This window comes from Elaeis guineensis, chromosome 8 (genome assembly GCF_000442705.2).
Source record: "Elaeis guineensis isolate ETL-2024a chromosome 8, EG11, whole genome shotgun sequence".
NCBI classification, from domain to species: Eukaryota; Viridiplantae; Streptophyta; class Magnoliopsida; order Arecales; family Arecaceae; genus Elaeis; species Elaeis guineensis.
In genome coordinates this window covers 7,121,527-7,185,857 of record NC_026000.2, presented here as the reverse complement: position 1 = coordinate 7,185,857, position 64,331 = coordinate 7,121,527, and the positions used below count along the sequence as shown (strand labels likewise).

The window sequence follows — 64,331 nt, the reverse complement described above, 5'->3', positions numbered from 1 at the left end:
CATGGCAAGTTTTATAAATATTATCTGGTTTTGTGTTGGAACTCAGTTCGTAAGTCCAATGCCTATTAGGTGCTCTTGTTGTTTGGGATTCTAGATCTCCAATAAGTCCCCTTAGAATTGTTCTACTTCCATGTATAAGCGTGGTCTTCGTTATTTCATTTATTTATTTATTTATTCACTAAGATGGAGTATTTATATAAATCTGATGTAAATATAATCAAAAAAATTAGAAAATAAAATATTATGTAACAGTTCAAAAACAATCGCCTGGTCAATTGATAGAGTCTCGTCCGTATGTTCTGCTATAAAAGATCCAACCTAATCAGTATGCTGAAGTGCAGTTAGTAAGGCTACCATATTATTTTATTTACTGCTGCTTTCGACATTACATCTTCAAGCATGCTTCTCAACATTATGCTTCCCTCTACGCGGCTCGGGTTCATCCTACTTGAGGCCAATGCCAGATATATCCTTGGGTTTCTCAATGTTCATCTCTGTCAGTAGTTCTGTATTATCCCTTTCCCATGTTTTCCTTTTCCCAGTAGATCATCGGTGTTGGTATTGGGTGTGGGTTCCAGTGGAGCTTGATGAAGTAAAGCTGCAGCCAATAGAGTGGTACGTATTGCAGTTACCTAGAGGGTTTGAATATGGGTGTACAGTTTAGTGAGTTGGAGATTGTTTGAATATGAACAACCTCCTCTCGTTAACATTTTAGCTTTGAAATTCCATTGATTCAAACATTTATTAATTGAGTGGATTGGTAATAACTTGGATGAGTTAATTGGCGAGTTAATAAAAAAAAGATATTGTTTATACAAATTAAAATAAAAAATTATAAGATATATAATAAAATATATTAAGAGTAAATGATCGAAAATAATTATATTTATAAAATAATTACAAACTATAATTAACTATAAAATATGAAAATAATCTGCACAAAGTGTAGTCCGATAATAACTTAGGCAAGTTAAATTGCAAGCCAATATACATAATAACTTAGGCAATTAGAGGAAGGACGCCGATCGGTCGATGGCGCACTCAATCGGGGAGGGAGGACGATGGTCGGTGCCGAGCTCAACCAAGAAGGGAGGATGATGGCCGGTGCTGAGCTCGACCAGGGAAGGAGAGGTGTGTCGGCGGTGTGGGACATCGAGAGGGTCTCTCTCGTGTTTTGAGCCAAAATTTTTCTCTAAAATAATTGTTATTTTTTTTAACAAAATAATTTTTAGTGACGAAATAATTTCGTAGCCAAAAATAAATATTTTGTCGCAAAAATAACTTTTTTACAATGAAAATAATTTTCGTCGTAAAAGATCAATTTTTAGCAACGAAAGAATTATTTCATCGTAAATATTTTTTTTTTGACAACAGAAAAAAATATTTCATTGCAAAAAATTAAAACTCTAGTTACGAAAAAAAATTCATCGTTAAAAATTACGCTTTTAGCAATGAAAATTAAAATTTCATCGCAAATTATTCAAATTTTTTTTTCAACAAAATAATATTTAGCGACAAAATATTTTCATCGCCAAATATAAAAAAGTTTGTCATAAAAATCATGTTTTTTGCAATGAAAAAATATTTCGTCGCAAAAAATCTAATCTTTTACGATGAAATTTTTTTCATCGTAAAAAATTTTATTTTTGAGGACGAAAAATTTGTTTCGTCGCAAAAACTTAAAGATCTAGCGACGAAAAAAAAATTTCGTCACTAAAAATTCACTTCTAGCAATGAAAATTATAATTTCATCGCAAAAAATATAATTTTTTACAGTGAAATTTTTTTTCATCGTAAATACTTTATTTTTGACGATGAATTTTTTTTTCGTCGCAAAAACATAATTATTTACGACAAAAAAGAATTTCATCACTAAAATTTCGTTGCTAAAAATCAAATTTTTTGCAGTGAGAAAATCTATAAAAATACAAAATATAAGAATAAAATTTAACAAATTATTAAAAAAATAAAGAGTTGATTAGAATTATTATATAAATAAATAAATAAAACTCTAATTTAATTATAAAAATCTAAAAATAACCCATACCACTGACATAATGATCACAATGCTGGACCAATTGCTAGTGACCACACAATCATATAACGGCATCCTCTTTGCCAAAGAAAGTTTAGTGTTTAGAGACAAAAGAATAGAGGGAATGTCTGAGAAGTGTTTAATGGCTTTGGGCTTCTCCTTGATCCAAAAAAGAACCAAATAAAATGATCCTGCCGTAGGAGAATAGGAGAATATGATCAGTTAAAACTTAAAAATAGGAGATGAACAAAAAAATGAGAGGATAAAGGAGATGTTACAGCTCTCCAAACAACATAGAAATTTTGATAAAGGTAACGTATGTTTCTCTTTTTGCTTGCTTTAGCTTTTTGGTAGAGTTAATCTTCGTCAATATTTGTATAGGAACTCTGAAAGAAAACAAGAGGGGCAATGTTCCATACATTAGAAAGAAAAAATTGGCAGTAATAATAGAGCGATGGATAACTTAAATATAGAGCTTGTCTTAGATGGAGCCTGAATATGGGGAAGACAATGGCAATTTGAGTTTGGATTCATTTTAATTGTTCTTGCAATCCAGAGTTTTGGCCGAGTCGGTGCCGTCCGATAGAGTGGATTAATTTGAAACGGTCAAGACTCAAGAAAATCCCCTATTAGGACTGGTTTCTTAGAATTTAGACACCTAATCATATGGTTATGTTGTTTCTAATTTAAGTCTAAAGTCTGATGGGTGGCATCCAATCCAAACTTATGATTTAATTTTTTTGGTTTTTATTACTTAAATGGCTTAGATGTTTTAATTAGATTCAATGGCTGAGATTGTTTCTGGATAGAAATTTATTGGTAAACAAATGGGCCCTTGACAATTTGCAAAAAGACCCTAGACGGCTTAAAATTTTTGCAGGCCATCCTCTTAAAGTCAGTTTCCTGGCTGTTGCAAGGGGGTGGGTGAGAGCCGAATAAGATAGTTTTGAAGTCTGATTTGTTTTCCATACTGTGTTTTTGATGCACCTAATCCAATAATTTTCTCTTAGTACCTGTAGATTTGACCTTTGTAGGCCACGCAACAAAGACAGTGGATTATCTTCTTTGTTTTTGCTTCCTAAACAATTATGTTACTGTAACTCCAGTGATGCTGACACATAGAATTGAGTATAAGAGAGTTGAAATTCTGATGTTGTCTAGAGATTTCTTGCCCAATATATTACATAAGAGTCAATATCTGCAACACATGCATGAACATGAACACAAAGCCTATGTCTTGATACATTCTTCTTTTTTGTTTCCATAATATTGTCAAAAAGGCTGGAGGCTTTGACAAGAAAAGAGCCTGAAGGATATATTAGCAAGACACGCTTATTCTTAATTTGTGTAGAACTTGTGAATTCAATTGCATTGCATTTACCTAACTTTGCAGGTTCTAACCGTTCTTTTTTCGCTTGTCGTGTTTTTTGTTTGTTGTGTTACTTGATATCAATTGATATCCCTTGAGACAACCTCATATTATGTTTAGTTGAAGTTTAATTTTATTTATCAGGGTTGTTAAATTTAAGGACACATAAAATTAAGATAAGTTGATGAAAAGAATCAAGCAGGTGGTACGTGTAATACAGACTCTGCACTTAAAAAGAGAAAACAGAAAGTCCACCCATTCTTTTTATAATGTTTGTCCCACCCTTTTCCACAAGGTGGCAGTACCATTAACTATCAAAAAATATTCTATTATCATCACATCAAACTCTTTAATTTTCTTAATGTCAGTTGATTTTAATTATTTTATAGCTCTTCATAAAACCAAACTGCTCAACATAAGCCAATTCCAACCTCGTCGCATGCGGGGTAGGGCAAATAAACAAGCAACTGCAATCATCCATTTCTCATCTTTCTTCTTTAATTTAGAGTTACAGTACTAATGCATATTTTTTTTTTTTTTTGACTACTCAAAGTTCCTCGTGCGCCTCTTTATTGTTTTTATCTCTCTCCTTTTTTTTTTCATTTAAAATTTTAAATAATAAAATTATTTAGTTTTTTGAAAAAAATTATGATATTCTATTCTGATATTACGATATTTTGCATTGAAATTATAACTTTCTGTATTAAAATTATATCATAAAAAAAAAATATTTTAATTAATGATAATTTTTTAAAAATAAAAATATCTTTCTTTCTTTATAATATTTTATAAAAAATTTTGATATCTTATATAGAAAATTATAATTTCAATACAGGATACCATTATATCAGCACGTGATATCATAATTTTTTCAAAAAAAAAAAATATTTTTATCATTTAAAATTTTAAATAAAAAATAAAAAAATAGAATTACAGATATTAAATACATATTAAAAAATGATGATCACGTAGTTCAATAAGATGAAACGATGCACTTTATGTCAGATTTTTTATATTACGGGTGGTGCACAAAGAATTTCATATTCTGATGTTGGCCCTGTATATTTAGAAGCATGGGCTTAACTTAAAATCAAAAAAAATAAAAAAAATATTAAATATTAAATATATATTAAATATATATTGAAGAGGGATGATTATATGATCTAATAAGGCAGAATAATGAGCTCCACGTCAGATTTTCTGCGCCGCTAGCGGTGGACATAGAGTTTCGCAATCAGAATTGGCAGTGGTGCGGAGCGGTGATGACGTGGTAGCAAGTAGGCACCTGCATCATGTGGTGGTTGGATGAGGAGCAGCTGGGGCGCGGTGGAGCCCACTGCCCTGACACCTCCCAGCTTCCAAATGGCTGCCCACCACGTGGCGAAGAGAGTCCGGGTTCCCCACGTCGCGCGCGGTCGGTTTCGGGCGGCGACCAGGTATTTAGGTCCGCTTGGTTGGTAGCCTGGGGGCTTGGAAACCGCTATTGACCAAAATAACCCATATCTTTGATCCAATTACTAGAAGGGACTGTCACAGGCATTTTACGTATCTTAATAAGAATAGCTCATTCTGTCTCTTAAATGAAAATTTTGTTGAATGGTCAACCTTTTTTTTTTTTGCTACCGTTAAAATGATCAATTAAACTAGAAGAAAAATTACATACTTCTTTACGTTGATGGACATTTTTGACTGATTAGAAAAATTTAGCCATCAAACTTGCATTTTATATAGAAAGCTACTTTGATGTATTAGATAAATATGGAATGAACGTCTAATGAAGCTTTCCTGGAACTTGTGTTAAATATATGGGCATGTGATTTACATATCCAGCCTTATTTTATGATAATCTACTTAATTAACCTATAATTGAGTATAACTATCATCATGTTGTTAATTTGTTAAGATTGGTGGCTACATGATCAAGGCTATGAAAAATATTGGAAAAACTATGTCATAAATAATAAATATTTGAATTCTTATTAGTACATGTCCCTTAGGAAATAAAAAAATTTTACTTTATCTCCATGTTGTTCAAGAGCATGATTAAAGATGATCATCTACATATGACCTCAATTTGTTGAGTCTAAAATTAAATGTAATAAGATCAAAATGGAGAAAATGCAAAAATAAGCAACGAAGAGTTTAGAGATTGTTTTGATATTATTTCTCTTCTCATTATATTTAAAGAAGTATTTAGGAATTTCAACCTTTTATTGCGATCATGCCGCTCCAATCAAGTTAGTATCAGAAAGCAATATGATTTAAGGTTGATTATTAGCTATGAAACCCTTGACATGAGTATGAATTGCTAGCTCATTATGTGATCAGTATGTTACATCATATAAAAATAAAATTATTATCCTTCTTATTTTTTGAAAAATACAATGGAGATGCCATCAATAGGTTCAAACCTAATTCTATTAGGTATAGAGGATGCTGACCTATTGAATTAAGGTTTGTTGGTAGTGCATCATCTTTGTGATGGCTAAGTTTAATACTTAGAATATTAATGTATGTTATTTTAGATGATCATCATGATAACTCCTATTTTAACTAAGAAAAAAATAAATAGATAATTTGCTACTATTTTTGGAAGAGATGAATTAAAAGTTATATGTTTTTGATGTAAATGTGTGCATCATACAATTAGTTTAAATTGTAGGTTCCAACTAAATAGGTTTTACACGACTCTTTCTATGATTATAGTGTGAGCTGGTATGTTTTTTTTTTCCTAAATTAGTGTTAAAATTTAATATGATAATTTTATAAATCATAATGAATAGAAGATTATAATAATAAAATTTTTGTTGTCTATTAAACTTTATTACAGAAACTTCTATCATTAATTCTTATATCATTAATACAGAAATCCATGTAGCAAATAGAAAACTAGCCTCCAAGTTCAAACATCTATCATTAATACCAATATTATTGGCATCGGCATTGTGCAATGCTCAAAATAATTTTTTTATATTTTTCAATTATTTTTAAAATTTAATATTATAATATAATAAATTATAATAAATAGAAAGATTAAATAGTAAAATTTTTGTTTCACATTTAATAATAAAAATTAATAATAACTAAGCACATTGAGATCAATTATATATTAAGCAATGACTTTAATAATGATCAAATACATCGACATCGTTATTATTAGTACAGATCTCATATCATGAATGTAGAATTCATCAAAATTGAGCCTTTTGTTGATATAATAGATAATAAATTACGCTAGATCGCTTTATTCTTCGTGCCTCGTGCAGCCCCGAGAAGATACACTCACAGAGTCGCGAAATGGAGGGTGTATTCGTCATTTCATATATATACGACGGAACCTCTCAGGGGAAAACCGCCGTTGGGATCAGGTAACCGCTGTTGGCTGTTTGTGGGTTTCGTGTTCTCCGAACCGCCCTGTTATTGGTCTACGGTGACTTTTGTCCTTGTCCGAGAAACCGGCTAGGAGCCGGTAACCTTACCCCCTACCATACCCCCTTATCTAGTAGTGGTTTCCCTGAAGTCTTAGAAGCTTTCGGTCAGAAGAGGAGGAACAGACCTGGGAGACATCCAGAGGGGCGGAAGGAGGAAGAAAAGGGTAGATTTTTGATAGCTTTGTTGCAGAGAGATTTCAGATGGGAAGTCATAGAAGCTTGTTTCTCCATTAATGGGCTGTTCTGATCCGCTGGAATTGGAGGTGAGGAAATAACAAAAGGTTGGATTTTTGGAGAGCTTCATGGGAGATAAAGGGAGTTCAAAAGAGGGGCAGCAGCAAGAGCACCAGAGCTCCTTTGGGATGATTCATTCCTCCTCCAGCAGCTCCACCATGCATGGAAATTTCATGTAATATTGAGATGATAGTTCAAGTGTTAGGTGTAGGGTACATCTCGCCTTGTAGATTTTTCTATTTTATGTGATATACAAGAGGATTTACATTAGAAATACTCTATGCGCTTGAGATAGCTATTTCTTTGCGTCTGTCTTTGTTTTCTTTATCTCCCAGACTTGGTTTAATGGAAGAGATAGAGTTGGTCTAGATTGGAGCATAACTAGAGTTTACTGAGAAATGCTCATATAGCATGTAGGATGGATGAGATAGAGTTGAGAAAACCCACGCCTTAGAATTTATTTTAATCTCGATGGATATCATGCACCCATCCATGTCGTGTTTCTTTTCTTTTGCTTCTGTTCGACAGAAGAAATGTGGAGGGAGATAAAACTCATGCCATTTATACCTTAGTTTATTTTACTTTCTTTTCTTTTCATATTATGTGTTTTTAGTACTTAAGAGGGAATCGGGATGTTCTGCAGATACTATGTTTCAGAATCTTAGCTTTTTGTACAGCAAATAGGCGGATTTTATTTACAGTAGAGGAAGGATAGAGATAGAGAGAGAGATAGGAGAGGATATCACTCATCGGTTTTTTATAGACTAAATTGATTTTAGTGGGGTAAAACTTGTTTAGATATCTATTTCATAAAACTGGAAAAGAAGATCGATCCGGATTCTTATTTGTGTTTTTTTTTGTTTTTTGATTTGACAGCATGGGTAAGGATGTTGCACCGTATGACTTCGGAGAGTTGGATCAGGCCTTGTTTCTGTATCTAGATGGGCAAGATCACTCATCAGTTCAAGAACAACGACGTGAGTACATAGTTTTCCCAATTTTCTTTTCCTTTCTTCTTAATTCTGTGGCCCTCTTGGCCTTGTTGATCTAATTCTTGGACATCATATGATAAAAACACACGGGGAAGTAGGTAAGAGTGGTAGGGAGCATCATGCAGCTCTTGGGTTTCTTTCAAGAAAGCTTTTTGGGTTATGAGGCGATCATGGCCAACAAACCTTCCTGTATTTGACTGGATGTTCGCAGGAATACTTGGACATCCGGATTGTTGAAAAATGGTTGAGAAAACTGGGTTTTATCTACAAATTCCTTTAATCAAAAGGGTGCATATGGATTATTTTTTCCCCTAATTTGACCCTTTTTCTTCTCCATAGCAGTGAGTTAACCATGCATGAAGAACAAATAAGGCTGTGTTGTTCAGTCCTCATCTCATCGCATCTCTCTCCATCTTTCCGTTCGTCCCTCCCTCCCTCTCTCCGCACCTCGGTCACTCTCACAGTGCGCGCGCCCGCGCGTCCCCTCTCTCTATTTTTGGCTTTTCCCCTTTTTTAAAAAAACAATTACGAAATGATCTTTTTATCCAACTATCTATATATGTTTAATGATGACCATTTCAAAGGGAAGAGAGGGCGATGCTTCGTTTCGTGAAGGGGTTAATTATCTACTAAAAGTCTTCATTTGTGACGGAACGCATTAACTGCACCTTCAGGAAATCTAATGCTTGCACGAATTCATGTATGCAGAGACTCTCAACATTTTCCCTTCTCAGCCCATGCACGTAGTGTCAACTTCGAAGGTATGCCGGGCATCAAAACAAGCCCTTTGCCTTTAACTTCTCCTCCAAATTCCTTTGTAGGTGTTTTTCGATTCTCAAAATGGGCAGTTTGTGCTTGAACAAACATCAATACACATATAGGGTGAAGCGAGCTTGATGTCTCCAACAAGCAGTTCATCTAAGAAATCATCCGAGCAGTCAATGGAGCTACCGGACCCAAGAAGTGATCTTGCTGCTCGACCTGAACCACAACAGAATATCAAGGCAGTAGTGAAGGTAATGGCCTTAAATCACGGCTACCTTCTCCCGCTCTCTTTCAATGGTCAAGTGTCTTGGCTATATAATTATGTGGTTTGACATTTGAGACGAAACCCTTAATGGGTGATAGTTTGCAATAAATTAGTTTGACCTTTATCCTGGCTTGGGAGCAGAGGGAAAGGAATGGGAAGGGCCCAAGCTCAGAGCAAGAAGGGCCCAAAACACCAGATGCAAGGGTGAGTTGCATTTAGTTTCCACAAAAGAGAGGTATTTGTCCATATATAGCTTGAGCTCTTTCATGCCATACGTGATCGATCCATTTGCATGTTGGCAGACATTGAGAAGGCTTGCTCAGAATAGAGAGGCGGCCAGGAAAAGCAGGCTCCGGAAGAAGGTCAGTCAACTCATAAGAAAGTAACAGGAAAGAATGAAGAAAAATGAATCAACTATAGTTCTAGACACTTCCATCCAACAAAGAAAAAACAAAGAAAGAAAGTTCTAGACACACTTATCTCCTCTGCTTTCGCCTCTTACACCTCTCCAAGTTGAATTCCCGGTTTTAGTGTCCTATTTTATTTTTGCTTCTCCATTTTCATTCCGCAGGCCTATGTTCAACAACTAGAGTCCAGTAAAATCAGGCTAACTCAGCTGGAACAAGAGCTACAGAGGGCAAGAGTTCAGGTGCAATTCTGACCCCGAAAAAATATTGCACCACGTACTGGACCTTTGAATCTTCGCTATTTAGATTAGACTAATCATATGTCATGTTGATTAATTTAGGGTTTACTCATCGGCAGCGGAGGCGTCATCGGTGATCAAAGCCTCGCCGGCAGCACTAGCGGGCTCAAAACAGGCATTACCCTAGACAAAACTTACGTGTATAGATAGTTAGTAATTCTTGTGTCCACCTATATATAAGAAGAAGTAATTTACTTTTGTGATGTTAATTATAATGCATTTTAGATGCTGCGATGTTTGACATGGAGTATGGGAGGTGGCTCGAGGATCACCACCGGCTGATGTGCGAGCTGAGGGCTGCAGTGCAGGAGCATTTGCCAGAAAACGAGCTGCGGATGCTTGTGGACAAGTGTCTGGGGCACTACGACGCAGTGGTGAACCTCAAGAGCGTTATGGCCAGGTCTGATGTCTTCCATCTCATCTCTGGCATATGGATGACCCCCGCAGAGCGCTGCTTCATGTGGATTGGTGGCTTTCGCCCCTCTGAGCTCATCAAGGTACTTCCTAACCCTAACTCTAATCCGACCGCTGACAGAAGAACTTGAGCAACAAATAGGAGAATGCAGCATTTTCCTTGGCTGGTCCTACAATGTAGGACACTGATTTTGGCCTTACAAGAAAGTTTGATGGAAAAAATCGTTAAAAGAAGCCACTGTAGATCTCCAAAAACACATGCAAGTTATTGGTCCTAGCTACAAAGTGCTAATTCTCCAACATATTTGGTTTACAAAGCTTAATGCTTCGATTCTACATGGTAGAGAACATTTATCAATCGAGTACAGTAATATTGTTTACCCAAAAGAAATAGTAATACTGACAGTAATATCGTACGTGGATGTTCCGGCCAACTTGGTTAAATCCTGTGGCCACCAAACTTCTGAAATCTTCATCATTGCGGAATTATGGTGGTTGTAATTTGTCGTAGCTTTAGGGATGGAGTGCTATCAACGGTAGCGATCACAACAACTGAGTAGCTAGATTTGATATGTCTGCAAGTTCTGGGTTCATCAGGATATATTATTAGGCCACACTTTGGCATGGGAAATAGGTGACGGATGAGCTAATCAGGTGAAAGGTCCCCATTGATGGAAGGACCATTCCGCTCTTTACATTAGTCCGAAGCAGGATGATGGATTTGTTTGTGGACGACTTTGGCTTGTTCCTCTTGTCATGAAGTATTAATGTGGAGAGAGTAGGTGGTGTTATGGACGTTACATATATGATGGAGAAGGTTCTCCTATAAGGTTGCGGTATGGTCTTACATTCATATATTCTATATGATGCTTCTGGTCTCTATTTAGAAGGGTCAAAAAGAATCAAACCTAACTTAAAGCTATCATAGACAGAACCGTGAAGGCATTATTCATAATCTTTAAAAATTTTTATTCCTCTTCTTCTGTTTTCTTTTCGACCTGAGGGATCGCGATGAAAAGAAAATGTTGTGAGATCCCAGGACTTCATCCAAAAAGGAGTAGCTAGAAGGTTATTATTTGGTGATATATGCATCACTGAATATTGTTTCTTGTCAATAAATAATAGAAACTCATAATTTTCATAACTTTTGTATAGAAAAAATTAGGAAGTCTAGGTCTTTCAGTATCTTTTCATAAGTAGAGCTAGAAAAATGTAGATAAGGCATATTTTGTTGGTGGTTAGGTCATTCTATGTTATCTTCCCTTGCATGCTAAAATGTGCAAGGTTAAAGTTCATGGCAAACTTTTTTTTAAAAAATAACATTTTATTTGATGTAAAAGAGGGGAATTTTCCTCAGTTTTTTACTTTGGCAAGATGCCCATGATGGCATGACCTCGGCCTAAGTTCACGATCATATTTGAGGGAAAATTGTGCAAATCTTTGCTTTTTGAGCATGTTTATTATCGAAATAATATAATCTTCCTTGATTAATACAAAATTTCATATCTTCATGTATGTTTTTATTGTATAATGGTAACTCCCTTGAGTATTTGATGCCTTCATTATTTTCCTATGAAACTTGCTTCAAGAATGAGTTTTCCAGAGATTTTCATCTCCTTTTTCTTGTTGGTGGTTGGATGTCTGTGTTTAGATTGTTCTAAAACACATAGAGCCACTTACGGAGCAGCAGATACTAGGAGTGTGCAGCCTGCAACAATCTGTTCATGAGACGGAGGAAGCCTTGAGCCAAGGTCTTGAAGCTCTTTTTCGATCCCTTTCAGACACCGTCGTCTCTGATGCGTTGAGCTCTCCATCCAACATGGGCAACTACATAGGCCAGATGGTCGTAGCCATGAACAAGCTCTCAGCTCTTGAAGCTTTTGTTAGACAGGTAAGAAAAAAAAAAAAAACCTCTTTCACCATCAGGTATATAATTAAATTTATTTTAAAAAAAAAAAAAAACCCTCTTTCACCATCACCACCATTGCTGTCACTGGCTTGCAGTGACTAAATTATTGATCATGTGTTATATTTCATTACTTATTGTCAGATTTTAAGGGATAATTCAAGATAACTGCAGGAGATTTTATTATGGTAAGCATACTCTATTGGGTCATCCACTGTCAATAAACATAAAATCTAGAAGCTAATCATAATGCTGATGGACGGTGATTTTAGACCAATACTGAGTGTATCAGGATGCAGATATAACCCAATTGCAACAACTTTCTGTTCCATCATATTAGGACCTATATCCTATACATTTAGGGCTAGTGGTCCATCCATTATAATAAGAATTGACTTTCTTCCTGAATTTTATTAGTTAGTTTGTTAGGTCAACTACCGGTGAGGTCTCTATAATTTTGGAGTAGTTTTGAATTAATTTTGCAATGTTCACTTGTTCAATACTTATCATTATTATTATATTTGTTGCAAAAGTATATAAAGTTATTTTTAAACCTCCTATCTTCATACATGTATAAAAAGAAATACAGGCAAGTATGGAATTAGGTATAAGAAAAGAACTGAACTAGTTTTCAAAGCTATTGGTGAGGATGAGTAACATATGTCAACTTGGGTGTTGTAACGACCCTCTCCTCCTCCATGTCTGCATGTGCTCAAGTATTGGAGCATCACATGCATGTAAATCTAGTAGTCATGTGTAATTGATAGCTTATTCAAAACCTATGCTAGCTCACATTGGCCTACAGCATATTATCTTGCATATTAATTCCTAACCTATATATGCAAGCCTATTTCAACTCCCTTTCCTTATTTTTTCACCTTAAGTTATAGAATCAACCTTGGGTCCTTCACCCACCACATTTATTCACTTTAGACTGATATTATTCTCAGCAAACCTACAATTACAATTCTGTTTTATACACACAACGCTTTGTGCTGTGGCTGAATAGCCGTTTATTTCATATCTCAGAACTCAGAACTAAACGATGTTTATTTCAAAACCGCTCTTACTAATCAATAAAAATAAAAACACCCTCTCTACTTCTTTACTGAGATTCAACCTCTTTTACTATCATGTTTTGGACAAAGTGAAAGTGCACTATATATTTCCAGTGTATGAAGCCAATAATAAAATTGTCTAATATATATATATATATATATATATAAGATGGATGTTCAAAGGTTTGATTGTTTATAACTACTAAATATTAATTTTTCACAGGCAGATAATCTGAGGCAGCAGACAGTCCACAGGCTTCACCTGATTCTAAGCACCCTTCAGGCCGCCCGGTGCTTCTTGGCGATGGCCGAGCATTTCCACCGCCTCCGTGCCCTCAGCTCGCTATGGCTGACTCGGCCAAGGCAGGAGTGAGATTAGACGCTCTAGAGATATACATGTAGGAGAAATGGCCAGGTTACTCAATTAGGAAAAATGGAACCAGTAGAGAAAAAACAAAAAACTTATAGGTCAGTTCCACATTCTTACCTTTTTCTTTCAATCTGAATGGGTTTATAGAAATGTAATCTTTTGTAGAAGTGCAAGATGGCATCCGCACAGATGGATACGTTGCATTGGAGTCTGGGGCAGGGTCTCCCATCCTCTTCTTCTATTTCTTAGCTTTCCTTAATTTGTATGGGAGGAAAATGAACTTGTGCTGAAGGGATCGGGTTCTCTGAGTGGCCTTTCTGACTGTATATGGACAAGTCAAATTAAAGTTGGAGACAAAGAAGGCTAAGATCTTGGGAGGAGGAGGAGGAGGAGGACGGAGTTCTCTTTCTTTTCTTTTCTTTTTTTCTTTTTAACTTTTTCCATAATTTCCTAGGGTCAGGTATGCGGGTGCCTTTGCCTTGGAGACTTGGTAGTAGAATGACATGGGAGGGTAGCCCTCCGTGTGTCTTATAGCGCACAGCATGCTTCTGGAACATCTGGTAGTGGTGGTGGCAAAGATGGGGACTGATTTGTACTGAACTTCGGATGATGATGATATGATGTGAATGTAGCATGTCCTTTTCTTTTACTTTGTTCCCTTGGGATCTTTGAAGGTGGCGGGGGTGAATGCATGCTAGCTGTTGCTTTTTTTGATGGTAAATCTCTGGGATGTTGTTCAGGTCCATATCAAACTTCGAACTTAATGTGACCATGTCTTTGTGGTTGATCATCGTTGGACGGAAAGGCTATATGAGAGGCGCCAAGAATTAGACGACCTCAATTACGTCCTTCAGTGCTTTGAGGTTCCCTTTTTGCTTTCCACGTACCCATTTTTGCTAAAGGTGCCCTGTTGGGCGATGGCTCTTCATATTTTCTTAAGGCGTTCAAGCTTTGCGGCAAGCTATTCGCAATTTCAATTACCGACCACTGACATCCCGTTTCTAAATAGGAAGGTCACTGTTTTCCCTACTTCCGTGAAAGTCTTCGCCTCAAACCTAACCACTCTATTGGTCCATTCCGTCCAAAAACACCAAAAGCCTCTGGATATTGAGCAGTCAAGCGTTAATGTTATGGTCTCCTTCCTGGAGCTAGACGGTCCCCTGCGGTTCCATAGGTCCTGAAAATGAAGCGGTACCTGCTCCACATTAATTTCCTACAGGAGAAATGTCAGAGTTGCTTTTAAGTACTCACACCTCAGCAGCAAATGACCCACCGTTTCATTGTACGTAGTTACAGCAGAGCGGACGTGCGTCAGGACTCTTAACTTCTTTCTCCACCGAGATCTAGGCAGTGAAAATTTTGGTGTTGTCAGCAGAAGAATTTCATCTTTTTTCGGAATTTTTTTTAATATTTTTTTATTTTATATTTTCAAAACGATCAGAGCCTCCGACTTATTTCCAAAACGATCGTCCATCTCAAAATCATCGGTTCAATCGATGATTTCACGGCCATCTTGATGCTGAGATAGCGAGAGAGAAAAAAATCACCGATTGCACCGACGATTTCTCTTCTCCTCTTTTTTTTTCTTTTGTGGCGGGCAGATGAAGGGAGGGAGAGAGAGAGAGGGGGGGAGAGGATGGGGTTTGGGGGCCGGTGGGGGGTGGCACGGGCGGGAGAGATGAGGGGCGACGAGGGTTGCAGGGGGTGGGGGTGCGCGATCGGGGACGATATGGGCGGCACAGGGGGTCGAGGGGGGTGCGCGGCCGGGAGAGGACGGAGGGGGTTGCAGGGTGCACAGCCGGGGGCGGCGCGGGTGGCCGGGGGGCCAGGGGTTGAGGGGCAGAAGCGGGTTGGCCGGGGGTTTGGGAGTATGGGAAGGGAGAAACGAATGGGGAAAAAAAGGAAAAAAAATATTAATTTTAAAGATTAAAAAATAAAAATTTTAAAATATTAAAAAATTTTAATTTAAAAAAATAATTTTGACCTTTTTAATAATAATAAAATAATATTAATTTTTAAAATAAATTTTTAAATAATAAGAAAATATTAATTTTAAAAATAAAAAATAATAAGAAAATATTAATTTTAAAATAAATTTTTAAATACTAAGAAAATTTTAATTTTAAAAAATAATTTGAAATCACATGAGACGGGATAATTAGTAATTAAATATTATTATTTTATTAATTAAAAATAATATATATATGATTAATAAAAATATTAATTTTATTTAGTGATAAATATTATTATTTGATTAATAATTAATTATTATTATTTGATTAATAATTAGTTAGAGGGGCAGCGGTGGTGCCACACATAGATTCTTAAATAGTTTTTTTTCCTCGATGAAATCGTACTAGAGTAGCACTTTTAATAAGGATTAAATCAAATTAAGAAAGTAAGTCTAGTCTAGAAATCAAATTAAAAAAATTATTTAATATTTTAAAAATATTTTAAAAATCACCATCAAAATTCAATACTAACATCACTACGGTTTGCGATTTTGTGTACTAGCTTTAGTGCTCATCTTAGTTGCAGCCAAAACAGACATTCTTCTGGTAAGGGATGAGGTAATTGGATCAGAATATAAGTTTCTCCTCTTGACAGAGTCGTCAGGGCATCTCCGACTTTTTTCTAGAGTATCTGAACCAATGGCAACCATTTTTCCTTTTAATAGCTTGAGAAAAAAGAAAAGTGTAACACTTAAAAATATGATATTTTGAATGAAAATATTGTATTCACATCATGTCCATTTTAAAAATATTATATTCATAATAAGTACTTTATATTTTTATTTTTTATATTTTAAAAATACGATATAGCTCTTATAATCAAGTCACTGCCACTTTTTCCTGTATCAAAACTTACAAACAGGTACCCTATATAGTTTTTAGAAAAACTGTAATTCTTATTTTCAGAGACTTCAAAAAATTCTCAAGTTTTTTGTGTAGGTTCTTGACTTTACTGGTAAGTGAGATTTTAAATTTTATAAGAATTTAAAACCATTTGACTCCCGAAAATCTATTTAGAAGAACCTTATACGTCCTAACTTCCTGCATCAAAATCTGCAAATAGATATCCTATTCAGTCCTCAGAAAAACTACGATTTCTGTTTTCAAAGATTTCAAAAAATTCTCAAATTTTCTTTGTAGATTTTTGACTTGACTAATAAGTGAGATTTTAAATTTCATAGGAATGTGAAACCATTTGACTCCTGAACATCCATTTGAAAGAACCTTATACGTCCTTACTTCTGCACTTGAAAATAGAGCAGTATCAAACTATCAATTTAATTAATAATAAATTATTATTATTTAATTAATAATAAATTATTATAATTTGATTAATAATAATTTGACGTCATCAAGATACAGCGGCAATTATAGTTCCGAGTCAACTTTCTGATATGCACCAAGGGAGGTGGCAGTGCATGCTCGGTATGGAGCTGCAGGGGGAAAAGAAAGAAACTAAAAAAATAAAATAAAAAATAAATAAAATATATTTTTTAAAAATATTTTTAAAGATTATTTTTTAAAATTATTTTTAAAGATTATTTTTTAAAATTATTTTTAAAAAAATTATTTATTAATAAAAAATATAAACAAATAAAATATAAAAAATATTTTTTTCTAGAAAGTCGTGAAAGGCTGACTCACTACAAATATTTTAAAAATATAAATAAATAAATATTTATTATTTTTATTTAAATTTATTATTATTTAAATATTTCATTATAAAAAATATTTAAATTTATTTTTTTATTTTTTTCTCTCGTTTTCTCCCTTCCCTTCCTCCCACCCCCCCGGCCGCCCCGCCTCTTCCCCCGACCCCCCGCGCTCCCATGCCGTCCCCTGCTGCATACCCCCCACCCCCTGCAACCCTCTCCACCCTCCCCTGGCCCTCTGCACCGTCCATGCCATCCCCGAGCGTGCACCCCCACCCCCCGCAACCCCCACCGCCCTCCATCTCCCCGGCCCGTGCCACCCCCCCAACCAGCCCCGTGCCACCATCTGTCGGCCCTCAAACCCCACCCTCTCTCCCTTCGCCTGCCCTCCACAAAAAAAAAAAAAAAATAAAAAAAGAGAAAGAGAGAGAGAGAGAGAGAAATTGCCGGTTGAGCTAGCGATTTTTTCTCCCCCGACCACCTCATTGCCTAGGTGGCTGTGAAATCACCAAATCAGTGATTTTGAGATGGACGGTGATTTTAAAAATAAATTAAAAAAAATAGTTTTGAAAATATAAAATAAAAAAATATTTAAGAAAAACTTTTTTTTTTTTTTTTCTGGTGCTGGCAGCTTCCAAATAATAGTACCAAGTTGGGATGTGATCCTTCATGCATTAGAAAGAAAAAGCACGCGGAGTCCACTTCCAAATCCTTCCATCCTTATCATTGGAGAGATTGGTATACTGGTGCATAATTTTGATACAAACTAAATGCATATCAACATAGATCCTCTCTCTCTCGCGCACGCACGCACGCACGCACACAATTAGCTATACCACAATTAGAGCGTAGTCAGTCCCACATGGGTTTGTGACATACTTTCTCCTAGTTTTTATGAACCAGAAACTGCTTTAATAACATCCAAAAAGACTAACCTAAAAGGCACCTTTTGGATTTCTTGACACCGCAAAGTACGGGGATCTTTCAGCCTACAACCAATTTTTGGACTAAACGCGCTAAAAAAATCTGCTCTTGCCTCTAAACTAAGTTTGTTAACCTAATGCACCGCGTGAAACTACTAGATACATGGGATGGGAAACAGCTGCTAGAAATTTGTTAACCTAATGTCTTTCCAGTATGGCTTTTTGTACATCTTCTAGCTACCATTTGACTAATGAGTATGTTTGCCAATTCGCCATCTGACATGGATGGTTTTTATTCTTTCAAAAAAACAAAAACAAAAAACTCGCTTGCTTTGGTTGGCTTGGGATAATGCCGTAATGATAACCACATAAAATGCATCTCACTTTATGCAAAATATCATCATTAGATAAAGTTTAGAAGTGTGACAAATGGGTTTACCTAATCTACATTATCTTTTAATATTACGTTGTAGGAAGGGCCTGTTATCATGCTCGTATAAATTTAAAGTTCCACCATGAACATGCTCTGAAGGTCTTTATTAGGGAAATGCAAATGGAATTAATCATTCCTACGCGCAGCACGTTTTGCAAGATTTCAAACATTGTGCCTTTTCGATTTGGACAATCTTGCATGGTACGTAGATTGTGCTAATCAAGAAATTTTACACCGATTTTGATTCAAAACCATTATACCTTCTTTCAAATATGTAGACCTAGTCCATCCATGAGCAATAATTGGAAGTGGGTCATCTATGGTTTAGGTTACTGCATGAAGCTAAATCCACAAAATCTGCACTTGGTATAGGTCGGGCGCATGATATATAATTAAGTGTCGGCTAGCAACTAGCTAGTGTTTAAAAAAAAAAAAAAAAAGAATCGCCCACTCTACTCATCAAAGCCACCACATCCATGGTCATGGATCCAAACCATACTGTTGTGCAATAGGGCTGCAATGCAAGTCAAAAGTAGTTTATTTGATCTCCAGTGTGCTATGGTGCATGAATAACCTATGCATATCCATTCATGTGCCATTAACATGACTGCCAAAACTCATACCTGTCTCATTTCATCTGCAAATCATGGCATGCCATGGAATGAAAGATCACTCAATGGCTTGGGACCTACATACCCAATATTCTTCTCTTCTGCACCCCTCACCTCTGCAAGACTTAGACCTTGCTTGACCGGAAGACATACTTCAGAGTCCCAACAGCTATTTGATTGCTGAAAATATGGAGAGGGCCAATAGAACTGCAAGATTTTGCATGATGGGTGTTTAAAAAGTTGTGGCCTTTTTCTAATCTGGGTAGTTATCCGTATAACTAACCCTCACAAAGTCAACTCCCACAAGCCCGCGTTATGCCCTTTGATTCACATTTGTTGGAACCTATGCTTATTTAAATGGTCGGGTATCGGAGCTCAAAAAGGACAGCCTTCTTTTTTTTTTGGATAAAAGGCGGATCATTCATACAGGTTCAGTGAACTGACTTTGCCAACGAAATCTTTTGAAGGAACTTCCTTAATTATTCGAGGAGACCTTTCCAAAGCTTTCATAGAATCACAGAAGCTTCTACCTTATTTTAGTACTAATAACCCAAGTCAAGACTTGGAACGGGGTATTATTAATTTGAGGCTGATAGGGGATCACCATGTCATCCTGAGTAGCTTTGTTTAACCAAATAATTGTTTGGGGTTGCATTTCTAAGTAATTAAAAATTAGGACGGACGGTGTTTCGGGGCAATTTTCCCATTTGGTCTGCTGTAAAACTGGGTTTCTGATTCCATGCTGGTGTAAGATCAGAATTTTTTTTACGGATTAGTTTCTAAATCTTTATTCTTTGTGTATGAATTCTTCAAATTTACAGACTAATGCGTACAAGTACAATTCAACCCGTTTGCCCCATCTCTGCCTTAGTGGTTAAAATGACGACCTATGTACTTTTCCATAATCTAAGGATATAATTTCCAGATATTTTGGTCTCTTAAAAATTTCATACACGTCAGCGAATACCCGACGGATATTCAATTTATTTTTTGTTAGCTAGACCGCTAGAACCTATATAAATGCAATAACTTTGGGGATTAAAATATAAACTTAATGGATCGTGGGACCAAGGAAGAGTCAGGGATCAATTTGTAAATAACTCTTTAAACTCTCATTAAGGCTGCAAATGGGTCGGATTGAACCGTGATCCAACCCCTTAAATCCAATCTGATCTGCCTTCGAGAACCCATAAGACTGAATCAAATTTTAAAATTAGATTAGTTTCTTTTTCGGATGGGGTCTGAATTTGCTGAATTCAGATCTGACCCAATTCTATCCGATTTGTCCCATTCTATTTTATGGTTGATTTAGATCTTGTGCTCAACAATCCGATTCGGCCCAAATTAATTCAATTTGAACTCAATATTGGACTCAAAAAGTGAATGTGGGCCACAAAAACTCTTGGCACCAATGAAGCAAGAAGTGATGGAATAGTAAGAATGCAATAGTATCACTAAGAGTACAATCGAATTGAGTCAAGTTGAGTAGGTGGAAGTTCAAGCTCGATTCAACTAAAAATATTTGAGCTCGCAATTTAACTCAAGATCGATCAAATCTTAATATCCTAAACTCTAGTTCAATTTGATGAAAAAAAAATAAAGTTCGAGAACAAGTCAATTCAAATATCAATTGAACTATACTCAAATTGAATTCCAATTCGAAACCTAACCTTATTCTACTAATAATATTATATTAATATATATATATATATTATCAATAAAAATAATATAATTAAAAATATATATAAATTTAAGTAGCTTCGCAAGTTATTGAGTTAAGTATTTTGCTATTCTAATCCGACTCAAAAAATTATTCAGACTATTCGAATCCAATAACAACCAATTTAAACTCGGACCGAATTCGAATAGCTCCCATTTGCATCCCCAAGTGCCGCACCCCTTTCAGTTAGAATTTAACGGTGTGAGTGAATTTAAGGCAATTGCTCGATTGGACCAGCTGTCGGAAAGTAACGTAGAATTGTCTCTATGAAGCATGGTTTCTGACACGCAGACATGGTTGCATGGGATCTGTGACGATTTGACTTTGTTGGCGAACTAAGGATGATCTGGATCAAAGGGTGATTTGGATGGTATCAAAACTCTAAAGCTCGTTCTTTTGACGTTTGCGTTGGTGGCGGGATTAAAAGTCAACATCGACAAAAGCCAAATTTTGCATTTGGAAAGGCATGTTAAATACGCAGTTCTTTAGCTAAAAATGGGGTTGTTCTTTAGCTGATTTTACAAGTCAATTGAGCATGATTCAGATAGTCTTTCTCCGAAAGAAATATGAGTCACTCATTCAACCTGTCTGCACCTATTCTGAATTGATTCGTAGGATAAAATTATTTATTGAGTGACTATGCTATTAGGAAGTGTTATGGCTAAACTCATAGATTGGCATGTAAAGTATTGTTCGCTTTGATTTATTGACCTCACGATTTTATTTTTTTATATTCTAATCCAAAAGATGCCTCACATGAAATGTACGGTCTCTTTCCATATAAATCAAAATTTTTTTTGACTAATAATGTTCTCCTTTTTATACCACAAGATAGTTCTCCAATCAAGAGAAAATCTGTGTATGGATGGGAGGTGTCCCCCTCTTTATTTTTACGATAATCTCCCGATCAAAGAGGAGTCTGTGTATTGATGAAATGTGCGCTTTTATTTTTATGACAGCCTCAAGTCAAGAAGTCTGTGAACCGATAGAAGGGACCCCACAGTCGCAGAAGTGGTCCCCTATCTGGTGCACCACTATTACAATCAAAAGCTCATGACTCGATACGTGAGGTATTGTCTACTTCATGGGCTTCATAGTTTTATCCCTTTAAATTTTGATACAAAAAGTGCCTTACATAGGATAGATAGTCCCTTCCTATATAAGTCAAAGTCTCTCCTGGCTCATAATCAATTTTAGACCAATGATACCCTCTCTCTTACATATAGTAGAAAGAATGGTATTTTTTTTCCAAAGATTCAAGTGCAGATTTTGCATTACAATGGATGAGACCCTAGGGTTTCAGGTAATGAACCATTTGGCTTCTGCTTTAATTCTGCTTCAGAGGACACTCTCAGATGAAGGTGGAACTCTAAGGGTGCTTTTTCATCAAATGCTGCTTAAAAGTTCCTTTATAAAAGAGTAACGGTCCCCAAGTTTCATCAAATGTTAAAGTCTTCTGTATCTAAAATTGAAAGCCTTCTTTTTTGGCCCTTATCCAAAACAAACTCCTATCAGCTAACAATCTGAGAAAGAGAAACCAGAGACAACTGTGTTCTTTGTGACTTGGTAGAGGAAACTTCCAATTACCTCTTACTAGGGTTTATGCTTCTTCAATTTGGAAGCAAACTCTCCCTAGAAGATGTAGTAGAGACTTTGTCTAGAAAGGAATGATGTCTTTTCAAAGTTGAATGGAATTCGGCAATTGAGACACTAAAACTAGGCAAATCGACAGATCCTTAGTGAGAATCTGTTTCCCAGTGGATCTGAACCAAATCCGACTCGATCTAAATGAGATCCGAATTTTTCAAATTAGGACTAAATTATACATAGACCCAACCTAACCCAAATGATCTATTGGGTAAATTTTTTGTTTATGGATCCGACCCAATCTAATCCAATCTTCTGTTAGATTGGATCTGGTTCTAAAGTTAGGATCCAATCTACAAACTGGATCCGGTCACATCACTCATGATCCGGTTCAATCTTATCCGTCTTTAAACTGATTTCTCGAGCCCAGTTTGTAACTCTTACAGCCCAATATTCGGCGTCCAGTCTTAAGCCCAATGTAACAATATATTGGCCCGAACCGCAGTGGCCTCGGCCGTAATCATTGGGACGGTCCAGATAACATCTCCACAAGGGTCTCGTCACCGCCACCCCCACCCCCACCCCCACCCCAGTCCCAGGGGTTTCTTCTCGTTAGCCCTTGCCCGCTTCTCGTCGCCATGGCGCCAAGAAAACCTAGGGTTTCTAGCTGGAATCCCGATCTCATCCGTGGGATCGGGAAGTACTCGCGGTCGAAGATGTACCACAAGCGCGGGCTCTGGGCGATCAAGGCCAAGCACGGTGGCGTGTTCCCCCGCCACCAGCCCAAGGCGGCGCCACCCAGTCCTGCCGAAAAGCACCCCAAGTACTAACCCGCCGAAGATGTCAAGCACCCCATCCCCAACCACCGCAAGCACAAGCCCACCAAGCTCAGGTCCCGATCGATCCCCGATTCTTGATCGCTTCTTCTCTTCTCCGTCGTTCTGTTCTTGATTTAGGGTTTTGTGCTGTTTGTTTTGGGGGCTAGGGCGAGCATTACTCCGGGGACGGTTCTGATCCTTCTCGCCGGGAGGTTCATGGGGAAGAGGGTCGTCTTCTTGAAGCAGCTCCCTTCGGGATTACTTCTCGTCACTGGTGAGTGTCTAGTGTCTGTAGGATAATTTGACGTATTCGTTGGTAAAGGTTCAATTTTTATCGAATTGTTCAAGCATTTAACCTCAAGAAGGGAAACTGTTATGAATGGAGGGATCCTCTGTAATTTCTTATTACTGCAGTGGTCTTGGTTTCTATTACTCTATTGGTTTACCTAGTTTGCATGTTTGTGTCGGTCATGCTAAGTGAAAAAAATACATATTGTTGCCCTTCAGGATGATATCGTAAGTTGGCTTCCCATTCCTGCCTTTTCAGATCTTGCGAAAGTTGAAGATTAATTTTTCACTGGTAGATGCCAATACAAATTTGGAGATAATCAGAGAAAATAAGGGTTTAGAATTTTCTATTGCGAAAATGGGGAGAGGCATTCCCCACCCTCACTCCCACCTGCTTAAAAATGTTAAAGGAACTTTTATTTGTGTTTTTGCTCTATGAATATTTGAGGGGAAAAAAACCTGGGCTGAGGTCCATGGTGAATGAGAGTTCATGAACATGCTGTCGTCTGAATGAATAAGAACAATTTCTCTGTATTAAACAATTACGATACAATTGTTTTTGTTGTAAATGTAGCACTTCCCGTTATATTCTACATATCTAACAGTATGCATATAAGGTGGGAAACGATGAGAGAGTGGTGTAAAGTCCAAAAAAATGAAATACAGTTTTATGATTGGTTTTGAACTTGGTTATGATAGCTGAATTTTGCTGTGCGGTGGTTGCGAATCCAGAGGATGTCTTGTGGGTTCAGACAGTGCCAAGGTCTGGGAAAACTCAGTAGGTCCTGTTACAAAAATAACGTGTGATATTTTGTCCGACAAAGTTAGAAAATATCTCTTGGTATCTTCCTTGGTCTTTTTAAAAACTCTTATCAGTTATTGTGTAATTTTGTTGTCTATTACTTTTAATTAGTGGATGAGTGGGAGATAGACATGGATCACAAGACGTGGACCAGAAAAATATGTGACAATTTAGTTTTTTTTTTTATTTTTTATTTTATTTTTTTTAATGATTAGCATATGTCTCCTATGTAGTTAGAGGACTTTGTCAAGTAAGAATTTCATAAACTTTTAAACATTTACTGCTGTTTTCCCATCTTGTGCCTATCACTAATTCCTTGTCTAGAATTTTGTATTTTTGGGACAGATAAATATGATACAAAACACTTTTGACTTCCCCAAACTGACTATGACCTGGAATTTGTCAAAAACACTTAATATTCTATTAGTTTTCTCTGCTCTGGACATCATGAAGTCGGCAGAAATAAGATCTATTTATGGATTTCCTGCTGAATGCAGTAAGATACTTGTTGATAGTTTTTACCTTTTCAATATAATCAATCAGTGTTGCATGTACATTAGATGTTTGTCTAATGTATATCAGGCATTTGTATGAATGTGAGCAATGTCAAAGAAGTACTAAGAACTTTTTTTATCATGGATTAACATACCAATGAGTTCTATTTAATGTTTTAAATCTTTGCAGCTGAAAGAGAGAAGAAATATCAGAGGGTGATATTGTATTTGTTTTTAAATTATTGTAGAATTTGCTCTGTTACTTTGGTTGCCGTTTGCTATATCCTGTGAGTTTGTAAGGTCTTCTTGTGGAGGAATACAGCAGTATCATTTTTTTTCCAAAAGATATCTTCCTTCTTTCTGTATCTCTGTTGGTGGTTGTTTTTAGGTACCATTTTGTGCTGAATGGAAAGTTCACTGCTTAGTGAATATTTTTCTCAAGTTTTGTGAAATGGTTGAGGGATGCCAATGCTGACTTATTCCTGAATGCTTGCGTTGGGAAATCTTCTCAGTGTTTATGAGTGTTATGCTCTCAGCATTTACACGGATCTCCCTTTGTACGAGAAAAGATTAGCATCCACTTATTATTTGGTAGATTGAATTGTTAATAATGTTTTTAGTCAAAGGATTGCAGTGTAGCATACTTGAGCAAAAATAACATTTTTTTTGCCATGCTTTTTTTTTTTCCTTTCTTTTTTTGTTATTGCTTCTTATTATCTTTGGGCTGCTATAGGACCCTTCAAGATCAATGGAGTCCCTCTAAGACGAGTAAATCAGGCTTATGTAATTGCAACCTCTACTCAGGTTGACATATGTGGAGTCAATGCTGAGAAGTTTGATGACAAATACTTCACGGAGGAAAAAAAGAAGAAGAACAGGAAGGGAGAAAGTGAATTTTTTGAGACTGAGAAGGAGGTATATCTTCACTTACATATGCTACTGATGATCGGCTGTTATATTATATTTAGTTTCTTGCTTGTCCTCTTTTTCACTTTGTTTTGTAAAATATAAGAAACAAAGGCACTCCTACTGGAGAAGAAGGATGATCAGAAGGCTGTGGATACCCCATTGATAAAAGCCATCGAAGCAGTTCAGGACTTGAAGGCACATCTAGGTGCCAGATTTTCACTTAGGGCAGGCATGAAACCCCATGAGCTTGTTTTCTAGGAGGTTGAGAAGGCATTTGTCCTAACCTTTTCGATCAGAAATTCTCAAGTTTAGATTCAGCCTCGGTGGTGGTACTTTCAGTTTTGAATGTCAAGAAGGAAATTGGATTTTGTTTCATGTTTTTGTCGCCTCAGTAAAGTGAAATATTTTAATCAGTAAAGTCTTTGGTGGTGGAATTGGCTGTAAGTTTTGTCTGAATTGGGAAGATTGCTGTCCTACCTTTTACACCTATCATTTCTTGAAGAGATTGTGCTATTTTACTGAGACGTAGTGACCCATGTACGTTAGGTTTCAGTGCAGTTTACATTCCATGTTGAAAATGTCACGCTGCAAACTCAGCACCTGAGTTGATCAGATGATATGATCATATAAATTTTAGAACAGCATCTTAAAAATTATGTAAGATCTAAATAATTAATATATTAAAATTTAAATAATTAAATAAATATTAAATAAATCAATTGAGTCATAATTTTAAATCAAAAAATAAATTTTATTTAATATAATAATTCAAATATTCATTGATATCAGAAAATTTAAAGTAATTGAACTACTAAAGACTTCAATTCTTATTTGCTCTCATTTAAATTATCTAAACTAAGCATCCTATAAGTTTAAAAAAAAAATAAAAAAGAAATATGAACTTCTCCAACTCAATAAGAATCATTGCACATATACATGAGGTCAATAGATAAAATTAATATTTTTAAAATCAATACAATTTCGTGAAGACTCGTATGTATATAATAACTCGAATATTAACATAAACATGTATTTAATAAATATGGATCATCACATATCATTATGTGAAGTCTTCATTTATTGTTGAATTACATGTTATATATTTCATTTTTTTACATCTTCGGTTTGACAATCTTTTATCCCTTTTGGCTTCAGACTAATCTAGACCATACCTCAATCTCTTTTCAATCCATTTTTTTTTCATATAAGCCTTTCAAGGCTGTCCCAGGTATAAACTCCTGACGGACTGTCCCAAGAATGAGTTCCTGGCCGGCTGATTCACGTATAAGCCTGTGGGGACTGTCCTAGGCATAAGCTCTTAACGGGCTGTCCCAGGCATAAGCTCTTGACGGACTGTTTCATATATCGAGGCTAGTCCAAACTATATCCTTTTTACTTAATTATTGATTTCATCAAATTAATTTTGAATTACAGGACAATCAAACTAATAAGTCATATCCGTAAGACTCATACCATCAATCATAGAAATCTTTTCATAACATGCTCATATTTAAAAAGAATCATATAAGCCATATATCGGTGTCTCAAGCATAGAAAACTCATTGATCATAAATCCAATAATGCAAAATCAACATTATAAAACTAACGAACAAATAACATATATGGTGATGATCATGTACAGAATTTTTATCTCAATCAATGAGAAATCAAGCTCACAGCCTTACAGTCTGAATATCAAAATTCTACTCATTGTCCTCTTGTTTGTTGAACTGTTCTCCTATCAAATAAATCAATTTAATTAAATTAATTTTTTTAAAAAAATTATATATTGAAATTTATTAAAATCTTTACCTGTGTTTTTTTTTTTTTTTCATTGAGCCGTCAAGGATTTACAAGCCCAAGAACCTAGGCCGTTACAGAAAATCTCGTCATCTGCTGATTTGTGTTCAGCAGGTAGCTTATTAGGAGATGTGGTGAACTTATATTTTGGTCGCTGCCATCTAATTCAGCTGTAACTACAGCAAATGGTTTCTTGCAAATTTTGTATTTTTAGAGTTGTTAAAATTTGTGGTATCCAGTTTTTAGAACGAAATCTTTCCTCTTGTTGCTCATTATCTCTGTTGCGAGTCGACGGTACTTTTTGTAGATCTGCCGAAATTCTCTCTTTGGCACCAACAGTTATGATGTTGATTACCCATCTTGTTTGTTGTCAGACACGGAGCTGTAGATTTTCATCTGATTTTTATGCAGAGGAATCAGTCTTTACTTAGGAACCGCCATTATGATTCGAAATTTGCTTTCCTCCCCTCCGGATGATTAAGCTCGTAATATTATATCGCTCTACATTGTCAAATATTCTGCATCACTAGCTATCATGATTATTCATTTTTTGTGAGTTTTTTTTCCTTTTAGCAGTCGCCGTCAATGAGTTGACATTATTTATGTCTGAAACTTGATATTTTATGAAGAATACACGAAACATATTATTACAAACAAATGAATCAAATTATACATCACTCTGTCAACGGCTTGGAAAGTGTGGTTCTCATCTCTTATTTTGTAGCAACGTAAGGTTAAAAGGCAAACATCCGTCAGAATCGAAAGGAAACAATAGAATTCAGCAACAATAACAAGCAGAGAGACTTGGGCATGTTGATGCTCTCTATCAGAGCATGCTGTCAATTCGGGATGGCAATCTCCTGAAGAAATTGCTTGGAACGGACGGCTGCTTGCTCCGAAACCTGGGGTGGCGAAGTGTGTAGAGGCCGGCCGCTAGAGCCACCACCCTGAAGGGAGCCACATACAGCACCACCGCTGCACAAAGACTGAACAGGATGAAGAGGAAAGTAGCCCTTGGATCCCTCCAGCTCAACAGAGACTGCAGCCTCTCCCCCTGCGTCGCCATGTCTCCAACCACCGTCTGTATCCTCCCTGCCACACTGCGAAGCCTATCATACCTCATCTGGACCATATCCTGCGGCTTCGATGTCGGAAAGGTGTCGAACTCCTCTTCCAGCTCATCTGGGTGGACAGCCTCTGCCCATGAGAGCTTGGTATCCATATGAGGTGGGTGCCTAGGCCTGAATCTATAGTTCCATAACCCAATGACGGACATGTACAGAAATACTGTAGGCAGTATCAGCTCCGGATACCCGATCAGTATCAGCAGCAGCACATGGACGAGCACCGTCGTGATCGGGTTCTTCCAGTGCCGGACGTCGCCAAACCATTTGAACATGCCAATCGTCCCCGAGAGCAGCGACATGACCCTGAAGAAGTTGGCCTTGCTCCTCCTCATGCTCCACATGTGAGACTCCACGTCCAGCATGTACTCCACCACCTCCTTCCTCAGCGGCGGCTCTGCCCGACCGAGCCTCGCCGCCATGGTGCTCATCGCCTGGTACCTCAGGCTGTCCACCTGGTTCACGGTGAAGGGGTGCAGGTAGTGCATCTTGGGCAGCAGCGGCTGGCCGTAGAGGTAGACCATGTTTGCCCAAGACACGCAGGTGAAGCGCACCGCCAGCTGTAGCTCCCCCATCTTCTTCACCCCCGACGGCTGGAGCACGATGAGAGGATATGAATGCGTATAGACTCGGTCGGTCTCCAGTGTCGAGAGCCGGATCCTCACCTTCCCTATCCTCGTATCTTTCGCATGCCGCTCGCCGATCCCCAGGTGGCAGTTGTCGAACACCCCGATGGTGATCACCGTGCACGGGTCGAACACCTCCCAAGTGTACTGCTCGTTCCAGTTTGGACTGAATGTGCCCACGAGGGTTCTGGTCCGCACCCATTTCTGCCCGTATTTGGCGACGCAGTAGGCGTCGGTGGCTTCTCGGCCGTCCTTCAGCTTCATGGGGAGCAGTCCCTTTGCGCCGAGGATGCCGATCTCCAGAATCCCGATGGGCGGCTTCCAGAGCTGGCGGGCGGTGGGACGCTGATCGCTAATGTACATTGTCGACTCGTCCATGACATGGTAGGCCCCCTCGAGGCAAACGCGGAGGTGGATCCTGCTTGCAAACCGGAGCTCCCTCCTCGTCTCGCCTTCCAGGACCCCGAAGCCGAACTTCTCCATGTCGAACCAGCGCGACTGCACCAACGGCCGGTGATCCAGCCTCTTCTCGAACAATGTCAGCGGCAGCGAGGCTTTCCCCAGCACCGCGTCCTTTCTCGGACTCTCCCGGTCCTCCACGGTGAGGACCAGCTGCTCTTCGAACGGCTCCGCCACCACGAAGATGAGGTCCTCATTCCAGAGCGGGTTGAGGGTGGCGGGCGAGCAAATCTTCGTCTTGAGCACCTGGTTTCCGACCTGGACCTTGACGAAGGCCTCCAGCATCCGGCCCCTGACGTTCGGTTGGACATCCTGGGCTTCGATGACATTTACTCGGAGGTACCAGAGCTTGGGGGAGACGTAGACTTTGGACCGGATGTTGGTGACTCCCTCCCCGTGGACGGAGGCCGCGTCGGAGTGCCACGCCTCCGGGAAGGCCTCGTCGGCCTGCGTCCCGATCCAGACGGCGAGCATGATCTCCCCCCTCACCTTCCCTTCACCACGGCGGTCCTCCAGCCGATACCACTGGGGGGCCAGCGGGCTGTCAGGGGGCACTCTGGTGGGCACCTCGTTGAGGTCGAACACCACCCTTCCCACATAGTCATCTCTGCCCACCATCTGCTTGTCCTTGACGAACACCTCCAGCGTGGAGGACTGGATGCGCTCCTTGGAGAAGGCGAAAACCTGCTGCCACTCGGGGTTGGTTTTCCTGTCCAGGTGCCTCGTCGTGCCCCTGTAGTTGCCGAGATTCACCTCCACGTAGGGGTCGCAGCTCATGGTGATGGGGTTGGGTTGAAGGTCCTTGGCCTTCACGACCTGCACGTAGAGGTAGTACATCTGCTCCACGAGGTCGTAGGTGCTCGCAAACTTGTCGGCGCTCAGCCACCCATTGACGGTTCCTCCCAAGCGCCATCCTTCTCCAAGCAGTGGGTTCGGATCCTTGAGTGGGTAATCCTCACGGTAACTCATCGTCATTGCCTCTTGGTTGCTCTCTTTGATTTAATTTGCTGTATCTTCTCGGCAGATCGATGAGCCGACTGGAGCAGTGGTATTGTCTGGAAAAGCCACTCGATCAGTTTCAATTTCAGAAGAATTAACCTGTCTACTTGTCCTAACAGAAGCACAGAATTTTCACCTTTTAGAGGCAATTGCGGTAGTGGATAAATCTGTTATCCTGGCAGCATTCCTTTGGAAAGCATCTGGTTCAAATGCACTGGTTAATGGTTATCGAAGTTGGCTTCAAGAACAGAATTAGACCATCATCGCTATCGATGGGATGGGCATAAGTATCAGGGCACCGATCAACTGCTAGCACTACTAGGTCCATGATCCCAGGCTGCTGCCTTTTTCTTTTCGATTCGCTCTGCCACCAAAAGCTGCAACTCAAACCTCTTGCAAGAAACTGAAGCCTGATTCCGAAGCAAAGTAGTTGCTGATTGTGATACCAGAGAGCTGGGTGAAAGAAAGGAATACTGACTGAAATGGACCTTTCTTTCCCTTTGTTGAAGGCAAGCTTTGCCTTCATGATAGAGTAATTTGGTTTCTGTCATGGAGAAGCTGTTTTATAAGGCACTTTGGTCCTCCAAGAGCTTTGGATATTGAGGATTTAGAGAAGGGTCTTGACCTATCTGTTTATATAGGATGGAAAGAGAATAAAGCATTGATTCTTGAGGGGAATCAAACGATGTGTCAGCAAAACTCTGAGGGTGCTTGTCAGTGGCTGACCAAGCTGTGTTTTCTGTTACCAGTTTTCTTATAGGAAGGGAACTACTATGATGTGCTTAAGTGAAGGAGCCACGGCAGCCGCAAAGTGCATTCTTGTTCTTAATCCTTCTGTTATATTTCTTCTTCAGACAGCAGCCGCAACAAAGGGCATAGCAAGAAGCCTAAACTAAATAAAGTGTATGCAAGAATCCGAGATGGGTTGGAAAACCAAAAGCAAAAAATGAAGGTTTCAGGGCCTGAAGTCTTTTGGCAAAGAATCTTTCCTCGTTGCTTGTTTCTCTTTTTCTGAACTTGAAGAAGTTGTTCTTCCTTCTTTCATGGGCAACACCTTTTTTTTTTTTACTGAGAAGGAAAATGTCTACAGAGTTACATCGCAAGAAACAAGCACACTATCAATTCTGGCTTGGTCCAGAAGAGTCTGAAGGAAGTTGTGAAACCAACTAGCAGATTTTGTGGGTTTGTAAGCTTTGGCTGGCCTCTCCAAAGATGAATAACAGAGCAATACTCTAAGCCTGGGATCAGAAGAACTGTGTCCCACAGCAGAGTTGATCCAACATCAGGTTTCTTCTTGAAATCCATATAAGTTTAATCAATTTCAAACCAAAGGTGACTGCAACTAAGTTCTTGAGCAGCTCCTTATTCTGGGATTGAAGGAAGCTGAATCTGGTGTGAATGGGAGAAACCATATGATCTCTAATAAGGTAACCAGCAACACCTGGACTAGTATTTGGTTGAGAGATCCATCAAAGTTGAGCTTCACAGTCAGTGTGGGGCACATTTGGTTCATGATCAAAATCGGAATTAGAATGGATTGGAATGAGAATCAAAATGACCATATCTCTCGACACGTATAGTTTCTGACCAGAATCAAAATCGGAATTGGAGTTGAATACTAGGAGAGAGTAGGGATTGGATTTTGAGGAATTAGGACATTCCCATTCTTTGCTGGAATCGAAATAGGAATAAACTCCCTCGAATCAAACAGCTGGAACGAGAGTTACCCATTCCCACTCCCATTCTAGAGTCCAAATCCCCCCAACCAAACATAGCCTCAAAGTAATGGACCTCTTGCTCTAATTCTAATTACTTGCTTCAGCTTCAAAACTTCTATGTGATATGTACTACTTAATTTTGCTTTTTAGAACTAGGACAGGTTGAAGTGTAGAGAAATACTGGATTTAGGGAAGGATTAAACTGAGGATATATTATAACAACACTTGGATACTTTACTAACTTGAATGGTTGGTATCCTTGTACACAGTTTAATTTTTATTACACTAATTCTGCTATTCGAAATTCTTGTGAAGATGTTACTGCATTTTTTTTTGGGAGGACACCACTATTTTTCAATTGTCCTTTCCATGCTTTATTTATCATTGTTTCCGCATCTCAGGTCTCTACTTTTTGATGCATCCCGGCTTTCTTTAGCCCAGAGACCTTGCTATTGTTTTAGTGATTTCATCTCAAAGATGCCTAGCTGTTCCTTTGTTGTTTTTCTTTTGGTAGAAGTTGTTCGCCTCCAGAATTTGCAATTTTACCATATATTTTTCTCTTAGCCTTAACCCACCTGAATCTAGATGTATGATTTTAAGTTTTAAATTTTTTTTAAGCAAATCTGTTACAAATTAGAGAATATGATACTGTTCTATAACAGCACTAAAAGCTCCTTATTGTTGGACAATCAGTCCTCATCAACTGCAATATGTTGGCCCTACTATTCACACTTCATGCAATTATAGTCGGAGGTTTCACCTTTGCTACATTCTGTCAATTTTTTTTTTGGTACATACTACATTCTGTCACTTAAATGTGTTGAATGACATTGGATACAGGAACCCTGTCTCTTGGGTTATGCTTGTCGCTATGCCACTACCTCATTAACCTTTTACTTATTTATTGGCATCCGACTCATCATCCATTTAACTGGCACTTCCTTGCCTCCTGTATTCCTGGAGACTTTCGACCTTCTCACAACTATCTCAATTACCATATTAAAATTATAAATGATCATTGGCTTTCCAAGATGCTTCGATTTTTCCCTCTCTCATTGTCACCAATGGGATCTTGAGGCTGGTAACAATGGCTTGCTCCTCCTCCTCTTCCTCTTCTTCTTCTTCTTTTAAAAAAAAGGAAGAAATAACAGTATGTAATGATTGTTCCTTTCCATGTATTTTGTTTTTGTCTTTTTACGAAAGAATTTCATATTTCGTCCTTTATTTATCCATTTGAGCTCGTTCTTTTGCAGATAAAATATTTGCTTGAGAATCTATATTTTTTTGGATAAATATTTTTTAGATAATATTTAGATAGAAAAATAATTTACTTATGTTCTATTACACATAGGAAAGTGGCTTCAAAATTTGTTATCCATGTTCTTTTTCGTTACTATTTTTTTAGATAAGTTGTTAAAATTTATCCATATTTTCTATGATATCCCTTATACTTTTTAGATTTGACTAAGTTATTAAGCATTGAATGATGGAGACATTGAAAATAAGGATGGGCATTTTAGGTATAGCATTAAATGCCCATTTTACTGGCTGATGGAAAAATAATTTAGCCACCTCCTGGATGGGTAAAACTTTCTTCCATTTTATAGATAAATGTTGTCTATGGTAAAGTAACTTATGTATCTTGAAAAGTATGAGAACATGGATAAATTGATTAATAAAAAAATTGATTAATTTTTTTATGATATTTACCTACAAAAGAATGACCCCTTAATGACATGGCTGAAGCTCCTTATTGTAAGGCAGGGCGAAGAAAATTGGTCCTAGGATCATACATAAGGACACGCTGCACTTATTGAAGCATTTTGAAGGATAAGCGTAGAGCCTTACAAGGAATTACTGCCTTTATTCCTTGCAACAAAAAGGGCATCTGTTCTCTGTGAGTTTGGAACATATTCTCGGCACCACTTTTGCATATCCAGGATATATTGGCGTTAATTACCAATATTTAAGCTTGGAACGTTGATTCAGTGGCTTTAGAAAATGAAAGCAGCAGCAGGTCCCCTCCTGCAAATTGAGATAACTGAGGGCGCAGGATACCACAAAGAAGTTGAACTTAATTTAGGTTGGCAACGAGTCACTTTCGTAACTACTGCCTTGTTCCAAAGATTCAGAGTGCTTACAGAATTAGAACAACGACTGCTATCCTCAGTTCATGCATGGCCCCCACCTTTACTAATAGCTTGAAAAATCTGGTTAACTCTTTACTAGACTATGATTAGATTACAACCAGAGCATCCAACAATGCTTATCTATGGACACTTCATTGGTACTACAAAACAAGCCACCAGCAGTTCTTGCTTCATTGGATACAAATTAATAACAGAATACCTTTTCAAGAAGGTTGATATGCAAGCTATGCTTATGAACAATTTGGGTGGAAGTAAGGATGAACAATACCAACCAACACCATCACCATCAATAGGAAATATCATCATTTGTTTGTAATCCATGAATTATCCCTGAATAATCAATAATTCTCAGGTCAATTAATTATAAAAACCTTAAGACGTCGTTTCTATTACCCAAGGATAACTTTCAGCAAAAATTTGTCAACAAGTGAATATTATTTGTGCGCTTCGAAGAAGTTCTCCATCAACATGATGGATGAACCGCAACAAGACCTCATTTGGTACACGAAGCCGTAGTTAGACAAATACTACTATAGATTATAGACCCTCCAATTGCGTCAACAATGGATATGAGGAACAACTCTTTGCCTCTTCTGGAATCGGGTATTTTTGTACAAGCCCTTGACCAACCCTTCAAGCCCCTGGAACTACCGAAAGCCAGTAAATTTGGCAGAATCTTAAAGCATGGCAAGGAAATCTCACCATTATGCCCAGCTGCAACGCAAGTCTCACCATTTGCATACGCTTGCAAATGCTCAGAGTCTACCCAAGAAGAAATAATGATACAAAATATAGTATGTAACAGAGAATCATACTTCACAAATCATCTGCATTCATGTTGCATGAAGTTCATGTACAACCTTCCCCTTTTCATCAGGGAAGCGCTTTCTGAAATAATCTAGGCAAAAAATTGGAGCCATTCGGCTCCAACTTACCCTTGTTCCCTCTTTCCCCTTCAAGGGAGCCATGAAATCAGCCATAAGAACTGTTATAGTTACAACTCATCAGAACAAATCAACAAGTAAACAAATACGATGATTATGAGCCCCTTGACTCGATGGGTTATCGTTATGATTCTCTCCATTCTAATCTGTTGAGGGCATCAACAATTGCCTTGCGAAATGCATCATTGTGTAGAAGAAAAGATGAGACATGCCCTCCGGTGACCCACCTTACTTCTGAGCCTGGCCACGCTCTTTGGAGCTGCAAGACAGAGTGTCTAGGAATATAGCCATCATCCTAAGATCAAGAGAATTATGTCAATGGGGAAAAATGAGTTTATAAATTAAGAACAGTCGTAAGATCGATTAGACATAACTGACAAGCTTAATATACAAAGAGAAATTTGTTTTATAATAACATTTGTAAAGATTTGAAAGAACTGATAAAGATTAGCAGGAAGCAACTATTCTGAGAAGAGCACTGGGGAAAGTTGACTGAAGATAGTGCATCAGATGTTGAAGAAAGGAAAAGCTAAAATACAACACTGTAATGCCATAAAAATGTACAGAACCAATCATCTTAATGCAAATCAAAGTATTCCAACATGCAACCAATGGACAGACATTGGCGACTGATCACAGTTAGCACATGCATCCATATGCTCATACCTCTGAGACAAAAGAGCTCAACCTCTTGACCCTAACAAACTACCATTCGTTGATGGTTCAATAAATTGCTATCAAGAGACTGAATATTCCATTAGAGACATCTCATGGGTAACATATAGATGAAAAAAATTTCCAGCAATCGAGGTCATCACAAGGGGAAAAAAAAGATCATATAAATATAGAATCAGTGACTATGATAAATATATTGTGATGATAAAATGTGGTCCGAACTTTCAAAGTAGTTAGATGACATAATATGTGGATGAGGATTACAAAGTACATGAATGAGGGAAATGTCAGATGTATGATGGAAAGTGAAAGACATGGGACTTACTGTAGCAGCCACAAATATGACAGCCTGAGGATTTTTGGGAATTGGGAAGCGAGTAACATCAGTCAGTGACAAAACTGACTGCAATCGCTCTCTAACTTGCTCAAGTGTCATTCCAGCCTTTTGTGCTGCATCTTCTCTCAGTGCCTCCCAAGCAGTGGCATACTTTAAGATTCCTTCACAGAAAGCCACAACAGCAGAGTGTGGAGCAAGAAATGGTAGAGTGGCGATCGGTGTGGGATGCAGAGATCCAACCATTGCAGCATGTACACCTCCTACCGTTATCAACACATGAATATTACAGAAAGTTCCGGAAATTCATAAAGACCAACAAAATCTTTAGGCTATAAACAGGAAACCGCGACAAGTGAGAAAAAAGAGAGGTAAAAAACAAGGGAACATTTGTTTAGCAAAAAAAGAAACAAAATTTAAGTGGTTACTAAAAAATATAAAAGACAATTTAGACTTAAGAAAATTGGTTGTAATTCAACATTTAAAAGAACCAGGACCAGTTTGTCAACAATAGGAGGTATACACCGACAGCATTCAACAATTCTGACTGCTCAAAGAGTGATAGTAGATAACTTTTTCATTACCCATGCTAAGCCCACATATGCCTGTCTTGCCAAAACCAGCTTCAACCTCCAACCAGTGCAGGAGGCTGCGGGCTTCCTCGATAGTGGCTCTTCCTAACAGTAGCAAGTCACTCACACATAGAAGCTTTGCACCATGTTGCAGTCCAGGACGTCGATGTCCATAGAATGGGCTGTGGCACATTATAACCAGAGATTATAAAAAGATTGCACAAAAGAAAGTCTGTTTTCCCTTTTTAGCTTGACAGTAGATGTGCCGGAATGCTCACCTTTCAAGCACCATTGTTGCTATGTTTTGCTTCAACAACGGACCACCAAGCCGCAGCCGTCGCTCAAATGTATGATCCCCAGTGCCTACAATATTGAAAAATTGAGTTATCTGAGTTCATGAAACCCGGATCTGGGGATGCTCAAGTAAGGAAACATAATTAAAGGTGGTAAGAAAAGGAGGGGAAGATCCAAGGTGACTTGGATGGAGATTGCATGGAAGGATATTGAGCAACTTGGCATAACATCAGAACAAACTTTAAATAGGAATACTTGGTGAATGAGGATCCATAAACCTGACCCCAAATAGATGGGAAAAGGATAGATGGTTATAGTTATGGTATGAGTTAATGAAACATGAATAATGCAGGCTCCAAAGGTTTAAAACTAAAGCACAGCAAGAAAGCCACTTAAAAACCTTTTCATTTACCAAGACAGATCCCTCTTATTTCTCTATTGTACCTTGAAGACTGATAGTTTCACAGGCCATGCCTTCATTTCTTATAGGCTGTTTCATGGAAGGCTTAGGCATATGTGTATCTTAATATGTCTCCTCAATATGTCAAACAGGTCAAAGATTTCATGCAGGTTTGCATTATAATAAGGGCAAACATGCCTTACAAGGTATATCAGGAGAAGACAAAGTGCCTAGGATGCACTTCATATGTCACTTAGAAAAGGAACGAACCTTATTTTATATTTCCTTGTTAGCATATAGGATTACTCGGGATAGATTTGGGCTCACATGTAGAACAACTAGGAGTGCTCCAAGTTCCACTAGCAAGTTCCTCAAACAATGTGAATGGTGTTTGGATTGAAAGAGAAGGATGCAGAAACATGGAATTTCATGTCCTGTACAACTTGGTGGGTGGTTTGTGTGCAATAAATACAACTTTTATTGAGTGCCAATCAGAGGAGCTGATTTAGAGAAGGGTTGCATGGTGGATCTTTCAGGTAGAAGATAGGTTCTTCTAGTTGCTGCTTTTTCTAGGATTTGTTGCAGTTTCAAGATTTTTCAATATCACTTTTTCTCACAAAAAGCCAAGCCCTAGTAATGGAGGACATCTTGCAGTCTCATTGCTTCAACTATATTCTTCAGAACTGCAAAATATTTTTGTATGTATTTTCCAGTTAGAAGCAGTCAGCTTTGATGAATTTATATTTATTTTCATTTTCAGTATCTTAGAACTTCTTCTCGCAGATATTTGTGGTTTTTAACACAAGGGCTCATATCAAATTTATTTCTAGTCAAGATTTCCATGAATCAGTCTTTATCCTTCTGTGCATTGCCACATTACACAATTCATCCCATGAGCCCTTTTTTTTTTTTTTGCTTCTTAACTCGTAAGTTAGGAATTTAGAGAAAAAAACACATGAAAAATGAAATGCAAAAAGGAGTCATATAATGAGGAACTGAAGCTGAATTAATTTGGATCTTCTGTTGGTAAACAAATTGGCCTATCAATGAAGAGCAGCTTATTGCGTCAACAGTACTAATCAATTGAAATTAATATCGACAAGCAAGAAACATTTTACTTCGAAGTGTAGGGCAAGGTGACAATGACTCCATAAGCGACAAAAAAGTTTCTTACTCAGGCAGAATATCCTCTTGATAGATTGCAGCAGTGAAAGGATACAGTCTAATTAAGAAAGGAAAGACACACCATGGTTACCAGAAGAAATTGAACTTGTTGGTTATTGTAGTCAACATAGAGAAGATGTGATGATTGCCAATGTATAGAAGAGCTCAAGCAAATGAAACTGGAACAAGAATAGGTGTTCTGAATGAAGTAACTTTCACAGAAGATGATCATTTCAATGTGTTGCTCTTTCTAAAGTATCGAGGTGCACTCTGTTCCACCAGTGGGTTGTATGCTAGAAAGAAGATAATGATAAAAGAATAGCACTAAGCCATGAGCAAAACTTCACCTCTCAAAAAAACAACACAAGTAGATGATAGTGTCAAGAAATACCAAAGCAACAAAAAAAATAGAAAAATTAAAACAAAAATTGCTTCCAGCAAAAAGTTAATTTTCAAACACCGCACCTGCCCCAGGCCCAGGCCTATCATCACATAAACAACAAACATAAACCTATGCTGCTACAGAAGCACTACCCTTTACGGCATAAATTCTTTCATTTTACCAAGGACTACAATTACTTTAAAAGAACCTCCAGTTATTCCATTCAATATAAAATTAAAGTGAAATGTTCGGTAATGTGAAAATAGTTTGAAATCAAGGAAAAGAGATGTCCCTAAATAAATTGCACACCAAAGCTTCAACAGCATCATGATCAGTAGAGTTATAGTGCAATATGACCAGAGAAACCATTTCAGAACCAAAATCTAGCAAAGATAGAATGATTACAAGAAGCACCAAGAGAATCATCAAAAGTTGCATCGATTATAAGTTTTAGAAGCATGCGTTAAATCAACAGAAATGAGTGGGGACAACATAAGCCAGATTCTTCCTATTTCCTTTAAAAAAACATATGCCAGATTTTTAAGGATATACTATGCAAATGTATTGCTAAAACAATCATAGCAACTTCCATCAGGTCAAATCTCAGCCTACAAGGGCAAAGTAATGCAAACCTAAAGATTTGTGATGATATTTAAACAATTAACATAAGATTGTACTAACACAATCAGAAAAATCAGTTACTTTGACAACAACAAATGGAGTGAAGTTCTGTGCTACAATTAATATGAAATACGACAGAATGTACTATGCTAGGTGAACCATGCAAGCCATCGGCTACAATAATATGAAATACACATCAGACATGCCAGTGGCACGTTTTGAAACCAATAAAAAGAGATCAGTTACCTGCTAGGAGAATATGGAATACATATCAGACATGTCATAGAGACGTTTTGAAACCAACAAAAGACATCAGTTACCTGCTAGGTGAACAACGCAAGCCATCTTCTGTGGTCGAACAAACTTTGGTGCAAGGAAAGCAACCCTGGCATTGTGACTCTCAGGAGGCAATGCATCAATTAGTTGCGCATCACAAGGTGTCCTGAAAACACCCTCCCTCAGGCATGCATTCTTTGTCTCCCATACTGTTTTCCAGATAGGCTGGACTAGATTGGGTGGCCAATTCTGGGCGGCAGCTTCTGGAAAGAGCTGCTTTACCATTCTCTCCAAGAGATCAAGCTTGCTCCCTCCCCATCCCCGTGAGAAAAATGGTGTGCTTAATTTTGTCCGGTGGAGAAATGCCCCATAGATGTGGTCCAGTACATAATGAAGAACACCTAGGTTTACAGATACCATCTCTAAACAAAGTCGCACGACCTCAAATGCACAATCTTACAGAAAACATTCCAGTCTTGATCCAGTCCACTGCAAAACCCTTAATTTGGTTATAAAACTAGCTAAGAGAAGATAACCTTAAAATTCAAAATCAAAAGAATTTTAGTTAGATTAACACGTAAGGCCTTCCTACATACTAGAGAACTTAAAGGAAGAAATATACACTATCAACAAAACAGTTATCCTAGGCTTGAAAGGCCTAATAAAAAGGGAAAAAGAAAAGCCCAGCTAACAGGATAGAGACCATAAAACATGAGAAAGAAACATAGGAATCGGATAAAAGGTCAGTAATGTCATATATGCTAAAATTAAAACAACAGTATGGTTTTCAGCTGAAGCAATCCCTCAACACTCATGAACCATAAGCATCTTTAAGGACCAGAAAAATACAGAGTTCCACTGAACACTCATGAATCGGTGTCACTAACAGCTGAGACATGATAGCAATGTGAATAAACGTGCCAGCTAAATAACTGGGGAAGAAAATGCTCACACACCATCCAAATTGAGAACTAATACTCCCTGTTCTGGAAATAAGTGGGCTAGAGACATTCCTGAAAAACTTCTGCAATGCAGAAACACACCAAAGTTGACCAACAAAACTGATTAATTGGATGATATCTACAAAATTTCCAAAAAGAAAGGGTTCAAATATTAAGAACTTGAACAATCAAATCAATGAGAAAATGGAATTCCTATTTGAAGCAATGCAATTATAGCTTTTGTATGCGGTCACTTTGAGCAAATGGGCAATCAAGAAACATATAACCAAGATAGGGACTTTCTTTATCTTTTTTTTTTTTTGAAAAAAAGAAAAGAAAAGATTATCAGACTGAGATCATCTAAAGTTTGCAAACATTGCCTACATTGCAGCTAGCACGCCTAACCTATAATTATGTACACTTAAAACACTATCTGAAACAGCTTTTAGACTGCAAAGAAGGCAAAAAAAGTTTTAAGCTTAATAATAAATAAGATGGCATCCTGTAAAATTTATATTGTGCAAAAGCTTGAAAGAAAACAAAAATACCTAAATTTTATCGACAACCACAACGAATTCCATCAGCATGCAACTTTAATACCTGCCTCACAAATCAATAAATTTTCCAACCAAAATTCACTTCCAGGTGACACAAAGTTTGTTAAGGAGCCAAATAATCGTAATACTGAAGAAAAAATTGCGACCCTCCAACGGTTCTAGCAGCACCGAGGTGGGCATCCACACATCGCTCCAGAAAAGAAAGTTAACCTATTTCTCTAAAATCTTAAAAAAAACCCAGACATTGCAGCATATCATTTAAAATTGATCAAAAATCCCACTCGAATTCAGCAACATCGACGCAAATCACAACAATCACCAAAAAAATCAAGCAAATCCAAAGAAAAGAAGGCCTTCCAATGCAATGCCTTGCGAATCGAGCATCTGGATTCTTACCTGCAACCAATAGGCGATCCTCCCAGCTATGAATCGCGGAAAAAATCCAAGTTTTGCTCCAGAAATCTATCGGAAGTCCAAACGAAATCGAAGAAATCGGCGATTGGGAATGGAAGAAAGAAAGTTAGGGGAATCCCAGGGAGGCTATCCAGGGCAAGAGAGAAAAGCGATCCACCATAAAATCCAACGGACCCGGGGAACTAAAAAACCTGGGATTAGGAGTAGAGAATAGGATAAATCCAGTGGGCGAGGGAGGACCGAGGGAGCCGTACCATGGCGGAGTCGTCGTGGGTTCGACGAGACATCGCCAGGTGGACCGCATTTCGCTGTTTGCTGTTTGGAGCGCCCCACCAGATTCGGACAAGAGCGACGAGTCGAGCCGTAATCCTGAGGCGAAATTGGAAGAGTTAAAAGAGACTGAAAACTCGGGACTCTCAAAGACACTTGCGGCCTCCGTGGCTCTTCTTAATTCATCGACTTTCTTGTGGGGCCCTTCCTTGGAAATAAAGGGCCTTTCTTGGGGGGTTCCGTATTTGTTGGTGTAGGCAACAACGGGTGCGGTTTCTTTAATGATCTCCGGTTTAGGATTCTTCGTCTTTTTCACGTTAGCTTTCCCTTCGGTTGAAAGCAAATCTATCTGAAAATCTCCCCAAAAATTCTTGATCCAAAGTTTATCTTTTCAAAATTCAGATCGTATGCAACTCCGAATGAGTAAGAAGAAGCGTGGGCGTGAGAGATATTTTAGAAAACGTGATAAGTCCATCCTTTATGCTGTATTCGATAAAAATCATGAAAGAATGGCTGAATAACATTGAAAGGATGGATAGTCACCGTCCATCGTCTAATTCAAAATATTATAGAAAAAATTGATGAAAAAATTAGATTGTTCGTTCACCCTATCCTACCAATTTACATCTTCCCAAATTGGAAGGATAAAGAATGGATAGATGAAATATTGAAGAATGAATTTTAACATTGACAAAATTACCCCACATTAATTTTTTTAATAAAAATATAATATTTTTTTAATTTTTTATTAATATTATTTATATATATTTTTATATATACTATTAATTATATATTATTAAATTTTATTAGTTATTATTTTAATTTTAATATATAATTTTCATAATTATAATTAAATAATTAAATTATTTTTTATTTTTCTATTTATATTTATTATTTTTTAACTAACTATTTATATAATATTTATTAACTATTTAAATTAAATTATAAATTAGTTAGTTATTTATATAATTAATTTATGACATCATGTATTAAATTAAATATTTATATAAATTTTAATATAATTATAGATTATAAAAATTATAAGTTTATAAATTATTTACTTCTTTAGTATAAATAAGTGTTGTAAATTGATAATAATAATATTTTATCAAAAGTTAGTTTAGTAAAATGCTATAAAAATATCATCCATCATTCTTCTCGTTCCTTCTATATCAACCAGAGGAGGGAATCATTTCTATACATCCTTCTATGTTCACCAAACATACGAGAGAATGGATGGATTTTCCATCCATCCTTTCCTTCATCCAACCTTCTTTCTCTATTCATTCTTTCTTCAATCCATTCTTCATACCAAACAAAGGGTTAAAGTCTTTAAATCTAATCAAACTCAAAAATAATGGTTATACTGAAAGCCATCGGTTTTATGTAGCATTGGCTAATGATCATCGTCAAGATACATAATTAATACAGTGCTCTGTTACTCATACCATATAAAATACATATAATGGTTCATTTTATGTACCTTGATACATGAACACTGAACAACATAGACTCAGACAATCAAGTAAATGCTAGGAACATGCAGCTCTGAAATCTTTTCAGATGTTTTGCTAAGTTCAGTCAGAGAAACCTCTCTTTGATTGCCTCCATTATAAACTACTTATAGGGATTTCTCCAAGATCATATACAAAAGATTAGAATACAAAATTATAGATCCATACCTGCATTCGCCATTGATTTCCAAAGCCCAATTAATCACAGATGGTCACATGAACACCAAAAATCAAATCCTTCTCCCCAACTTTCTCTTAACAGACAGCTATTCGATGGGACAAGTCTGAAAACTAGTCTCATGATATTTATAGAAAGTGGAGGAGAGACCTAGCCAAATCTGAAACAAATTCTAACAGGCTCTCCCATCATGGGCTTAAGTTAGGTTTAGGCCTTTACTGTACTGTTCCAACCACACCATCCAATATAAGGCCCGCATAGCCCAAAACATATGGATCACCGATAATAATGAGCTTACATACATATCCATCAATTTGGATCATATAATCAATACGTTTTAATAAAATAAAATAAATAATTAATGACAACCCATAATTAGAAAAATTCTCATATTCTCTCACTTGGGCAACATTAATTGTGATTTTAAAATTTTAAAAATATTTTATTTTGAAAATGACTCTCGAGCTAAACAATAAAAAAGATAGTACGTAATCATGATTTTTGAAAAATATATGATCCATGGATAGTACCTTAGAATTGACTCAGTCCAATAGTGTCAATCATGCTGAATCATGGGAGTCATTGATTGCATCCTATTATTTGACATAAGACTTATCCATAGTTACGAACATCACTAACACTATCAACATGAGTCTTGATATAGTAGTGTAGCAAGAAAATAACATCCAAAAGTGATCCAAACACATGCAATTTTCATTGTCAGTCCTCCAATTTCTCTTCAACATGTTTGAATACATAATAAGCAAGAAAAATTTTAACGGCTTCAACAACAAGCCATTCTGTCTCACATACTCAATATGGTGTCAATAATGAGACGGTACAATATATCTGAGATTCGATACCTAGTCTCATATTTTATATAACAGGTACATAAATAAAATATCTCTAAATATACTAAAACAAATATGTCCACATAACCCAGAGAAATAATATAAATGTACAATATTCATCATAAGAGTATGAGATGAAAAATATCCATAACAATAAAACATAAATAGACATATATACAAAGTCACTCCCACTAACCAAGTATATCAAAAAAACTCAATATGCCCATATTTTTAACATGCCTTATAAAGCATATGAGCCTCAAATCCTTGGTCAGAAGATTAGCCAACATGAACTTTATATCTATGTGCTCAACAGTTACGTCCTCTTTTTTCATAAGGTCTCTCACTGTCAGGTACTTTAGCTCCAAATATTTAGATCCACTGAAAAATTTATTATTCTTTATAAAGAATACAGCAGCTCTATTATCATAATAGATTGTCAGTGATGTAATTGTAGAATGAACAATCTAAAGTTCTGTAATAAGATTCCTCAATCAAATAGCTTGAGTAGCAGCCCTATAGCGGACAATAAATTCAGCTTGCATAGTAAAAGAAGCAGTCAGGGTCTGTTTAACACTTCTCCAGGATACCATACCGCCAGCCAACATAAAAGTATATCCTGAAATTGATTTAAAATCATCAGAACATCCAGCAAGATCTGAATCTGAATAACCCATCAAATCTAGGTTATCAGATCTTTTATACACAAGCATGTAGTCCTTGATTTTCTATAAGTACCTCATCACTCTCTTTACAGCAACCCAATGTTGGAAGCTTGGGTTTGATAGACATCTACCAAGAACTCCTACTATGAAGACAATATCAGGTATGGTGCAAACCTGAGCATACATCAGACTCCCTATAGCATCGGTATAAGGTATATTCTTCATCTGATCTTTCTCAAGCTTATTCTTGAGGCATTGATCTTTACTGAACTTGTCACCCTTGGCAATAAGTGTATCACATGATTTGCAATTTTGCATATTAAATCTTTTAAGAATCTTGTTAATGTATGCCTTTCGTGACAAACTCAACAGATGACGTGATCTATCTCTATGAATTTGAATACCTAGGACAAAGGATGCCTCTCCAAGGTCTTTCATATCAAAAATCTTAGATAGTATTTGTTTAGTCTCACTAAGCAAACCAAAATCATTACTGGCAAGTAAGATGTCATCAACATATAAAATAAGAAAAATAAACTTGCTCCCACTGATTTTGAGATAGATGCACTGATCAATATTATTTTCTTCAAAGCCAAGAGAGGTTACCACCTCATCAAATTTTAAATACCATTATCGAGATACTTATTTTAAGTCATAGATAGACTTCTTCAATTTGCAGACTAAATGCTCTCTCCCACTTTTCTAAAAATTCTCAGGCTATTTCATATACACTTCCTCACTAAGATTACCATTCAAGAAAGCAGTTTTAACGTCCATCTAATAAAGCATAATAGGCCACTAAAGACATGATGATTTTAAAAGAATTATTTGAGGATACTGGAGAGAAAGTTTCAGTGTAGTCAATTTTTTCTCTCTGAGTAAAGCCTTAGCAACCAATCTGGCCTTGAAACGCTAAATTCTTTTTTTAGAATCTTTCTTAGTCTTGTATACTCACTTGCACCCAATAAGTTTATAATTATCAAGAGGCTCAACAAGCTCCCATACTTCATTATTGGCCATTGATTGCATTTCTTCTTTCATAGCATCTTTCTATAAATCAGATTGAGGATTGCTCACAGTAGCAAAATATGTTACTGGATCAGCTACATGTTCAATATTATAGTCACTTTCCCCAAGATAGACAAACAAATCATCATGAATAGCAAGTCTTCTCTATCTAATAGATCTTCTTAATGGTACCTCCTCAATCGGTTGAACTGGTTGAAGATTTTCAATAGGAACAGGAGGATCATGGGCTTGAATATCCACTCTATCGATAGGTGTAGAAACAACATTTTCATACGATGCAAACACAGAAATAAAGATAATCTCAATCCGACTTCTGTCTATATCAATAGTCTGGGAAGATTCAACATCAGCCACATCAAATTTTAGAAATTTTGCAGTTTGTAACTCTATAATTCTATTTTCTCTTCCAGGACTATAAAATCTATATCCTTTAGTATGTTCTGGATATTCAATAAAATAACAGCGACTGATTCTAGGGTCAGATTTTTTTCTCTATGGAATTATATATTCTTACTTCTGCAGGATAACTCCAAACTTGAAAATGATTTAAGCTAGATTTTCTATCAGTCTAAAGTTCAAAAGATATTTTAGACATAAATTTACTAAGAACTCTATTAAGAATATACAAGACAGTTTTAAGAGCCTCACCCTATAGATATACTGACAAGTTAGACCTACTCATCATTCTCCTCATCATACCTTTAAAGATGTGATTATACCTCTTGGCCATACCATTCTGCTCAAAACTATCAGGTATGGTGTATTGGGCAACAATTCCATAATCCTGTAAGTACTTGGTACATAGACCCATATGCTGTCCTGCTACATCATGTTTGCCATAATACTCACCCTCATGGTCAAATCTCACAATCTTGATGATCTTTTCCAATTATTTTTTAACTTTAGTTTTAAAAATTTTAAATTTTTTAAGAGCATCTGATTTTTTTTTGATTAAATAAAGATAACCATATTGAAAAAAATCATCAATAAATGTTATGAAGTAGTTATTACCACAGATTGTAGAGGAATATGGCTCACTAATATCAATGTGTATTATTTTCAAAAGATTTGAACTACGAATTACCCCTTTCTTTTTAGTCTTAGTTAGTTTTCACAACATAGAGGATCTATCTTTAATTCTAGAACACTTTATAACTACATTCTCGATATTTAAAGAAGCATAGGGATTGTCACAAGCTAAACATAATCTATATAATCCATCATTCAAAATACCATAACCAATAATTTGAGAGTTAAACATCAAATTAACTTTTTCATTATAAAAAATTAAAATCAAATCCAAGCCTATCTAAAGAGGAAACAAAAATCAAATTTCTTCTAAAATAGGGTACATAAAATATATTTTTCAAGAAAATCTCAAAATCAGACTCTAAAGACAACTTGACAGCTCCTATATATTCAACTTCAACCTCAAGATCATTTTTTACTTTCTGTCTAGCCTCCTTCAGACTTGATTTTTACTTGCTTATGAACCCTTGCAAAGAAATTACAACATAAGTTGTGGCACTACTATTAATCCATTAGGAATCAACAGAAACATTGACTATATTTGACTCATAACAAACAAGGGCTAGGGGCTTACCTTCTTATTTTTCTTTCTTTTCTATCTAAAACTTGAACTTATAGCACTGACTTCTTATATGGCCTTTCTTCTTACAATAAAAACACATGATATTTTTTTCTATGGCAGCTTCGAGGCCTCCTACAGAATGATTTTGATCAGAGTTGTTATCATATCCTTTTGCACCCTGAGACTGTTTAGAAGCAGTAGGTTTACATTTTTTTTGATTTATAGAACTCTTGCTAGAAAGGGGTTTGAATTGGATGGAAAGAAGGACACTCATTCTTTTCTTTCTTCAGTTTTTTTTCCTCAGCAACACATTTGGTGATCAAGTCATTAACACTTCAAGTTTTATTCAGAGTATTATAAGCAGTTTTGATCTGAGAGAACTTAGTAGGTAATGAATTCAAAGTATGAGGCACAAGACAAGAATTAGGCAGATCAATTTTGAGACCCTTAAGCTTGGTTTGGAGATGAACTATTTTCAGAATATATTTTCTGACACCCTCAATATTATTATAACTCATGGTCGTCAGTTCTCTCATTAGACATTCAGACTCAGTATTTCTGAATATAAGATATCTCTGTCCTATGACATCAAACAACTCTTTAGTATTACTAGTCTCTGGTAGGCCACTCAGAAAATACTCAGAAACTGACCTCTTAATAGCTATCAAGCTAAGTCTGTTAGACTTTTTTCATTTGGCAAAATAATCTTTTTATTTAGGTGTACTTTGATCATTGAGATCATCAGACTTATTTTCACATAATGCCAGATCAATATCAGTAATTCCAAGAGCAAATTTCATATCTTGCTTCCATCTTTTATAATTTGACCCAGTCAAGACCTCTATGACAACATTATTATTATTCACATTGAATGAGACTATATAATCAAATAGGAGGAATGCAAAATATTAGTCAATGGGCACATGCATAAACAATATAAGCAATAAACAAGAGCCCAAATATAATATCACAAATTCTCTTTTAGATAGAATATGCAATATGTATAAGTACTCTTCACATGAAGCCACAAGAAAAAATATTCTAGGATTCAGAAGCCTATCTTCTTTGGGCAAATAGACCCCGAAAACTAGAGCACCCTCACAATATAATGCTCCATGCAATTTTCAGTTAAAACACACAATAACCCCCTTTGGGCAAGTGATTGTATGCCATAACTTGAAAATATCTATCTCATGATGAAAAATCCTATGAATTGATATAAATAAACCACTTTGATGATAAATATTTATGCCAATCTATAAAATTATCCATACAGAAAAATAAATATTCAAATAAATACTATTCGACATATTTTAATCATATATTTGCCTATAAATGATCAAGTCCAAAATGGGATACAAAACAATATGTACTCCATTGATCATATTATAATTTAATATTACATTTCAAAGTCACAGTAACAAATTTGTATAATTCAAATAAATAATTTAGGTTTTAACCTATTTAACTTTCTAAAGAGAAATTGAAAATATATAAAATATACATGTAATCAGAAAAAGTACATACTACCAAACGATTTATCACATGCCATAATAATTTTCTAAACTATTATATATGCCTCAAAAAATATTTCAAAAAATAACATATTACATCACATAATTAACAAAATATCAAAAAAAATTAATTTCTGAGGACTATCATCAAAATTAACCTTATCAAGGATTAAACTGAAGTTTTGAAGTACTATTTTAAAATTAAAAGCTTCAGGAGGGACTAAACAGTAATATAAAAAATTTTATACAATAAATTTCATAATAGAGACTAAACTATAAAAATATCATAAAACATAATATCAACAAATCGGATTCAGATTTTGGATTAAACCCAAAATCCAAAACCTGTTAAGAAAGGGGGTTTTGTTCCTCACGATTGGGTGGCTGAAGGAGGGCCAAGCCGGCACCTCTTCCGTCCCCAAGTTCGGTCGACAACCACCGTAAACAGGCCAATCGGAGGCTGCCGCCATTTAAGGAAAAATCGCTGGCCAACAAAGATCCGGCAGCCCCGATTCTCCCCCCATTTTTTTTATTTGAAGCCCGACGCCGCCAAGTTCGCCATCGGTTACCATATGCGGCGACATCCCAGATGACCGCGCATGGAAAGGAAGAGGAGGTCGATGCACCGGTCGCCACAAGCGATGCCGTGCCAGACGAGAAAGGTGGGCGACGATAGGCAAGGACCACCCACCTTTTTTTTTATTTGGGATCTTGATTGGAAACACCTTTCCAACACCGCCAGCTATTCCCAACCATCGTCGGAAAGAGATCCGACCGGCGAGAAGAAACGAAGAAGAAGAAGGGCACAGGAAGACCCGTCCCTCCTCTTCTGGGGTTTTTATGTTTGTTTGATCAGATCTTTAGATCCGGTCATAAACCATCATCCCCCTCAATGTTAGCTCGCGAGGTAGTTGCCGGACTTTGATCCGACCGAAAAGAGGTCTAGCTGGCAAGAAGAAAGGAAAGAGAGGGCACGGACTGAGGAGATCCGTCCCCCTTTCTTTTTAATATTTTTTTTTTTGATTCTAATCCTCTACAAATCTATGCTCTGATACCAATTGTAGGAATTTCTCCAAGATCATATGCAGAAAATTAGAACACAAAATCATAGATATGTACCTGTGTTCGTCATTGATTTCCAAAGCCCGATCAATCATGAATGCTCACACGAATACCGAAGGCCAAATCTTTCTCTCCAGTTTCTCCTCAACAAGCAGCTATTCGATGGGACAAGTCTGAGAATTAGCCTCATGGTATTTTTAGAAAGTGGAGAGGGAATCTAGCCAAGTCTGAAACAAACTTTAACAAGCCCTCCCATCATGGGCTTAAATTAGATTTAGACCTACACGGTACCGTCTGAATCATACCATCCAACATAAGGCCCACATAGCCCAAAACATATGGATCACCTACAATAATAGACTTACATGCATGTCCATCAATTCGGATCATACATATAATCAATCTATTTTAATAAAATAAAATAAATAATTAATGACAGTCCATAATCAAAAAAATTCTCACACTACTCTCATTTGGAACTGCCATATACATTCCTCCAAGATGTTATCCTAATGTTCCAAGGGATCAGAAGCACTGCTCTCGTAGCTATGTATGCTTTTGGTGCTAGCCGTAGAATACTTCATATAGCTAGTGATGATTAGTCTTGGACTTGGATTAATCATGAAGCAGGTAAGATTGTATAATGTATCAAATTATTGCGAAAGTAAAATCGTAAACAACTATTCATATATGTCATCTCTGTAATAATACTTTATGGTTTTACAAATACAGACTACTCTTCTGCAACTTGGGAAAATACCAGCTTTGGCAGCTACCTTCCCCTTTGCAAAACTCCCAATTTATGGACCTGAATCCTATAGCTTATTTTATGTTTTGTAAATAACAGCATCTTAAATTTACCATTTTTATGCAAAGCTAATCGCGTGGATGTGAGGGCTCGGGCAGGTTTTTGTCGAGGACCGGGGAGGATGTTAATGAGTCGAAAACATTCTTTTTCTTTATTTTTTAAAATGAGAGAGAGAGAGAGAGAGATTATTATGAAGATAAAAGATTTTATTAGGAGTTTGCCACTCATCCAATTGTCTAAGTGGCATGAGGTGATATCATCCAAGCACTGTATCCTTTGTTACTCATTTATTTATGTTAGAGCAGATACATTTTACCCGTACCTCCGGTGAAGGGTGAATGCCCACCAACTAAACCTTCAAATCCAATTCTTCAAACAAACTGTGCGGACAATTCGTAAAAACGAAGGTACCGAAGTGTTTCCCAGTGTTTTTTTTTTTGATGAAAGTTTCCCAGTTTTAGTCAGCAGTGGTAGACCAAGTTGTCCTTGGTAAATTTTTCACGCAAGAAGCATTTCACGATTTGCTTGAACAGACCCTTTCAGAATAGAAGTCAAAGAGAACTAATTATTTTCAGAGTTTAACCGGTGATACATAAAGTAGCATACGCCATTAAGTGACCTGAACTCCTCACAAATATTTAGTACAGCGAATAACCTTCTATCCAACTTATTGCTCCTTAATATATAGTAGACATACGACGTCAATTAGGTGGTTTGCTGCTCCCCCGGAAACTAATTATCATAGAACAACATCAGACCCCTTTGCTTAGACTTCAGAATTACCTGCACATACCACAAGGAAACCACCAAAAGCTTATCTGTTTGGTCTCAGAAATCTATTAACATAAACTAAACACTAATCAAACAGTGAAGTGTATGAGATTTAATAATAAAAGCATGAACTTGTTATAGCAAATCTATCTAGCAAACAAGTAACAACAACCATCTGATGGATTATCAGCTAGCTGTTATCAGGAGGAGGAAGATAGGGAAGATGGTTTACATGGCTCAAAGTTGACAGTGCATTTGACGGGGAGCTGCATGGCCATATTGCGATCGACACCGGTGACCGGTGGTCCGTTGACAAGTGCACAAAGGCAGGGCTGCCCCAAAGTCTTGATAGCATTGCAGCATGCTTCACTTGGTGGGGCTGGATTGAAGGTTGCGACCGCCAGCCTGCATGGCATCAGCTGCAGCAGAGCTGAGAAGAAGGTTCTTGGGCACTCCTGTCCTGCCGCAGCGCCCAGCAAGCCTACAGACAATACTAGCATAACAAGCCAAACTTTGGCCATGGTGATCTTGGTAGCAGCATCAGACTTCATGGCTACTCTCACCGAGTTAGCTAACAGATGAGTGCGTTCTGAGATGCGGTATTCGGCGAGGTTGCGAGGGTGGTTAAGTAGATGAGGGCTGTGAAGTGCCTGAATTCAAGGAATTCTTGTTGTTGAGTTGGTGCCAGGGCTGATTTGCGTGTATAAGGCTGTATTGATTGCATGAGGTTGGATGGGCGGTTGAAAGTTGTTGCTGTGTTCATACTTCATGAGGGATAATTTTGACGGGGAGGGGAGTGAAAGTGAAGAGGGGGGGGAGAGATTGATCAATATTGTTTACAGGGGAGAAGTTATCAGGAGAAATTCATTTGGTTGGATTCACAAATAAATTTAGTATCAGTTGATCCATGTAATTATGAGGATGTATTCATAAGCAATATGACAATAATATGGTTCCAACAAATAAATGAACGACAATCACAGCTCAATGAGTTATATATAAATGCATATGCTTAAAGGTCAAAATTAGGTTGTGCTTCTCTTCTATATATTGCATCATCTAGAATTAATGCTGGACAATGTCTGTCATGCATAAAGGTATAGACCATGGAGGTCAGAGGAATTGGATGGAGCAAACCACTTTAGAATTGTGATCAGTCTACCAACCCTGTAAAAACTTGAACTGCAATTGGTTCTCTAAACATTCATTTGAATTTGGTTGTTTTTAACACGACTAATTTTAAACTCTTCTTGCCCTGTGTTTATAAGCTGCTAGATTATGAGGAATCATTTCAGTGACATCCTACCTCAGAGAATTAGATTTTGAGCTAGCGGCCAAATATGCCCACAAACTAATTTCATCTTGTTGGTTTTCATTGATGGTATTATATTTTTTGTTTTGATGACAGCATGCGTGGCACGTAATTATCAATCTCCAATGCCACACCCTTTGGTGATGGAATTTGAGTTATTACACAAGTTCCATTTTGTTGATTAGAATTATGGTTAGAAACTTTTGAACTCCAATAATGTTTGTGAGCAAATTTGAAGCCCCTTCCCTTCATCTACCATTATGTGTTTATCCATTTTTAGTTCTTTATGCGGTTTTTTGGTTTCTTAAACAGATAATTGAGCACTACTATGAGAGTTAAAATATGTTAGAATTTGACGTCTCTTGATTCGATCCATATTGAGTCCACGGCGAGGTTCGCGATGAAAAACGGAGTCCAACGAGACCAGGATCACTTCAAACGAAGCTCGGACGAAGAAGATATGTATTTTTGAAGTCAGCACGCAACTCGAGACGACGAAGGATCGCTAGCAGCAGGCGGCGGAGCGGCGGCGGCGTGGCCGCAGTCCACCGTGGATCGGATGGTCCACGGCCCAGCATGTGGACTGCGTGGGCGTTTCTCACATGTTTCGCGCGGTCCACGACACTATTTTATGGACCGATCGCGATCGGACGGCTCTGGTGACTTGCGATCATGATCCAACGGCTTGGAGCCTTAATTGAGTTGGTTTAGGACTCCTAAACCTAATCTAATTCAGGTTTAAGCCCTTTAAAAGGGTCTGATCGGTGAACAGAAAGGTGTGTGGTCTTTTGGCTTGTTTTTTGCTCACGAAAACCTATGAGAACTGTGGCGTGGTGGCTCGATTCTTCGTGAGGTCGCACAGAAATCAGAGAATATGAACATCGTGAAGAGAGAGAATCGCGTATGATACTGTGAGAGGAGCAGCGCTTTTGGACAGCGGACAACGATCACTTTAGAGATTCAGGAGGGTCTTCCAAGAGAGAGAGCTTTTGTGAGGAAAACTTTCTGTGAGAGAGAAATTGGGTATATGAGGGTTGAGGGTGAGATCTCCTCTTGTAAATTTTTTTTTTCATAGTGAAGTTTGCATGCCCTATGGAGGCGAACCTTTTCGTGACTGATCCATGTATTTTGATTGCTTTTTATTTTGTTTCTTCTTCCTTCCTGATATATCGCGCAGTATCGAAAAGGTCTTGAGAGGTAGTGTTCTGACCAGACATCCACCCAACAAGTGGTACTAGAGCAAGGCAGTACAGGGACGCAGATTGCAGCGGTGGTGAGTAAGATTGAAGATGGAGAAGACAGGATCAATCAAGATGAAGATCAACAAATTTGATGGTAAGAGCAATTTTGTTCTTGTGGCAGGCAAGGATGAAGGATGTGCTCATCCAACAGGGGTTGATCGATGCTCTCTTGTGCAAGGAGAAGCCAACCACCATGGAAGTGCAGAATTGGAAACGGTTACAGATGTAGGCGGTGAGTACCATCCGCATTTACCTGACGGATGAGGTGGTGATCCATGTGCTAAGCGAGACTTCTCCGACGGTACTGTAGTCGAAGCTCGAAGAGTTGTACATGGCGAAGTCTCTCACCAATACTCTTTTCCTCTAGAGGCAGTTTTACCAGCTATGGATGGCTGAGCGACAAAGCGTGCAGGAGCATCTAAGTCACTTCCAGAAGATCCTCACCGATCTCCTCAACGTTGGCGAGAATGTTGAAGAGAAGACCAGAGCGTTGGTTTTGCTAGCGTCGCTTCCACCTTCGTATGAGTCCTTGATGACTGCTCTTCTAATAAGGAAGAGCACCATCAAGATGGACGAGGTCATCGCGGCGATACTCCAGAATGATTTTCTCAAGAGGGAGAACCCAGCTTCAAGCTCAGATGGTGGTAGCTCAGCTTTGGTGGCTTCTGGAGGAGCAAGAGATGGTAGACAAAGCGATAGGAGATCGCGACGAGGGCGGTCCAAGTCCAGAAGGGACTTGAGCAAAATCAGATGTTACTAGTGTGAAGAGTTGGGGCATCTAACCAGAGATTGCCCTCAACTCAAAAATCGGACGGTGGCTATTGTAGTGACAGCCAGCAGTGATTCAAATGGAGATGTCCCAGAGATATCTGACGAGGTATCTACTTCTTTCCAGTAATGGATATTAGATTATGCATGCCCCTATCATGTATGTTGCAAAGATGAGCAGTTTGACTCTCTGGAGAACAGTAATGGTACTGTATATCTGTCGGACAGATTGAGCTGTACAATCAGAGGTATTGGGACGATCAATTGGAGGACACATGACGGTGCAGTGAGAAAATTAAAAAAGGTCCGATACATATCCAATTTCAGACGAAATCTTATCTCACTTAGCAGACTGGATTCGAGAGGCTACAGGACGGTAGCTGGTGGAGAAATTCTGAGGGTGCTATGCGGCGATAGGATTGTACTGGAGGGGAAGAAGGGAAGCAGAAGACATTATTACCTGGTAGGGAGCCCAGTGCGAGGTGGAGCTTCAGAAGCCAGGTGGAGCCCAGAGCGAGGTAGAGCTCTAGGTGGAGGTGGATCGGGCACGAGATAGGAGACTCGGGAGGACGAGAGGCAACATCGCAAGGTGAGATTCCTATTATCGCAGGATGATGCTCCGAGTAGGTCTCAGGTCAAGAGGAGCACAGCATACGACGGAGATGGGATTGAGCGGTCTGGCTCGACTTCCATGTTTGCTCATCCATGATCAGCAGGCGATTGCCCCAAGACATGGGGACGAGGAGATCCAGAAGCTCTCGAAATTAGGAGGAGATCGAATATCGAGTCGAGATGGAGATTATTAGGATTTGATATTTCGAGATTCGATCCATATTGAGTCCACAACGAGGTTCGCGATGAAAAATGAAGTCCAACGAGATCAAGATCACCCCAAACGGAGTTCGGACGGAGAAGATACATGCTTTTAAAATCGGCACGTAATCCAAAGTGACGGAGGACCGGTGGCAGGCCGGCGACAGTGCAGCCGCAGGAGGTGGGACACCGCCCAATGCACGGCAGCGCACAGGGCATGCGGCCCAGGCGCGGGCGCACTGCCCGGGCCCAGGTGCTCGGCGCGGGCGCGGCCCAGGCCTGCGCGCGTGGGCCGGCCCAAGCCCAGGTGCCACTGTGGCCTGGTTTTTCCGATCTACGGCCCAGTGCGTGGACCGCATGGACGTTTCCCATGTATTTCGTGCGGTCCACGATACTATTCTGTGGATCGATCGCGATCGGATGGCTTTGGTGGCTTGCGGTCATGATCCAACGGCTTGGGGCCTTAATTGGATTGGTTTAAGACTCCTAAACCTAACCTAATTCAGATTTAAGCCCTTTAAAAGGGCCTGATCGGTGAACAGAAGGATGTATGGTCTTTTGGCTTATTTTTTCTCACGAAAACCTGTGAGAATTGTGGCGTGGTGTCTCAGTTCTTTGTGAGGTCGCACGAAAACTACAGAACGTGAACACCGTGAAGAAAGAGAACCGCATACGACACTGTGAGAGAAAGAGCATGACTCTTGGACAGCGGACAGCAGTTACTTCAGGGATTCAGGAGGATCTTCCAAGAGAGAGCTTTTGTGAGGGAAACTTTCTGTGAGAGAGAAATTGAGTGTACAAGGGTTGAGGATGAGATCTTCTCTTGTAAATTTTTTTTTTTTATAGTGATGTTTATATGTCTCGTGGAGGTGAATCTTTTTGTAGCTGATCTACGTATTTTGATTATTTTTTATTTTGTTTCTTCTTTCTTCCTGCTGTATCGTGCAGTATCAAAAGATCCTGAGAGGTGATGTCCTGATCAGACATCCACCTAATAAAATATCGATACATTCTTAAGAATTTTTTTATGATGATGTTTGATAAGAAATTAAACTTATGTGGAAGCTGAGTTGACGGTGAGTTGCAAGTCTTATGGGGTTGCACCACTTGTTAGTTAAGAAATCAATTTTCTCTCACTTTTCATCAAAGAAATAATAAATAATGCTTGGAGGTGCCATTGCCCTTCTCTGCCATTGCTTGGAGGAGCTGGAGAGAGCGTAACGCTAGACTCTTTCTCAATAAAGCCCCTTCATTGCAGGCAATCGCATGGGATGCCTTGTCCCTCTTCAGAGACTGATCGATCCTTTGCAATTCCAACCAACTGAAGGTCTTTGGTGCAATCTGGTCCAAGATCCAGCGAGTTTCATCCTCCTTGCCAAGTTCCTAATCTCACTACTCTGCTCCCAACTCTGTTCTGTTGTATCACTCACTTATCTCATACCGTCATCTCCCTGCTGTCTTGTTCCTCATTGTGTGGCTTGATGTAATCTCAAAGTCTGCAAACTCTGCTAACTCCTCCTATGTTGCAATTTCAATAAATCTTGTTGGTGGCCTCGGCCTCCAGCTTTAATCAAAAATAATAATAATAATAATAATAAATAATGCCAAAGGTTATTAATCCCCTGTTTCAGTTACTTGTTTTCCTTCACTTGCTTAAGCTTACAGGTTAACATCCTACTGGTCATCAAACTTTAATTAATCTATTAAACATAATCTCACATGCAAACTTTCAAGGACAAAAGCAGAGAAGCTGTCACTCTGTTGTTGTTAAGACAGAAGAAGCCATGAAAGTACGTCTCAGAACTTGAGGTTAATATCCATGTTCATCCTTTGTTTAGATTAGCACATGTATTTCTTCAAGGATGGTCTCGAGGACAAGAAGAAACGACGGAGAACACAAAGTTTTCTGTTGGTCATGATCATTAAGTCATCATTTGCTGTCGTGTATTCTTGACTTGTTAGCCTGTCCCACTCATACCCCAAATTGTAAACTATTCTGTTTGTTTATTATTAAAAAGACAAATGGCCGCTGGAGCCCAAGGCCTAGTCATCTCATGCTTCTGAAAATCAACCATCCCTAGCAGCTGAGACAACTGAACGAGTCCTGCAATTGTGAGAGGTGATCCATATTGTCGGTCACTTTGTCCATGCAAATCAAATTTTTTCACTGCGAGTATCATTATCTCGTAGCTGAGAAGGTAATTTGAGCCAGGTCTGCTAAAAATTGTGATGAGTAAGATGTGGTATGACATGTTGTTACTTTTACTCCTCTGCCCTTCTAAATAAGATTCTGTCCACGATACTTGCATTCTAAACGCAGATTTAGTACTTAATTTCTCGATTTACAAATAAATGGAAAGACATCACTTTTAGAACATGTAATTTAGCTTATAAAAGACAAAAAAACAAAAAATTCTGATTTTATTAAACAAATCATAGTTTAATGCACTTTGTCTAAAGTAGTTGTTCATGTTCTCATCATTTCTCAATCATTACTTCAGCCGTCCTAAGAATAAGATAGCTTCTTATTTTGTCTCACAGCCTTCTCCAAGGCGATCAAGGCCCATAAGAACCACCTCTCCAATTTCCTCCCCCATCACCAAAAGTCTCTACATCAAACTCCCATGACAAAACCACTCACCATGGGCGGAGTAGAAGACCTCAAATCTTATGCCATCCTCTCCTCCTTCATATGTATTCTCTCCATCTACATCATCCGCGCCCTCTTCTTCAACTCCCGCACCCGTTTCCGCCTTCCACCAAGCCCGTTCGCCCTGCCTATCATCGGCCACCTCTACCTACTTACCCCCATCCCTCACCAAGCCCTCTACAAGCTCTCCCTACGCTACGGCCCCCTGATCCACCTCCGACTAGGCTCGGTCCCATGCGTCGTGGCCTGCTCGGCCGAGACAGCCAAAGGGTTCCTCAGGACTCATGATCTCGCCTTCTCTGACCGTCCTCAATCCAAGGCCGTCAGCTACCTCACCTACGGCTCCGCTGACTTCTCCTTCGCCCCCTACGGCCCTTACTGGAAGTTCATGAAGAAGCTCTGCATGTCGGAACTCCTGGGGGGTCGTACACTGGAGCAACTCCTACCAATAAGGCGTGAGGAGATACTCCGGCTCTTACAAGCCGTGAACAAGAATTCCAAGGAACGGAAAGCTGTGGACATGGGTTTGGAGCTGATTAAACTAACCAACAATGTCATTTCCCGGATGACAATGAGCCGGAGATGTTCGGGGTCCGATGGGGAGGCCGAGGAGGCGAGGAAGTTGGTCGAGGAAACTGCGGAGCTCACAGGGAAGTTTAATTTAGCTGATTATATCGGATTCTGCAAGAATTTGGACTTGCAGGGGTTCGATAGGAGACTCGAGGACCTTCATCGTCGGTTTGATGGGATGATGGAGAGGATAATGAAGGAGAAGGAGGAGGCAAGGAAGGAGGCGAAGGAGATGGGAAATGCGAAGGATTTGCTTGATATATTGCTTGATATATCGGAGGATGAGACTGCGCAAGTGAAGCTGAGCAGAGAGAACATCAAGGCTTTCATTCTGGTATGACCGTTGGAATCCCCTGCTTCTTTTGTTCTCATTGGATTTTGTTGGCGTGGTTGGAGTGAATGCATCCAGTGCTTGGGCTAGGTCCAGCTGAAAGCCTTCAGCAGGTTCTTTTACTAGTGAAAGTTTGATTTGCAGCAACAAATCTCAACGTTTTTCTCAGAAAAAAATAAAATAAAATAAATATATATATATACTTTTCATCATTTTGCAAAAAAGGAAAAAATGTTAAGCCTTGAAAAGAGAAAAATATTTCTTTTCATAATGTAGAACAGATAATTTCATCATTAAAAACATATAATTTATGAAAACTTTGTTGTATCATCATGGCATAACGGTTTGAAACATATGAATTAACTTTGATCATCATGAATTAGAGTTTACAATAGATCTATTTATACAAAAGTTTATCACTTATTTAGAAACAATTTGGTTTGGCAGGATATCTTTGCTGCCGGTACCGACACATCGGCAATTACAATAGAATGGGCATTAGCAGAGTTAATCAATCATCCTACCATACTACAAAAGGCAGGAGAAGAGATTGATGCAGTCGTCGGCAAGAATAGGCTGGTCGAGGAGTCGGACATCCCCAACCTCCCATACCTCCAAGCGATCGTGAAGGAGACGCTGAGGCTCCATCCGACGGGCCCAATGATTGTTCGAGAATCGACCCAGGATTGCATGATCAATGGATACAACATCCCTGCAAACACGAGGCTCTTCGTCAACGTATGGGCCATTGGAAGGGACCCCAACCACTGGGTCGAGCCACTTAAATTCCAGCCAGAAAGATTTATGGAAGGTGAACAAAGTATGATTGATGTCAGAGGGCAACACTACCACTTGTTACCATTTGGGAGTGGAAGAAGGGTCTGCCCTGGTACTTCATTAGCACTGCAGATCATTCAGCCAGCTCTTGGTGCCCTGATACAGTGCTTCGAATGGAAGGTTAATGGCAGTGGAACTGTGGACATGACGGAGGGACCAGGCTTGACACTTCCAAGAGCACAAGCACTGGTGTGCACTGTAGAGCCACGCTTGAATCCATTGCCATTCCTTTAAAAATGTGTTCTTCGCTTTACAAAGTTGAAGTGATCTTGGCAACACCATCTTTGCAGTTGGAATCCTACTTTTGATTAGTTGAGCGTGTCCAAGGCTTTTAGCTGCTGTGCAAATTCTGTCATTATAAGGAATTAAGGGTGTACACAGTTTAGAACTTTGAGTGACAAGGTTTGATCATTTGATCTTATGGAGGAAAGCAGTCTTCCAAAAAAAAAAAAAAAAGGTAGAAACCAACTACATCGAGATATGGTTAACCTCAATTCCAGAAACAATATAACTCACTTGCTCGAAGTAAACAACAATATAATTCAATACAAAATTGCATCTATTCTGCTCTCATCTTTACTTTTTTGCTCATAGGTCATACTTCTACTCTGAACAAACTGGCCAATCTACACCTGTCTGCCACAACATCAGATCGGATTTTAGATAGCAACATATTCATTATTCTTTGTGAATTGTGATTTATATAATTAACTAGTAAAAATAAATTTTTGAAACTGTATCATTATTGGCCATCTTTTAATGGTGTTAATTACAATCATGACATAGTGCACTCTAGCTACATCCCCTCTTGCTCGATATATAGCACGTTACATATGTAAATTCTACATAACAGAACACATGATATGCCACCATCTCGACATGCATAATTTTAGCTTCCTCACTAGATGCTGGATGGCCCCAAAGGTCATCAATGATGCTGGCACCAAAGGTGTCGACGATGCTAAGGGGTGTGGCTTCAGGTTGTCATTGATCTTCTTCCACGAAATTGTTCATTGGATCATGCCCCACATAGATATCAAAGCACTTCAAACTCTCTCGTTCATTATGCTGCACGGCTCTCAAGGTGATGCATGATCCATCGGTGGATTCATGCGAAGGAAGATGAATCTTTTTTTTCACACGAAGAACACAGCCCTTATCCCAGAAAAATTATTCCTATAACACGTGCATCAAGCAACCGTGCATGCCACAAATTATAATTACTCGTTTTTGTATACCCTACTCATAAATTACACATCTGAGTGCATCATGATAGGAATGAGCAGTTGTTGTGATTGATGGCATGCAGAGCCAGATGGTGCATGCAGTTCATAAATCACGCATCTGAGTGCATCATGGTAGGAATGAGCAGTCGTTGTGATTGATGGCACGCAGAGCCAGATGGTGCATACAGTGCGGAAAGTAATTTCTCCTTACCGAGTTGGTGCAGGTTGCCAACTTTTAGGTGCGGATACAATTGGATGAATGTTTGCAGCCATCTTTTCTAGACCGGTGCCAAACGATTCCATGATGACGTTGGGGGCCGAAAGTGATGATCTCTAGCTTTTGACTCGACATGCAAGGATTTCCATGGTTCAATAAATATACATCGTCTGTTGATCATGCAAAAGTCCTTTAAGTAATGCATGGAGACGAGTAACCAGATATTGTGTGGTTCAAGTGGTTTATAGGAGTCGCATGCAAAAATTGGAGAAGTATATGTTTCGAGAAAAAAATTTGAGAGCATTCCTCAAGAAAATGGGTGTTGGACCTCCAAGCGCGGGGTTGAGAGCATCACAAATGCCAATTATCTAGGTTGGAAAATTGAAAAGCACCTCCCATGGCTCAAACCCACAGTTAAAAGCATAGGTCCAACCGCTGGGCTTATGCCAACTTCATAATTTCATCCGCTGGGTTTCCTGCGTAAACTCTCTGTTGGATAAAACCAACATACGCCAATCATGACAGAAAAGGTTAGATGGGTACCATACCGAATTTTTCCACAGTTTCCAATATCACAAGTAGAGTCAAACCAAGGGATGACCTATGCGAACAGCAGCCAAATAGGCCCTTACCCTTCAAACCATTGCTTGCAATTACGTGTGAGTCTTGCAGTAGCCAAAAGAGTCCAAGATGGCATGTGCACAACTATACAAAAAGTTTATTCTCTCAGCACTCGAGAAACCTCTTTCAAGCTGGTTCTAGCTTTTTCAATTTACAACAGGAACCAATTAGCATTCATAATCATTACTAGGATTCTAAGACCACATCATAGCTAGACAGCCGATCGATGCTCGTTTCCATAAATAATCCTCATGAATGCATCAAGCACCAAGGGAGAGAGCGATAACTGCTAACGTGAAGGCAAGGACCTTCTCACATATCACTCCCATATATACACAGTAGAAGCTGGCATGGTTGAAGAAGATCATACCCAATTATTTGGAAGTGAGAAGTTGTGAAATCTAAAGGACACATCCCCTGCCGTGTCCCTACCGAGCTCCGCCCCGGATCCATCACCAAAGACCAAGTTCCTCGGCACTTCATCCACTGGAGGTGGCGGCACAAATGATGGTGGAGGTGCCGGAGGCTCGGACCGTTCAACCCCTCTGCTAAGATTGAATGGAGACGTCTCCCACATGAGCACGTGGAGTAAAATGGGCCTCAATGCATGGCGGTGCAGCGAGAGCTTCTGGCTGAGAGAGACTGTGTCAAAGCATCGGATGGCTCCCGAGGTGGAAACCATCCAAGGAAGCACCTTCTCGTTCCCAAGCCTTGCGATCACCAACAGCTTCGATGCTCTTGTTGCTTCTCTATACAGCTCCCTGAGCCCTGATCGAGTTGCAGCCACTCCTGTGCTGTCGTCGTCTGTTACTGATGATATGTAGATAAATCCCTGTAGACAGAAGAAAGTTTAAAAGAGCATAGCTCATCCATAATTTTTAAGTAGTATATATGAAAAGAAGTCCACACCATTATATATGAATTAATGGATATTCTCCGGAAACTCATGAGCTCTGTTTCAAGCATGGCAATAAGAATAAAAATCCAAATTCATGAAAATTTAGTGCAGGAAATCATCATTCAAAGAGACGTAAAATTTTATATACCTATAAGCTATAGCATGATATTAAACAGTAGTGTTGATAGCAGCAAATTAAGGCAACAATAAAAATAAGAACAAATTATCCATAAATGCATTCGTGATAAATCACAAATAATATGGGAGTATATGCAAACACTGTGATGGGAAATTGACAAACAAAAGTACGTGATGGGAAAACCATCAAGTGTTTAGAGAACATAGCGATA

The 64,331-nt window shown here is 38.3% G+C and overlaps 5 protein-coding genes and 1 pseudogene across 8 annotated transcripts in view; 3 read left to right on the top strand and 3 right to left on the bottom strand.

Moving 5' to 3' along the window:
- Positions 1 to 6,945: 6,945 nt before the first annotated feature.
- On the top strand, positions 6,946 to 13,842 carry LOC105050491 (bZIP transcription factor TGA10). Of its 3 annotated transcripts, XR_003801643.2 has the most exons (12): positions 6,946 to 7,244; positions 7,946 to 8,046; positions 8,770 to 8,822; positions 8,943 to 9,077; positions 9,233 to 9,295; positions 9,394 to 9,453; positions 9,663 to 9,740; positions 9,840 to 9,912; positions 10,023 to 10,294; positions 11,863 to 12,102; positions 13,399 to 13,643; positions 13,711 to 13,842. XR_003801643.2 is itself a non-coding variant. In XM_029266219.2 (11 exons), the coding sequence occupies exons 2-11, from the start codon at positions 7,947 to 7,949 to the stop codon at positions 13,546 to 13,548; spliced, it is 1,224 nt and encodes a 407-aa protein (XP_029122052.1). In that variant the 5' UTR covers positions 6,946 to 7,098; position 7,946; the 3' UTR covers positions 13,549 to 13,669. The 3 variants fall into 3 exon arrangements, 2 of the variants coding, with proteins under 2 accessions (XP_029122052.1, XP_010928841.1); XM_029266219.2 differs by lacking the exon at positions 13,711 to 13,842 and having other exon boundaries at positions 6,946 to 7,098; positions 13,399 to 13,669; XM_010930539.3 differs by lacking the exon at positions 13,711 to 13,842 and having other exon boundaries at positions 13,399 to 13,669.
- A 9,224-nt stretch (positions 13,843 to 23,066) lies between these two features.
- Positions 23,067 to 26,035, top strand: LOC105050493 (large ribosomal subunit protein eL6-like; annotated as a pseudogene).
- Positions 26,036 to 26,630: 595 nt separating this feature from the next.
- Positions 26,631 to 31,077, bottom strand: LOC105050495 (FT-interacting protein 1). Its single transcript, XM_029266220.2, has 2 exons — positions 30,939 to 31,077; positions 26,631 to 30,858 (listed from the first exon to the last, which is right to left on the bottom strand). Exon 2 carries the CDS (start codon positions 30,776 to 30,778, stop codon positions 28,421 to 28,423), a length of 2,358 nt encoding a protein of 785 aa, XP_029122053.2. The 5' UTR covers positions 30,779 to 30,858; positions 30,939 to 31,077; the 3' UTR covers positions 26,631 to 28,420.
- A 4,405-nt stretch (positions 31,078 to 35,482) lies between these two features.
- Positions 35,483 to 42,443, bottom strand: LOC105050494 (uncharacterized). Of its 2 annotated transcripts, XM_073242506.1 has the most exons (7): positions 42,227 to 42,443; positions 41,289 to 41,356; positions 40,377 to 40,821; positions 37,474 to 37,558; positions 37,208 to 37,377; positions 36,615 to 36,886; positions 35,483 to 35,909 (listed from the first exon to the last, which is right to left on the bottom strand). In XM_073242506.1, the coding sequence occupies exons 3-7, from the start codon at positions 40,750 to 40,752 to the stop codon at positions 35,739 to 35,741; spliced, it is 1,074 nt and encodes a 357-aa protein (XP_073098607.1). In that variant the 5' UTR covers positions 40,753 to 40,821; positions 41,289 to 41,356; positions 42,227 to 42,443; the 3' UTR covers positions 35,483 to 35,738. The 2 variants fall into 2 exon arrangements, with proteins under 2 accessions (XP_073098607.1, XP_010928843.1); XM_010930541.4 differs by lacking the exon at positions 41,289 to 41,356.
- A 16,763-nt stretch (positions 42,444 to 59,206) lies between these two features.
- LOC105050598 (cytochrome P450 93A3) lies at positions 59,207 to 61,435 on the top strand. Its single transcript, XM_010930682.4, has 2 exons — positions 59,207 to 60,185; positions 60,630 to 61,435. Exons 1-2 carry the CDS (start codon positions 59,256 to 59,258, stop codon positions 61,251 to 61,253), a joined length of 1,554 nt encoding a protein of 517 aa, XP_010928984.2. The 5' UTR covers positions 59,207 to 59,255; the 3' UTR covers positions 61,254 to 61,435.
- Positions 61,436 to 63,041: 1,606 nt separating this feature from the next.
- LOC105050497 (uncharacterized) overlaps positions 63,042 to 64,331 on the bottom strand; it is a 6,748-nt gene continuing 5,458 nt past the window's right edge. The window contains exon 5 of the mRNA XM_010930546.4: positions 63,042 to 63,915. Within this exon, the coding sequence (XP_010928848.1) occupies positions 63,448 to 63,915 (468 nt within the window). The 3' untranslated portion in view covers positions 63,042 to 63,447. The remainder of the gene's footprint in view (positions 63,916 to 64,331) is intronic.

Excerpts from the sequence above, each read along its gene's own strand:
- LOC105050491 (XM_010930539.3), top strand. The coding sequence starts at position 7,138 with ATGGGAGATAAAGGGAGTTCAAAAGAGGGGCAGCAGCAAGAGCACCAG. Across the intron at positions 9,741-9,839 it reads TACAGAGGGCAAGAGTTCAG|GGTTTACTCATCGGCAGCGG; the intron begins GTGCAATTCTGA and ends TGATTAATTTAG. Across the intron at positions 12,103-13,398 it reads TTGAAGCTTTTGTTAGACAG|GCAGATAATCTGAGGCAGCA; the intron begins GTAAGAAAAAAA and ends AATTTTTCACAG.
- LOC105050495 (XM_029266220.2), bottom strand. The coding sequence starts at position 30,778 with ATGACGATGAGTTACCGTGAGGATTACCCACTCAAGGATCCGAACCCA.
- LOC105050494 (XM_073242506.1), bottom strand. The coding sequence starts at position 40,752 with ATGGTATCTGTAAACCTAGGTGTTCTTCATTATGTACTGGACCACATC. Across the intron at positions 37,378-37,473 it reads GCAACAATGGTGCTTGAAAG|CCCATTCTATGGACATCGAC; the intron begins GTGAGCATTCCG and ends AATGTGCCACAG. Across the intron at positions 35,910-36,614 it reads TCATATTTGTGGCTGCTACA|GATGATGGCTATATTCCTAG; the intron begins GTAAGTCCCATG and ends TCTTGATCTTAG.
- LOC105050598 (XM_010930682.4), top strand. The coding sequence starts at position 59,256 with ATGACAAAACCACTCACCATGGGCGGAGTAGAAGACCTCAAATCTTAT. Across the intron at positions 60,186-60,629 it reads ACATCAAGGCTTTCATTCTG|GATATCTTTGCTGCCGGTAC; the intron begins GTATGACCGTTG and ends TTGGTTTGGCAG.